Consider the following 72,089-nt stretch of genomic DNA (forward strand, 5'->3'; position numbering starts at 1 on the left):
TTTGCACAATTTTTTTTATGCAATGATCCAACAGTTGGGTCCACCGAATTTTTTTGTTTCATTTAAAAATGTTAAACATATTTGGGAGTCTTTAGTAAAGTCTTTGCAACAAATACATCGAGAGAAAAAATTGTCCACTGAAAACAAAGTAGAGGAATATGAAATTGATACCTTAATAAGAAATGACCCCATTACATGTGTATGATATTATAGAAGTAGAATGAATATTCTACGCCTATTAATTTTACATGAGTCCTAGTACTTCGGTGATGTCATTGACTATTTATTTATAATAGATTTCTAAAATCGAGGAAGCCAACATGAACATGGATTTCTATGGATAAATAATGCTCCCATATATGGAAGAAGTATGAATATTGAAATTGAAAGTTTTGTTGACGAGTACTTGTCCTATGATTCACATAAACTACCTACAGATGTTAAAACTATTAGATGTCATCGTCATACAAGCAATTGTAGGAAAGGAAAACAGATGTATTGCAAGTTCAATTTTCTAATTCCACCAATGCCAAGGATGCAAATACTCGAGCCTACAGAATCCGATAATGCAAAAACAAAATCAAATGCAAGAATGGTATATAATGCACTAGAGAATATGGAACGTGATGAGACATACAAATTTGATATTTTTATGAAAAATAGGTATAAGAAAATCTGATTATATCCATGTAGTTCAATGTACTCTAAAACGAAGAACAATTTGTTGAAAAGAGAACCATTATACATATGGACTAATAGATTTTCTTGGCATATTCATTAATATCGGGTGCAAATACTGATGTCCAATTTGTACTTGACTCATATTCTATAATTAATTATTTTAGTTCATACATGACAAAGCTAGATAAAACATTGAAATTGATGTTTAAACATTTACAAAATGAATGCCAAAAAGAATATGGTCATATCATAGAAAAAATTTGCAAGACTTTAAAAAGCTTTATTTAACTTACAACAAATGTCTACACAATAAGCTATATACATAATGTTGTCAATTTCACTGACTACTAGTTCGTGAAAGTGTATATTTATTAATACTTTAGGAATAGATGATCAAACATTTCTACTAAAGAAAAAAAAAACCTTGAGCTTGAACTAGATGATTCAGAAAACATAACATTCTTATCAATTATCGATCATAATGTCCAATTAAAAGAAAACATTGAACGTCTATGCTTAACAAGATTTGGATTGTGCTATACACTACAAGGAAAATAAAGAGGAGGCACTGAGAGACCATATGTTATAATATGTAAATTATAATAAACATATTGATCATGAAAATTTTTCCAGAGAATAATTAATTTTATATGTCCCATATCATACTGATGAGAATAGTTTTAAGAAACAATATTCGACTAGGGAGAATGCATATTTATTATTTGAAAAAATCATAAAATGCAATGAACAAAAATTGACAAACGAAATGATAATGATGTGGACTGATATTGATAGCATAGTAGCTAAGATTGAACACAAAGAGAGAAAATTGTTTGAAAGAGATGTACCTACATATGAAGAAATATACAATGAAAAACATTATCAAGAATAAGGTATCGAATTAGATTTTAAATATTTGCAAAAGGCGAGAAATGTAAAATCAATTTTTTAGAGACCTTACCAACTTGAAAAACAACCACAAGTACTAAAAGAAACAAAATTATATGAAATCATGAGAATACTCAACCTAGAACAAACAAAAATAGTGAAAAAAAATAAAACCAAATGAGCCATTCTATGTACTTGTAACAAGTGGTGCGAGCGTTTGAAAAACATTTAATGTTACAACAATATTCCAATCTCTAATTCACTTGTAGAATGACATATTCAGATATGACCCAACTTAATTAAAAGGAATCATAACAACATATACATGAATAACAACATTCAATGCATGTGGTATAATGTTTCATTTTGCATTCCATTTACGATTTAACAAATCGGAATATCTTTCACTTAAAGGTGAAAAAATTTACACCTTTAAAAAATGTTGCAAACAATTTCATGTTATGTTGATTGATGAGGCGCCTCTGATAGGTCCGACATTATTATGCCAATTTGACAAATATTTACGGGAAATAAAGAATACTTCGTTGGCTTATTTTAGAAATATTGATGTAATATTTTCAAGTGACTTGTTCCAAGCGCAATCGATTGAAGATTCTCTAACTTTTTAGCAAACAATTTTAGCAGGAGAAAAACTAGTTTATGATTTCTAGAAGGAAAAAGTCAAATGTATGAATTGTGTACCAAAATGTATCAAAAATATAAAAATTTCATTGAAATCCTTAACAAAATGCAAGTGAATCAACAATCTAATGAAGACAAAAAATATATAAATGATAAGTGCTACAGACTTGCTCCACTAGATCGGTTGTTTCCATACCTATTTTATAGAAACAAAGATACACAAGCATAATGAAAAAATGTTGTCACAAATGAATGAAGAGCTAAAAGTTGTTGATGCAATTAATGAACCTCATAGTAAGGAAATAGGCTATGTAGAATATTAGAAAACAATGAGATTATCATAAAACATCCTTATCAAATTCAATGTTCATGTTGAGCTATATGCAGGGAGTTATAATACAAAAGATGGCCTTGTTAATGGAATAAATGGAATATGAAAGAAATATATGAAAAATAACAAGAATGTTAATGTGTTATGGATAGATTTTGTAAATCCAAAAATTGGTAAACTTCAAAGAAACAAATATCATGAACTGTATGATGAAAACATTTCATCTAATTGGACTCCAATATTATGTGTTTCAAAACCATTGAAATGTCATAGCAAGATCTTTGTAGCTATAGTGCGGAAATAATTTCTCATATAACTAGCTTGTACTAGAAAAATTCATCGATCATAGGGTTTAACGTTGAATTGACTTTCATTTAATCCAAGTGGCATATCGACAAATGGACTAGTCTACACAACATTGTCATGTGTTAGAACCATGGAATCATTGTATCTTCTTTAAACATTAACACAAAACAACTTTTGTGTGAATTTGAAAGTCTTACAAGAAATGAAACTCTTAATAACTGAAGCATCATGAAAATTAGGATACATAGAGAAGCAAGTGCAAACACTTTAACAATTCCAAGTTTGAATACACAAACTCTACATGCTCCTGTGAATGAAATTGTGTGTGATCAAGACCTAGTGAATGATATCATCCTCTGTATCCATGAACACATCTAAAATTTCCGACATCAAATACTGAATTTCAAAAATTCAATTTCAACATATCAAATTATCTTCATGGAGTACTTACTTGCATACAAGAAAACATAGAAATTGTATCAACGAAAAATGTTTGCAATAGCATAATCGAACTTGTTTTTTTTCAGAAGTATATTGGCAATGACAAATATGCATAATAAATACATATATTATGCCACTTCTATTTGTTTCAACAATCATTGAAGTGATAGCAATAGAGAGGGCGCAATTCATGCCTAGTGATTAGATTTTATGCTTATTGGAGATTTAAATATTGACATCAATTCAAATAGAAAACGAAGTAAACAATTATTAGAGTATATACGGTGCAAACAATTACAAGAAGTAACAAGGAATTTTGTTTCTAGGAATAAGACAATTATTGATCACATTTGGGCAAATTTCTCTCTTCAGTAATGTCATGTTGATATTTCCCATTTGTACTAGAGTGATCGTGATCTAGTTCATGCTTTGTTACAATTTGTGTGATTCTAACATTGCATAAGCTATAATTTTTTTGTTTTGAAGTAGTAAAGTTCACATGAAATTATAAATGCAATACAATAGATTTTTGTAAATTTTAGCTATTTTTGTATAAGTTGTAACAACACATTTTTTTGTTCATTGTCATGTGGAGTCCAAAGGGGATAAGTAATTAATTTAACTATTGCAATGCAATAATAGTTGTAGATTTCAAAAATCGTATATACTCTTGAGGTATGAGTATTCTTAAATTTGTTTTTTGCCCGTTTACTTTTTTCAATATTTGATAGTTCAGATACGTTAAATGTATTATCATAACTTAAGCTAATTACTGATTGTACAATTACAGAAGATACAAAATATGCACAAGTGCTATGCAGAACATGCCAATGTGTGGAAGTGTTTTTGTCTTTTTTGCATGTTCCTTTATCCATAGATACTTGCCACTTTGCATATTTTCTCTACATATTTCCATCTCAGATGACACTTTTCCTGTATGCTTATGAATGCTTTTAAAAATGAGATTATTTTTTTAGCTAAAATTTATTTAGGTTAATAGATAATAAAGTGAAGCAATTTGTAATAATTGGCCAAACTACATGTGTCTCTGAGATTTTTCAAATATGTGTGTCAAATTATTCATAAATTAGAGTCGACAATGACAATGTAGTGGGCAGCCATCATGCAACTTTATTGATTCATAATAGGGATAGTTGAGCACGTCCTTTGTAGCAAGGATTATTATTGACATCATGTAAGCTAATTGTCGTTATTACATAGAATTTATAGCAATGCAAAAGCAACATGCATAATAAATGGATGAGGTGGTTTTGGAATTTCGAGATATATTTTCATTGGTTTTTGTAAACTTTAGCTTTGGTATCTTCATTAGATATTTATTGAGAAATGTCTTGTATACCAAATTTCACACTTGCAAAATTGAAAGCCAATTTTTGGTTGCAATAGTAAGAAATGATGATTATATATAAAACTAAAAATTTGTGAAGCTCAGCGATATTGAGAGTGCTATTGATTGAGAAATTATTTTCAGCTATGAAACGGACATGGTTAGGAGAGAAAGAAAATAAGATATTTATACTGATACCATTAACTTACTTTCTTGTATCAATGAGAAATTTCATTTGTCGATTTCATATGAACATTACATGAATCCATCGATAGAGGAGAATAACAACAACACGATTTTGACTAGTGGATTGGTGAATGTTACATACGTATCAAAGTTCTTTGATTTCAGGGAAATTGTTCATTTTTGTGCAAAATATTTTGATTCAAGATAAAAAAAAAAAATTGTGCTACTAGTGAAAATTATTCCTCTCACAGTGAAGACATTCAAATGGATATTCAAGTTACTGGAACCTAATATGTGCATGAGATTGTGTGAAGCAAATAGATCCCCGATGTCAGAAGCAAGTGAGACTAATGTTGTTGCAGATTTCTTTTTTCTATGTTACCAAGTTCCTTGCAATATTTCCGTCCTACATATCTCTTTTTTTTAAACAACTGTTTAAGGAATTTTGTTGGCTTTGTGCATGTGTCATGGGCCAAGAAACTATAACAAATTTTACCAAATGCATTCTTTATATGCTTTATCATGAATACAAATTTTTTTGTATATTTCACTGGGTTGATATCATTTCTAATGAATTATCTTCTTAGTTAGACAATTTATCCAAGACCAATAGGTTCTTCATGATGGCGTATCTCATAGTAACTTTGGTTTCCAGCAATGACTTTCATGGTTTGTCATATAATCCTAAATTCAATGTGAATCAAGAACCACTGTAGTTCTAGTATCCTATATTGTGGAAAAATATTTCTTCTTTAAATTTTTGTCTAATTCAAGATGTCTTTGTAAAACAAGTCAATTATATGATAATTGGACAAGATCCTCATCAAATATCTGCATGGGCACAAGTTTTCCTATGGGGAAATGGTGTGCATGAAGAAAGAAAAAGTAATATACTAATTCGAATTTATGGATTTCAAGTTAAGTTATTTCTCTTGCCAAAATTTGTTATAGATAGGTGTTTTGTTGCTAAAGACTGTAGAAAATATCATGACTAACTAATTATGTTTGAAAGGAAAAAGACAAAACAGTTCATTTCTTTGTTGTTTACTCTTTGTGAAATCACAGTGAAGAGTGTGGCTAATGTTACAAAGCTCGCAATGAATTTGCATCTTATTAACTTAAGTAAAGTTGAAGCCATTAAAAACTTTGACAAGGAGGGTTTATTTGGTGCACACTTGCTAACAATTGGGTACATGAACTTGTTTCCAAAAATTAGAGAGCATAGTGACAAAAGTAAAAACGCATCAAAAAAAAATCAAGGGCTAGTCATACATCATGAATAAATCATGGAAGAATCAAGTATCAGTACTTATGCAAAGAAATACGGATGTTCATCCTCAAGAGAAAAAAAGACAAAAGATAGTGCAAATATGAAACTAATTCACGATAACCTATCAGCTAGTGGAAAGGAAAAAGACCCTGATCAAAGATTTATTTAAGAAAGAATGTATACTGGTGAATCAACAAATTCAAGAAGTCCTATAAATATAGGAGGTGTTGAAAAAAGATAAAAACATAGAAGTTGACAACATGATTATACGTGATTGGGTTAGTGCTTGTTTTACAGAAAATCATAAAGAAATAGTGCAAATTGCAAAAGAAATTATTATTTTTTATGACGGTTTTGTCACATTGAAAAATGCAAAGTATGACAACAATGGTAACATTTTGAAGACTCAGAAAGTAAAGATTCACAAAAAAAAAGATTTCTGACCAAATAGAAATGCATGTTGATCTGTCTAGAGTTATAACCACATCAGTCATCAAACTACATCAAGCTACCAATGACGTGCTTACACAGTCTTTTAGTCAACAAGAAGTAGAAAAATTGAGACTTAAAACAAGAATAAAGGGGGCCTAAGAAGTTGGTCTAAATCCAGGTACTTTGTTGATGACATCATTATCAATATGGATAACATTGTTGGAATTTTTTACTCACAACACATCACATAGATTTGCTAAATATATCAATCTCCTTAATGAAGTGAAAACATATATTATTGGTAATATATGCGAAAGATTACAAATTATTGAACATGCATGGAAATAAATTTTCAATTTGGAGCATTTAATACAAAGAACTAATTCATTTTTTAAGTGAATTCAACATGATCTTGAAGCATACAGGTATTTCGTGAAAAATAACTTATTTATTTTAGCCATAGACTTGAATTACTTTATGATCTAGAGGAAAAAGGATAGGAATTCTAGAATGACAATCAAATGAAGAAAGTCAAAGTTGGAGTAGCATGATCCAGATTATCCACAGTATTATGTTTCTTATGTCGACGTTTCGAACCCCAAAGGGGGTCCATCCTCAGGACCAAATTTGATAGAATATGAATGACAGTTATTTTTTCAAGAAGAATCCTCTGACTAGAGTATAAATACACAACCTAGAAAATTTCTAGAAAAGTCAAAGTTGCATGGTTTTAGAAAATCAGAAGAATGGAGAACATTGTTAATGAATGTGAAAATATAGAGAATCGAAGAAAAAATGCATATGCTAATGATGTACATATTGGGTAGAATCCTAATGGTCCATGTATCACATGTGAATCTAGATTAATTTCAAGAGAAACACTAATAGTTGAATTGGATAAGCTAAAACAGTGAAAGGAAATAGAATTTGATAATATAGCTGATTTTAGTACACAAGAAATTAGGGAATGGATAATTACCTTTGTTAATGTTAATAAACAGAACTTTTCTTTAGCTGCACAATTGCAAGGAGAATCCAGGGAAATTAAGGATATATTCAATCAATGTGTCAAACTAGAAATTATAGCTTCTCCTATGAAATATTACATCCAAGAAAAGCTAATGAAATTTCTTCAAGAAGCTAGAAATCCAAAAAATAGTTAACAATTAAACAATTAGGATCTATGCTTTTACATATTGTGAGTCTTCTTAAATCTTGGAATATTTGTTTTCCTATTTACTAGTGATTAAATGTTCAAGTTTGTTATATATGTTATCATGAACTAAGCCAATCTCTGGATGCAATTTCTTTCTTTTCTTTGCAGATGGATTTTTCATATTGTGGTTCATGAGAGTCCAATTCATTTACTTTTGTGGCTAGGTATAAATATTTTGATAAGTGCTTTAGGAATCAAGTGTTATTTTCTGTACCCAAAACTTTTGAAGTGGTTTACATAAGGGATTTCATTTTCACATGGCTTTATTTTCCGGATATCTTTGTTTCAAATTTAGATTATCATTTATTACATGTATTTAATTGATTATGGAACAATTGTTGTTATTTTCCTGAAATGCAGGTGTAGAAAGTTAAAGAGACAAAAAAGTGAAATGGTCATCGTGAATATGCTAGTGAACTGAGATATCAGAAAAGTCTCATTATGGATATAATAGCTATGATGAATAGCCATGTAGTATTATTGTTACTCCAATTGTATTCCTTATTGTTTAAAATTGATTGCTTTGTGCAAATTCTAATACTTTGTAACATATTTTTGGACACTTATGAGATGATGGCTCTTTTGTTGATCATAATGAAAATGATATTCAATAAATATTTTTGGTTATCATAAATATGTTTCATCTTTGATGTTTATTTTAATCATAGCTATGGTAATTAGCATTTGAATTTGGATATAATTCTTGTTACTATAATTGTTTTTGTTATTGTTAAAGACTTTTCAAACACAAATAGTGATTACTTTGTTTTAAGTCTGAATCTATTTACCATTTCTCTACAATGTTGTTGAATAATTTTTTTGCAAAGGTTTTCGATAATATGCTTTGTGTTCTTCATTATTATTAAAGAATTTTCTTGGAGTGCTTTGAAATAATTCTTTTTTGCAAAAGTTTTCGAGGATATGCTCTCTGCTATTACCTATATACATTGTTTAGTTTTGCATAGACTTTAGCTTATACAATTAATCATTTATACTTATTCTGGCATTATTAAATTTTCATGATACAAAGTAGTACTTAATTGATTCATTCCTAGTATGGTTTTCATATTTGTTTTACTGTAAAACACTTCTTCCTCACACGGATTGAAAACATGACTTATTTAATATTGCATAGTACAATTTCAATTGACAAATGTGAAATTACTAATGCACTTAGTATTCAGTAAACACGGATAACAAAGTTTAATTTTATTTTGAATATTGGCATGTAGCTTTGGCCAATCATTGAAAATTGCTCTATTCTCTTATTTGTTAACTATACAATATGAACATTAAAAAAGTTCTTTCCCATACAATAGGAATTGACATCTAAGTTCTAAAATCATTTTGTCATCTGCATAATAAAATCTTTTCTTTTAGCCCTCGTCCCTCCATTCCCCATGCCTATGAAAAGGACCTATAACCACATTAATTATGACATAATTGGATAGAATAGTAACATAACAGTAGCAGTGTTAGAGCACCGCCCCCCATGAAAAGGACCTCCATTCTCTTGCACATCCTCTATTGTTCGCACAATAAAAGCTCTGTACAGGAAAATGTAATGATATTAATTCGAGATTTGTTTAGCACCCCATGTCACATATCCAAAAGACCTGTAACTGAATAAATTTTGACATCATTGTGGATTGAGTCAGGAAGTGACATCTAAGATCCTAAAGTACATTTAACTACTATCGATTTAATTGGTATTCGTTAACCAGTGATCATCATTAATTTGGATAGTATTGATTTGCCTGATCTTTAATCATAAAACAATATTGTGAAACCAGTTACTTTAAATCATATCTATTTTACTTAAATTCTAATTCGAGATATTCCAATTGATATAATTTTATTTCATGATTGATATGTTTTGCATGCTTTAGAAATCAATATCAAGATACTATTTTATTATTATCCCATATCACATTCTATTTTGATTAATTAAATCTATCGTATCGATAAATACAAGTATTTTTGGCATTTATTGAGTGAATCAACACATATTCAAGACATTTACTATGTAAAGTTGTTTTTCTATAGGCCATTTCTGCATCAGTGATTTCACATTCATCAAATGTACTTGTATTATCCAATATTAGACAAACTGTGTTTAGTAAACTAAGTCAATTAAGTAGTATTTTATGTCTTGGCATGGTTTGTACTATTTTAAGTTAAGTTAAAAACTAGCATTCGAAAATTGTTATAACCTTCTTCTGCACAATGAAAGCTTTCATTGTACGGTTTGCACAAGGAAGCTCTAGTATCAAAAAGCATAAGTTTGAAAATCAAATCATGGAAGGTTACTATTCTAAATGGTTTAGTCACGATAAATTGTGAAATTGAACATTGCAACTATAATTAACATTCCAACTTATGTTTGTTTATCAAAGTTTGAAAATGTTGTGTATGCAAAGCTATTTACATTTATGTATTCATTTTGCATTTCAACAGATTTCAAGAGAATTTGAAAATGTTGGAAGCACCTGTAAATGAAAAAGAATATCAGTACATGCTAGGAAAAAAGGAAAAAGGAAAGATTATAGTATCGATATTGTTCTATAGAATATACCATTGTAGACATAAGTTTCTTCCCTAGGCCTGGTGGACTGGCCTAGAAAAAAAAAAATCAAGGACTATACTGTCTTCCTTAAAGTAAATGGACAATGGGATGAAGCCTACCTAGAATCTATCACAAGCTTCATTCCTCTCTTAGCTTGATGCTCCAATCCTAGCTTCAATCGCTATAATTATAAATTGCACAATCAGACAACACAAGCCAAAGATTTATGACATCTATGTAGCATAATCTAATCACTTAATTCAATAGATCAACATGGTTGTTGAGCCTCCTTTTTGTCTAGATTTTCACACTTTTTGTTGAATAACTCTATACCTATACTAAGTGTTTATAATCATTATTATTATTTTTACACATTATTAAGTTATTATTTAGAGGCATTTAGAGCTGACAATTGTTGATTTATGAATTCTTCTTGTTTTGTTAATTTGAAGAGTATTTAATGTAAAAATTTCATTAATGATAGGCTCTTTTGTGGCAGGTGCTAACATTCTTGTACTAGCAGTTCTTGTACCAACATTCCTGCACCAACAGTTCCTCTACCAATGTTGCAGAGATACTAATGCTGCTAGTTTTGATAGCTTGGCATGGACCTTCACATTCCTATGCATATGAGAACAAGCATTGGTCTTGCATTCACCTTCCTATATCATACAACATCCCTGCACCAATTCGGATTTTACAGCTATGCCTGCACCAATATTCATGCACCAGTTGTGTCTGCACCAACATGCCTACACCAATTTGGGGCTTTCATACATTGACACATTTCTAGGAAAATATGAAAGATGCTTTTGTTCAAAATGTTTTTTGAACACTTCCACATAAGCTAAGATACACCCAAGTCGTACGGACTCATTTAGGGAATAATTAATACCTCAACCCTGAATTCGCAGTAGTTTCCAGACTGTCAACTTCCTCCTCGTTTTCCATACAGGTGAAGGCAAATAGAGAAATTTTGGCACATGGGTTTTGGTCCTAGTATAGTAAGTTGACTAAGCCTCAAATATATTTCTAAAATTTGTAACATTTTAAAAGTTACATAATGGTCTTTGAGGCGGTTTTATAAAAAGAGACTATTTTTCCAGAATTTTAGGATCTCAGGTTTCAAATAGTTAGTTTCAGGCATGATTTCCTAGGGAATGGAGTTGAACCAAAAAATTCTGAGGAATGTTATTTTTGTAAACATAACAAACTAGGTTTTCTCCAAACAAATTTCCCAAATTCGTAATGGTTAAGGAGATACGAAGAGTTCTTTGGACGTAATTTGTTAAAAATATCCATTTTTCCAGAATTCAAGAAAACTGCCTTCTATAAATTACAAATATTGTTAACAAGCATATTCTTCCTTTTGTAAAATACTTCATGACTTGGCATTAGTTGTTGCAAACTACAGATCATAGAATATCTTGTTGTTGCATAATTCTAAGTTCATATGGGTTGGTCTGAATAAATGGGAGGCAGTGTATTCATAAATGAAAAGATTGCATACTAGTGCAGGATGGCGGTTTGTATTTTGTAAAGAACAATTCATTTGCAGAACATGGGATCGAGCTGCTGTGAAGGAGGGGAGGATCTGCGGGTTTAGTGGGATGATCCCTAGAGGGGACCACTAGAGCTAGCACTGCATCATTCCATAATTTTGTAATGGGACTTGAAATGAATTCATTTGGCATTCAATTCTGTGTTTTTGTTCTTTCTAAATCTGCTTTCATTGTGATTTAATTGTTGCAAGGGCAACAAGCTGGGTGGTTGGGCCCACCAGCCAGTCTGTTGCCCCAAACCTCTTAATTTTTTTTTAGTGCATTTTAGTTTGCATGACGTGAGTGTGATCTTAGATAATTCTACAATTTCATACCTCCTTTTATTTTTGAGTCATTTAATTTTCAATTTCATTCCACAAGTTTTATTTTACTGCTCTGGTTATTTAAGTTTAATGCCAATGCTTGTGGATGTATTTTCATAAAGGCTGAAATAAAGTAAACGGTGAATGTTTTAACTGTGTCTCTTATTTATTAGTACAAAGATTTTCCCTGATCTCATTGCTGCATGATAAAGTTTATTTTGAGGACGCAATGGTGAAATAATTGTTGAGAAATAATTCTGGTTAACTTAGCTTAACATGTATTCATGATTTCCTTTGAATTATATGAGATTGGTTCCTGCACTTCTGCAGAAAAACATTTATTCCTGCACTCTTAATAAGAAAATGCCAGGATCAACATAAGGAAATATTGTGAATCTTGTTGACAAAACACTCACAAAATTCTTCATTATAATTAAATGTTGCATATATTATACATAATATTTTGAGGAAGTATTTAATAAGTTCAGCGTAAACAACATGAATAATATATTGGTTCTTATTGCATATTTCTCTTATAGCTAAACTACTGAATTGTCTTTAAGAGACACAGTACACTGTTATATTGATTATGTTTAAAGCATTCGATTATTTCCTTAGATTAGTTGGAATGAAGTTGCCGTGTGAATTCTGGTTTAATATCATGCTTTTCATCCTTGCAACATAGCAGTAATTTTTAAGAGGTTTTGCATTATTTATTCCTTGAATCACTTTCTTTTGAATGGGGCCTACATTCCCTTGTCCCATGAACAACTAAGGAAGACTTACTGCAGGAGTCAACTCAACCCAGAAGAGGAGCCAAAAGTAGATTCACGGAGCGTGATTACTTTGTCTTCAAAGAGTCTTGTTCATTTTTCCTCAATGAAGCTTCCTTTGAATTTCTTGCAAAATCTTGGTTTTTATTTGACAGATCACTGAGGACGTATTCTCGCATATATTGTGCTACGCCTCTACGTTTACTTACCTGGATTGACAAATTAAATGTTTGTGTAAATCTTGCGTTTATACCGCCTGACATTTTGGCGTTGTTGTTGGGGAGGTGTTGTAGGATAACGCTTCAACAATTCGTCATGATTTTTCCTTTTGTCACACGGAATGAGTCGATCTTGTGGACAAGATTGACCTCCCTAGTATCTAACGATATCTAGTGACAAGCAAGCCAATCAAAAACTATCTTTCTCTAAATATAAAATTTATAAACAAAGGCAAACAAGTGTTTTAAGCCTACCTTGGTGTAATTGTGGAAGCCTCGCTCCTTTGATCCAAATGAGCTCCCTTGTTGCGAATTTGCAAACACAAACAAGCAAACAAATTAAATACCACCTGAAAAGCCAATATCATAAAGCATATTTATCATGATGATCAAGGAATTCATGAAACAAATGACATAAGAAAATTTGTTGAGAAAAATGAATCTGATTGTATTAATTCAAATCAAAGAAGAACTTTACAACCTGTGCCTTGATGCTATACAATCTCCTCCCAGGGTCCAACAAGAAGTCTCCTCTACTTTGACAAGTTTCACTCTCTTCCCAATGAAGCCAAACGGTATGTGATCTCTCCTCTCAAGCTTAACTAGGAAGTCTCAATTCCAACAGCATTTACCCTAAAAAATGTTCAGCTTCTAACCTCCCTAGTAACCAGCCCAATGCCTTAATTTATAGTGCAATGGAGGGAAGTTACTAGGTCCTCCTTCAAAGGGATAAATCCCTCCTTCAAAGGGATAGCTCCTCCCATCAAGGGATTAGCTCCTTCTCTTTTGGGATGCATGAGCCACCTAAGAGCGAACAATCCACATCAAAATTCCTTCTGGAATCATCTAGAATTAACCAAAAGTGAGTTTTTTAGAATAAAGTTGCGCCTTTTTTACTTTCACAGGGGTCCGCACCCACTCCTTTAGGGACAGAATGGGCAGGTCTGCAGGTAATGTGAATAGGGGGTGCGGGACCGCAGGCAACAGTGAGAGAAAGTGCAGAACCAGAGCTTTGTTTATTTTCAATGTCTTTCTCTCATTTTCAAAGCTTGACTTGAAGAGCTGAGGTCTGAGACTTGCTTAGGAGGACAGTACAAGTGATGATAGACCCATACTGACTGCAAATAGTCATGGTAACGATATTTTTGTGTAACAGATTTCCCCCTAAAGTGCAAAGTCTGTACTAGATGAGGATTTCATTTATCATTTAGGAAGAGTGAAGTACTTTATCATTTCAAGGATCATCTTGTGGAGAGCCTAGTTGGAACCTGTAAAAACATTCAATGCAAAATATATATATGAGATCATATCATCGCTGAGGTAGGCATTCCCATACTCAGATCAAAATTGACTAGAAAACTAACTACTGCTCTGATATAGGAATGATCTTGTAATACATCACAAGTATAGACACATGTAGACACAGTATGGACGCAGCCATATGTTTATGAATAGTCCACAGTATAATGAATACAAAATTCCTCGCAGCCTGGGCGGCGGAAACTAGATCCAAGGTCTTCATTTCTACTTCCCGAAACAGTACGATTCTATCCATGCGAATGAATGTGTTGAAGTCAAACATGGTAGAAACCACTTGATTACCAGTCAATGATGTAAACTGTTAACAGGCGTGAGAGAAACCACCAGTAATGTCAATGGCTCTCAAAGTGCTCAGTACAATCCATGAGATGTGAATTGATGTGTTGACATCGAACATGTCACGGAATCCTTTGATCGAAGGTCAATGATGCAACCTATCATGAAAGGCGAGAAACCTTCCATTGAGGCATGTAGATCCCAAGGTACTGACGATTTCTAGATCATATTTCTAGATAATGAGCTGAAGTCGATAGAAAACGATCCGTCGTAGGCAAGCCCACAACACAAAATCATAGATCAAGTTTGAAGAAATTTAGTTCCAAGGACTGACTCAGGGATGGTCAAGATGGATGACAGATATTTTGCAGATGAATGGCTTATTTGCACTGACCTCTTGAACACATAATGACACGGAAGATGGTTTGGTGACAACTGACCCAAAGTTAATACCCAGAAACCGGCTGAAGAATTTCAATGTGGTTTGATCAACTGTTAGGCAAAGGATTTCCCAACCCAGGTGAATAAAAGTGTCGTGTTCAAGAGTGGTTACAAAGTATGACAAACATGCTCATTTTTCTCTATTTTCCCCCACCATTTCTGGCAAGTACCTCTTCATTTTTAACAAGCTTGAGGAGGATAACATTTGCTTGATTATAAGCTCATCCTTCGAATGAGTCCAACTTAGTTTAAATTTTAACCCTAAGAAGGAGTGGTCTGTTCCTGTTTGTAATTGAACAGGTCCTTTACTGTTAAATTTTAACGAGTCCAGTATAGGAGAAACTCGACATTTTTCAATTTTAGAGAGTCTGAAAAAACTTAAGAAGACTCCATGGTTGACCTTTTTCGTAAATTTGTGTCTCCCAAGCCCGAAAAAGTATAAAATAATACTTGAGAGAACTGCTTGACCATTACGATCAAGGAGTACTTTTCATAATTAGTGCCTCTGATCCGAAAAAGTAAAAAAGCGATCAATGACACGTCGTTTTATAACCAATATCAAATTTGAAATGACAAAAATCCGGCAATCTTTTCATGTTTTTATAGTCATAACGAGATTAAAATAGAACTAAAAAGACGATCTTTTTAATCATGTTTTTAGTTCTATTTTAACGAGATTAAAAAGAAAAACTCGGCAATCTTTTCATATTTTAGGAGTCAAAAAAGAGATTAAAGGTGACTCTAAGGTTTCACTTTTTCATAAGCTTTAACGAGTTTGAAAAAATGATAAAAATGTACACATGGTTTTCATTTTTTTGTAAGTTTTAATGAGTTCGAAAAAAATGATAAAAATGTACTCATATGGCTGACTTTCAATTTAATTTACGAGCAAGAAAAGACAGAAAGAACTCGGTATTTTCATTTGTTTTACGAGAATGAAAGATAGCAAAATAATCTAGGGATTTTCATGAGTTTAACGAGTCTTGAAAATAACTGAAATTGACTCGAGATAGGTTTCATTTTTACAAAAGCTTGAAACAGAGAGAAACTATGCTTCAAAGTAGTTTCATTTTTACACAAGCTTGAAACAGAGAGAAAACTGTGCTTGATGCCCCCTAAGCATAACTGCTAGAGCGCATGCCCCCCAGCTTACTTTCATTCAACTAAGTACACTGCTGGTAATTAATAGCTGGATGGAATGATGGTTCAGTTACGAGATCATTTGAAAGACTGGACCTAAAACTGTAAGAAAATTATGCAAAAACTGAAATAACTAACCTAAATATACAACTTAACATTTATGAGATCTAGTCAAACTCTCAACTCAATTAGAGGAGGATTTGTTTCATTTTTTTACGAGCTTGACATAGGAAAAGAACTATGCTCGGATTCAGTTTCATGTTTAAGCAAGCTTGAAACGAAAAACTATGCTTGTTATAAGTTTGCATGCCCCCAGCATAATGACACAAATCAAGGTACATGCCCCCCAAGCTTCATTGCATTCAACGAAGTGGATGGAATGAATGTTTACTTTCGAGATCTTGGAAAGACTCGACTCAAAAATGGAGTTGTTTCATTTTTTAATGAGTTTGGCACAAGAAGAGAACTGTTCTCAAAACCCTTGTTTCATTTTTTAAACGAGCTTGACACAAGATGAGGAACTATGCTCATTACTCCTTGTTTCATTTTTTAACGAGCTTGACACATGACAAAGAACTATGCTCATAACTACTCTCTACAATCTACCTAACAAGGTACTATGCTCTAAAATCCTTGATTCATTTTTTAACGAGCTTGACACAAGACAAGGAACTATGCTCAAGTCTACTCTCTACAATCTACCTATATAACCTACAATCTACCTGATTCATTTTTTAATGAGGTTGACTCAGTAACAGGAACTATCCTCTAAAATCCTTGATTCATTTTTTAACGAGCTTGACATAAGACAAGGAACTATGCTCTAAAATCCTTGATTCATTTTTTAACGAGCTTGACACAAGACAAGGAACTATGCTCATAACAACTGATTCATTTTTTAACGAGGTTGACTCAGTAACAGGAACTATCCTTAAACTCACTGATTCATTTTTTAACGAGGTCGACACAGTAAAAGGAACTTTCCTCATACTTACTGATTCATTTTTTAACGAGGTCGACATAGTAAAAGGAAATTTCCTTGAACCATCCAATTTCATTTTTTAATGAGGTTGAGACAGGAACAAACTATCCTCGATCACTGATTCATTTTTTAACGAGGTTGACACAGTAAAAGAACTGTCCTCAAACTAACTGATTCATTTTTTAATGAGGTTGACACAAGAAAAGAATTGTCCTCATACCTGATTCATTTTTTAACGAGGTTGACTCAGTAACAGGAACTATCCTCTGACCAACTGATTCATTTTTTAATGAGGTTGACACAAGAAAAGAATTGTCCTCATACTCATTGATCATGGCTTCCAACTGGAAGAAAAACATGTCAATGGACACACCTTGATCATGGCTTCGAAGAGGTCTTCATCAGAAGGAAGAATAGTTCTCTGGAAGGAACACATGTCAAGGGACTCAAAAGGGATAAGAACATCACTTTCAAGTAATCCCATAGAGTTTTCCATGTCAATTATCGGATCTAAATCCAAGGAATATGAGCAAACAATGAGAGGTTCACTTACATCGGTAACTGAAAACATGGGACCAGTTGCCACATAATTAACCCGTGGTAGGGTAGATACCACTTTAGAATCATGAACATTTAGGGGTGTCATATTATTGGTAGTTGAAACAAGACTAGGGAACGAAAGCTGGTCTACAGTCACAATATTTCCATTGTGAGGGAAAGACATCACACGAAAGAGTGTCGATACGACAGCTTTCATTGCATAAACATAGTCTCGCCCAAGGAGTAAATTGAAATCCAAGGGACCTCAAACTACCATAAGATCAATATAGACAGTTTTACCTTCCAAGGTAATAGAAAACATAGAAAGGATCCCTAAAGGTTCACTAATGGTTCTGTTAAAAGCTTTCAGATTCTGCGTAATAGGTGCAAGCTGAGGGGAACCCAAAGCTTTCCAAGCAGTTGAGGATAAAATACTAACAGAAGCACCTTCATCTACCTGTGTGCGGTGCATGTCCCTACCACCAACCTTGACAATGATTTGGAAAGGGATGGACGAAGGAAGACAAGGTTCTGCCAATCTATTCCAATCAAAGGAAAAGACCTCAGTACTTGGAGGGGGTTCTGTAGAAACAGGTGAAATGCCCCCCGGCGTAGAAGAATCTGATGTAACAAGAAGAACCTGAGTGGTATGAAGTTCACTCTCTGAAGGGAGAGTGGGATCGACCGAATGTGAAATTGAATCGACCACTTGATCAATTAATGGATCATCAACCTGAGTGATATGAGTTTCACTCTTCAACGGAAGAGTGGGATCAATCGTACTTGAAATTAGATCAATCACTCTGTTAGTTGACGGTAGGTTGGGAGAAAGTTTACGGTAACCAGTTGGAAATTCTTGCTGTGGAACAGTAAGGTTTTCCAACAATTTTGAGGCTTCATCGATGTGAGGGAAAATGTGAGTTTGATGACTCCCTTTGCATAACTTACAAGGAAACCTAACTTTACCCTTTTTCCCAGGAACCTGACTATCACTGGTTGATGGATCAATGGAAAGTTGATGAGATTTTTCTGACCATACTTCCAAGACCTTTGGAATACCAGGACAATTGATAAGGAAGTGGTCACCCTTACGAAGCCTGCAAGGGTATTTGGGTTTACGATGCATGTTGGAGTTTTCCTCAACACAACTAACACTTACAGTCATGGTTGGTTGGTTGACTTCTTTCTTATCTTGCTTCTTCTTCTTCTTCTTCTTCTTCCCTTTCTTCTTCTTCATAGCCACCTGGTTACTAGCATCATGGCTTTTACCAAGTTAAGAGGAAGAAATGGAGGAAGAAAAATTAGGTGAAGAAGGTCAAGGGTCAACAGAAGGTTGGTGATGTTGAGATGGTGAACTCTGTTGAGGTGAAGCATTCGGTTGAGGTGGAACAATTGGAGTATTTGGGGCAAACGAAGTTGAAAATAACCATATTAGTAAACCTATTGTAAATCTAGGTAATGACAAAGTAGCCATATAAGGAGGACCAACATTTCCAAGGTAAGGAAAAGTACTAGGATTCTCGTTAAGAGGGGTTTCTTGGTTGGTAAATTCCGGAACATTTGCCATTATATTCAACTTTAGTGAATTTTATTAACAATTTAAAACTAAAATTAACAATTCACAATTCACATCTAACAATTAAAATTCACAATTCACACCTATGGTCTCTAAAAGTAAAAACAAACAAATTAACACGCACTATCAAATCTAGGAGTCAAACCACACACAAACAGTAACTTTTCGTACCGAAGACACTAGTTGGTGATGAAATCCAACGTCGCAGAATTCAATAGAGAAATGGCGGTTGGAACAGTTACCCCGACAACCTGCTTAATGAATAGACTGGCACAAGTTTCTCCACTAAACTGTCTCGAGTGAAGAGAACCCCCCAGAAAATCCAAGTAAGTCTAGTCGACGTCTGCTCCAGGTACAGTGGGATCTTTCCTCCACCGTCACCTTAGGAAAGAATCCTATAGATTATGGTCACTATGGTTACCAACGGAAACAAATATACCTGGGGGAACAGTCTGTGATCCGATACGCACGCAAGGGCAGAGTAACAAGCTCAATCCCCTTGAAGGCTCCTTGACATAATCCAAGGTTTACCAACAAGTGACCCTAGGCTCCTCGACAATGGTCAATCCAAGGTTTACCATTTTTAATACATGAATATCTTCTATCGTTCCCAATGAGGAAGGATTGATTCCCACACTGGTTCAGATATGATCTCGTGCTTCTCCTTTAAGAGGAGCTTTCCCAGAGCATAGATGTAACAATTGGAATTTATCTCCTACCACAAGATACAGTTACTTGTTTGTTTTACTATCTTGGAGAGTTAACTAAAACCTATTCCAAGACACTAGCCTAAGCTAGATTGGTGGAAAGAGCCCTAAAAATGTAAGAATTACTAGATGAATTTTAATTAAGCGTTGTGTTATTTAGGCTGTTATTACTCAAAAGGGTAAATGGATATGAAACCAATGGTGTTATGACTAGACCCAAAACTGAATGCAATCGAATATGATAATGTAATCTTTTCAATTCGATGAATCCCAACTAAAGTAAGGAAAGAGTTTCCATTCACTTCCAACAATGCAAAAAATTGATCACTAAGAGAAACTATAACAAATTCTCTAATGCACTAATTTCATCAAGAAAAACTAATGCAAATCAATTCCAAAATAGTTTTTTATTTATTTTTATTTTTGTGTGTTAAAAAAAAGCATAAAAATATGTAAATTCAAATCAAAGAAAACTGATCTATCTACGATTGATTTTTTAGAATGTAAATTATGCAATTGTAATCTATGCACAATTCACTTGAAAAGTATGCAAATGTAATCTATGCACATTTTTCATTCATATTCTGAAAACGAGAATTCTAATTATGCAAATGTGATCTATGCAAGAGAATTCTCAAATACAATATGATTCTAATGTAATCTAAGAACCAATCAAGTGCAAGTCAAGAAAATTGGGTGAGAGTTCCAAAGATCAAAAAATAAAAACACTCAAAGGCAATTAACACTCATAAACAATTTAGCCCCCCCCCCCCCCACCCCCGGCAAATGAGGGGGAATTTTTTTTGCAAAAAAAAAAAGAAAAAAGATGCAAAATTGTGAAAAGACTGAGACAAACCTCCAAGTAATGACCAAAGGAAATCAAAATAAGAATCTCTCAAAAAAGAGACTCAAAACACCCCAGTGTTGATAATATCGGTATCGGGAAAATATCGGCGAGGGTCCAGAAAATATCTTATCGGCAATATCGGCGAAAATATCGGCAAGCATAAAAAATGCATAATATATTCATTTTTTTCAGATTTTTAAACATATAAAGCAATAACAACATGAAATAAACACATTGGCACATAAATATGAAGAAAACACTGATATATATGATGTCAAATAGAAATGATACATCAAAGGCGATACCAAATCCTGCTGATCCCTGATAATTGTCCATTCAAGGACCCAAATGTGGAGAACCAATACAAAATAACATCACATATATAAAAGTATCTCATCATCATGAGCTATATGCAGCATAACAAATAAAACTAGCAGCTATTTATCTGAAATCGCTGCCCTCTCCCCCTTTTACGGGAAAACATGATGGGCTGTTTGCCAGGCTTGCCCCTAGTAGTAGGAGGTCCTGACCCTGCCTCTGCACCTAATGTCAAATAATGAGTGCTCGGTATGGGGCTATGCTCTCCTATATCTATAGCAGATGGTGTTGATGTTGATGCTCCCGCAGTGTCCTCCTCCTCCTCCTGCTCCTCCTCTGAGTGTTGCTGCTCCTCTGACTCCGAGTCGTCCTCTTGCTGCCCCTGCTCTAATGGATCATCTGCCACTGGCTCTAACCATGAAGGTGACTCCTCCAAGAGGCGCTCCTCAGACTCCACCCTCCACGGAGACAATACATCAATATTGTCTAAGCTAAGTCATATGACACGAGGACACAAGACATGGAGGACACGTAAATACGAGTATTCAATACGAAATGCAACGACCTAGAAACAAGACACGAGGGACACGTTTTATATATATATATATATCTATATATATATATATATATATATACCGAAATATAGTTTTTTATCCATATTAAATTGCAGGTTGCAGCTTATCTAATCAAATTAAAATATAATTACTTCTCAAAGTTCATAGTTCACTTTAAAAAAATAAATAGAGTCAAAATTTACTATTTAGAAATTAGAATGTGATATGCTTGGTCTTGATTCTTGAATATTCAATGTTCATTGTTCATGTACAACTTACAAGCACATAAGAAAATAACTAAAGTCTAATCCTATTGATTTCCTCTGCCCCTCTTGCGAGAAAATGCCACAGCTTTTCCTTTCCCTCTAGATGTAGATGCTGGTGCTGGTGGAGTTGGCAGTGGAGTTTGCTATGCTCTAGAAGCTGAAGAACTAGAAGTAGGAGCTATAGGAGGTAGACCACGTCCTCTACTGGTGGCAGGGATAGCCTGGGCAGGTGGTGTCACTTGGAAACATTACAATCTCCCAATCCTGAAATCCTAAAAAACTGATAAGTCTGCTGCATTTTGAATGAAATCTAAAATTCTACTTTCTCCATATGAAATCCAATGAGGCCGGAACCACTCTCAAACATCCGGAGTCATTTCATGGTAATGTTAAAAATTTAAGTAAAAGGATGAAAATGAAGATTAAGGAGAATGTCACTTTACAGTCGCCGGGCGATATTTTCGATCGTCGCGTGATATTTTCGAAAATATCGGCGATATTTCGGAAATATCGCGATATAAAATATCGCCGAAAATATCGCGATATTTTGTTGGCGATATTTCGGCTTGCCGAAAATATCGCGATATTTCCGAATATCGCCGATATTTCGGCGATATTATCAACACTGAAGCACCCAATTGATAAAATCTTAAAAGAGGAATGCCAATGGAATTAACCTAAGAAAAGTTCCTGACAAGTCACGTGCAGATCTAGGCAGAGGCTAAAAACACATAAACAAATCCTAAGCTGACTGAAAGAGAAAATCTTAAGGTTTTCAAAATTTTGACAGGGTCCGCAGTCCACACAGGTGCGGTACCATTCTGCGTGTAAAGCAAAAGTGCGGATAGGTCTGCACTGTGTTACAAGCAAAGGGTGCGGTCCACTCCCAAAAGTACGAAAAACAAAAAATAATTCAAGATTAACTAAACCTACCCAATCCCACACACATCTAGCCAAAAACAGAAACAAAAACACAGTTTCTCAAGTCAAAGTAAAAACAAGGAAAAAATCAAGTCCCCAGTATGGTCACCATATTGTCACACGGAATGAGTCAATCTTGTGGACAAGATTGACCTCCCTAGTATCTAATGATATCTAGTGACAAGAAAGCCAATCAAAAACTATCTTTCTCTAAATATGCAACTTATAAACAAAGGCAAACAAGTGTTTTAGGCCTACCTTGGGTCCAATGCAAGTTTGTGGAAGCCTCACTCCTTTGATCCAAATGAGCTCCCTTGTTGCGAATCTGCAAACACAAACAAGCAAACAAATTAAATACCACCTGAAAATCCAATATCATAAAGCATACTTATCATGATGATCAAGGAATTCATGAAACAAATGACATAAGACAATTTGTTGAGAAAAATGAATATGATTGTATTAATTCAAATCAAAGAAGAACTTTACAACCTATGCCTTGATGCTGTACAAGCTCCTCCCAGGGTCCAACAAGAATTCTCCTCTACTTTGACAAGTTTCACTCTCTTCCCAATGAAGCCAAAAGGTATGTGATCTCTCCTCTCAAGCTTAACTAGGAAGTCTCAACTCCAACAGCATTTACCCTAAAAAATGTTCAGCTTCTAACCTCCCTAGCAACCAGCCCAATGCCTTAATTAATAGTGCAATGGAGGGAGGTTACTAGGTCCTCCTTTAAAGGGATAAAGCCCTCCTTCAAAGGGATAGCTCCTCTCATCAAGGGATTAGTTCCTTCTCTTTTGGGATGCATGAACCACCTAAGAGCGAACAATCCACATCAAAATTCCTTCTAGAATCATCTAGAATTAACCCAAAGTGAGTTTTTTAGAATAAACTTGCGTCTTTTTGACTTTCACAGGGGTCCGCACGCACTCCTTTAGGGACAGAGCGGGCAGGTTCGCATGTAATGTGAACAAGGGGTGCGGGACCGCAGGAAACAGTGAGAGAAAGTGCGGAACCAGAGCTTTGTTTATTTTCAATGTCTTTCTCTCATTTTCAAAGCTTGACTTGAAGAGTTGAGGTCTGAGACTTGCTTAGGAGGACAGTACAAGTGATGATAGACCCATACTGACTGCAAATAGTCATGGTGACGATATTTTTGTGTAACACCTTTCCTTCACAATGGAATTTCTATATTAATGAGATTCCCCTTACTTGCTGAAGCATACTTTATAGCATTCCCAAAGAGCTCATAAGCCAGGTTTTCCTTTCTGCAAATGAGTGATTTCCTTACTTGCAAAGTGTGATGCCTAATTTGTTTCTTTTACTGCAAATTTAGTTTTTATGAGTATTTTTTATTTCTGCAAAGTGTGATGCTTGATTTACTGCAATTGAGTTTTTTATGAGAAATTTATTTTACTGCAAAGTGTGTTACATTTTATTCTACAATAGAGGCTATTTAATTTCTACAAGTGTGATTTCATTAGTTTACAATATTCGTTTTTTCTTTTTATTGCAATTGATTTTTTTATTTTTTCAAGTGCTAAAAGAACCCCCCACTCTCAATTCAGGTACTAACGAGACTTTCCAGGTAGTAGAAAAATGTCAAGAAGTGCGATGCTATTCAAAGAACTATCTCAAATTGGCATCAATTAGAAATTGGTCTACTACTCTGGAAGAAGAAGATCATGAAGAACCAGAACATCTTCCTAGGGAAACCTATAAGATATGGATCATGCTTGATGAGGAGAAGCCATCAGAAGCAAAGATTGAAGAACACCAACTTGATCCAGCTTGGACTTTAGAGGATGAACAAGGAAAATTGGAGGATTTGTATGATGCACTAGATGTTGCCCATGAATCAAATAACCAAGAGTATATGCATCCCATAGAATCTTGGTTTCAAATAACTGTTAGTATTCATCCCTCCCTTATCATTCAACAATTTGTAGCATCACATCAGTCAATGCAGCTGGTACCTCATGTTATTTTATTTTATTGCATATACTTTCTAAATTTGAACTATCCTCTTGTTGCACACTTGGTTTAACTGGAAATCCTCCTATACTTAAAAGGGAGTCTTCCTCTTCTTAGGGTAGAGTAGGGTAGAAGAATAAATAAATTCCATGAATAAATTTGTTACAACAATGTAATTGGGGTTTTGACTTTCAAAGCATAGCCACTGAAACTGCTTTTGATCCGCATTGGTTGTTAACACACGCATATGTGACAAATCGTATTGAATATGATGCACTCTAATACCTCATGATTTTTAAAAAGTAACCATGATTAACCACTTTAATGAAGTTGTCATCTGAGATATATATTTTCAATTTCCCTTGGAAGGTGTTGGGTTCCTATACCAATAGGAGTCATAAAAAGGATGAGATTAAACCTGTAATATGTACATACCTTTGCTTTCTACAAATGTTTTCCATATTCAAAAAATTAAAAAATGTAAAGAGGGTATGTCCTAAAAGAAAAATCAAAGGACAAAAAGAATAACAAGGGTCAAAAAAGATGAAAAAATGAACCCCAAGAAAAGAAAAGACCCTGAAAGTGTGCAAGTCAAAATGCCACTCCTAGTTACTTTTGGTGCAGAATAGATGATTGTGTGTAGCTTGTTACCTTTGCCACAATCCATGATAGTCAAAATGTTTAAACTTGACTATTTCATTCTTTTAATTTTATGCTTATAGATAGAGAATAAAATCTGACCAAACAGTGTAATCTTGGCAGATAATTAGATTAGGTAGAGTGAATAAAAGGAGCTCAATTGTTTAATATGAGCCCTTGGATGTAATAAGATTAGACTTAGTTAGATTACTATTGTAAAAGAAAAGAAAATGTTTGATAAGGGTTTTCCAGCTTAATTGCACCCTAATAAAGAGAAGTAAAAATGGTAAGATTAGGAGGTGGGTAAGTAAAAGAAAGGTTACAGAATTGTGATGATTGTTAGATAAAAGAATATTGATCACCTTCATCATCAAAGTTATAAGTATGGATGAAAATTGGACATACATCAAGTCCACAAAGTCAAATGGATTAACTTCCCTCACTTATTACACCTTTGACTTAACTAATTTCCAATAAAAAGCCTTAAGTACCCAAAATCTTAAGTCAAGAGGGGCTCAGAGAATTTCTTTGACCTCTGGGGGGACCAGACCCTCGGCCCAATGACTTATAGGTCCTAAGTACTAAAAATTCCCTCATAAACATTCACCCCTTTCAATTCACTCATATCTCCAAACAAATCCCCTTTCCTAAGAAAGACACCATTTTCCTAAGGAAAAGTCACTTTCCCCTAATAAACCCCTTTTTCTAAGGATAAAAACTTGTTGTCCTAGGATAAGTGATCATCCCCATGAAAAAGACCCCTTTTCTCAAAAAACCCAAAAATGCTTTTAGCCTAAGTCATAATATGTGTGCTAAAGCAAACAAAGGCAATAGATACATTATACTTAGCGCTTTTTCATTCTCCGCCATTATCATATTAATTTCTAACACTTATATGTATATTAAATCCCAAAGAAATAACCCTTCCCCGTATATGTTATAAATAAATCCTTAATATTAATACCCCTCCCCAAAAGTTTGAAATATAAACCTTATAATAACCTGGACCCGACTAATGAGTTAATTAATCGATCAACGGTTGATTAATAATCAAACCCTCCGCCAATGAAATCACCCCTGACGCCCTAAACCCACTACACTTAAATGTTAGTTGGGCCCATCCATTACCCTTCGTACAAAATCCCCACCCTGATCACCGTGTGATCGCCTTCCCTTTAATCCAATGGCTATTAAACATATCAGGTGGCCTCCAACACCCAAACTTTACCCGCCTGATATGGGCTATTTTCCTTTGGGCCCCGATGCTACGTGGCACCTGATGAGTGGGATCAAGTGGCCTCCCCCCGAAACCACCCAGCCCACAAAAGCAGTGTGATCAAACCCGCTTAACACCTCCCACTAAACGACAAAGCCATCATATCCCCTGCTAAAAGCCAAAGTACTTTTCCCCATGTGCTCGCCAAACATTGAATTTGTGAATAAAACAAAAAAAACTAATTATTTTGTTTTTATTGTGAAAAGAACGCTCTAGATCTCCATGCACGCAACTGACGACGTCCAACCGCCAACCTACAGAATCCACTAAACTCCCAGTCAGCCCTCCAGTTCACGTAGAGCTTCTGCAACCATGCATAGTAGTCCATCCACCCATTTAGAGCCAAAATTCCCTGAAATTCCAGGTATTTATCCAAATTTATTAGAAACCCTGTCTCATTTCTGAAATAGTTACTCAATTGCGTAGAATTATTAAGTAATTAAGGGAAAGAATTTCCCTACAACCCCAAAACTGCTCTGTATTTAAACCAAATTGCCCCAATTGACTGAAAACCCTTTTCCCCATTCTTAAATCCACAAGAACTAAGAATGGTTGCTCCAGTTGCTATGGATGTTCGACCAGTTTCAACTCCCCATCTGGATTTAGACCATCTCCCTTTGGCAGACAAAGACTTCCAAATCAAGGACACCTCTGTCCATGAATCCCCACTGAAATTATGCTGCCGGTATAGAGACCAATACCTAAACCATGCAGACAAAATAGGTCTTTGGGAGTCTAATTTACCCAAGTACCAATTCCCTCGAGTACATATCTTTCCTGAAATTGTCCATTATTGCCATACAAACTACAGTCCCAGCCAAAGAGCAGTGATGTCCCCTGACCATACTGTACTTTTTACTATCACTACTGAATCCATCAATGAAATGCTGCAGTTGCAACCAGGACAAAATCTGACCCCCATTTCCATTGGAGACCTGCTAGACAAATTCCCCAAGATTACCCCTACCAGACTTGCTGAAATATTCCAAACCTTTATTGTGGAAGAGAAACATATTCCAAAGGATCCTCCCCCATACATGTGGACCATATTTTCTAAACTTGGCCAGGACATTGTGTCAATGATATCTAGTGTCTTAGGCTATACTACAAGTGAGTATATTGATGAAATCATTCTAGCCTTCATGTCCATCTTCACTCCAGGACAACCCCCTGCCATCATATATGATTATGCCAAATTCATAGCAGATAAAATGCATGATCAATTCTTAAGAATGAACAATGAAAGAGTATTCAAGTATTCCTCAGTTCTGTACCACCTTTTCTTATATTATCAAGCTGATAAATTCCCATTTACTCTTCAAAAACTTGATACCAAAGGCAACCCTAGGTCAGTAGTCTTCTAGAATCCTCTGATCCACAAATTTGAATCACCATATTCATACACAAACTTCATGGATCTTTTTGTACATCCTGTAGTGACCATGCTACTAGGAAGTCCTCCTCCAAGAATCAGTTCAGATATCAGGAGGATCCTACGAATTTCAAAACAACAAAAAGTGGGAGATTGGTACTTGTACCAAAATCACACTGAAATTAGGATCTATGGCTGTGAGTTAGCACCATACAAGTTACCCAGATACCTCCCAATGAAGTTATTTGCTCCGGAGTACTATAGACAGATAATCAACTCAGATGAGGTACATTTTGTAAAAGCCAAAAAGAAGGCTCAACTCAGAATCAAAGATCAACTAGGCCCCTTTGTATGAAATAGTCGAGAAGCTGGAAGAGAAGAAGAAGAAATCCTTTAAAGGCTCAAACTTAAATAAAGCTTCATATGGAGATATGACCCCTTTGATTTCATCTGCAATAAAAGACAAAAAAACAATTTGTCTCCCTATATCCACCACAGAATCCCTGAGATAAAAAAAAATGCAAATCAGTTGGAATGGGTGGAGAATACTCTAGTGGATAGAGATAGCACAAAAGTTGCTGTTGAAAATGCATTAATTGATCTAGAGAAGAGGCTTGATGAAGGTTCTTTCATACACGTGCCAATAGAATCTCAATCACAAGGGGAATTGTAGGCACACAATGAACAACAAGCAGAAGAAAGACCCCAGGTGCAAGAAGAGTCAGAACAGCTAGACTTATCAGAAGAATAGACTCAAACAAGACTGCCAGAGCCCATCATGAGTACTCCCCCTATCATGCAGAATCCTTTGAATGAGGAGAGAAACCTCAAAAGAGACAGGGAGGAGGCCACTCCTTCAGGCAGAGCCATTTCACAAACATATGTCAAAACGCAAAGGTTAAATCCTTTCTTCGAGCAAGAATTCATAGAAGAAATAGTTGGATCCACAAGCACAAAAAGAGAAGGGAGAAAGCATGCTACTCCCTCTGGAGGAACACAAGAACCTTCCACATCACATGCTCAGATGTTGGAAAAACAAAAAAGTGTGGAAGTGTCCTCATTAAGGATTCCAACTGACCAAGACCAGGATATTAGAGAAAAGTACAAGGAAATAAAGGCCAGGAATGAAAGGTTAAAAGCCCAAAGCTATGCACAATACCTCAAAATGGCTCCCACCAACCAAACAAGGCTTATGTCAGCCTTTGATGTGAAAGAAGGAAAAATGCAGATGACTTTCTTGAAGCCCACCACTCAACAGCCTAGATCAGCAACTGACTACCAGAAGACAAATTTTGAAGTGCTGGAAAAGGACATACATCCTATTGACCAGATTGAATTGCAAAAACAGACAGGAGAGATGGTATATTCCACGTTGACAAGTAATTCCATTGCAGCCCACCAGTTACAGAATTTGATGAATAATATATCAGCATAGTTTCAACTAGAAAAGGCCTCCTCACAGGCCAAGAATACCAAAATCAAGTCCTTAGAGGACTTAATCATAGAGTTGGGACATGATCCCAAAGATGTGAAAGTTGCAGAAAGGTTAATTAAAAAGAAAAATGATGACATAGTTGCTTTGAAAAAGCAGCTCAAAATTCCACATATTCATCATCCACAAACAACAAAAGTCTTAGAAACTCATAAGGAACAAGAAGAGCTTATGGACTTCGTCCTTAAGATAAATGATAAGCTGAAAGAAACTGAGAAAGAGTTGGACACATTGATTTAGTCTAAACATAGTGAGTTGGCCACCACTCCATAGACTGTTATTCCCACAGTCTCTACTACAGTTCCCTCAACATTGGCAACCTCTTTAGCACCAACAGCTCCACCTGCTACATCACTGCCAATCACAACCGAGTCTACAACTACAGGTACATCAACAAAAAAGACAACAGAGTTAGTGAAAGCCATGGAGGAAATGTCCATCTAGGCTACAGAGCTAAAAAAGCTTAAGGAGAAAGTGACAAGCTTAGAAACTGACTGTAAGCTTGCCCAAATACAACAAAAAGAAGAAACACAGAAAACCCTAAGGATGGGTGAGAGGATAAAGTTCCTTGAAAAATATTTAACATTGCAAAAGCCACTAGGACAAATTAAGGAGATGCTTTGGGAAAATATCATTGACTTTTTCAATGATGTTTGGCCATCAATTCAAGTAATATTCGAGCAAACAGAACTGGTGAAAGTGGCCACCAAAGCAATACAAAAGATCAAGGAAGACCTGGGAGACCAGCCTGAAGAGGCTAATCAACTCATCAAATTCTTGAATAGCAAGAACAAGGAGGAACTAAGTGAGCTTGGTGTGGAGGACAGAACTAAAACCATCATCCAAGTCAAAAAGGTTCTGACTAAAAGAAACCTTATGCTCAATCTAGAGAAAAAATTCCATAACATGTAGGTTTGTATTGATAGATTCATGGAAAAGTTTCAAATGTTGAGGGATAAAGGCCTTCCCAATCCCATGGTCATCAATGACAAACTTATGACCCAATTGGACTATGTTGACAGATTAAAGAAATTGTCCAAGGAACAGGCAAGCACTTCAGGAGTCAAAGCATTGCCAATAGGGAAAGTATTATATGATACTTTAGAAAATCTATTCTTCCTAGAGCATGAGGTGAAACATCTATTTGTCACCAAGCCTAGATTTGCCCAATACACTAAGGTGGATGAGATATATAGAAGGATGCTCAAGGTAAAGTTACCTGAAGATGAATGGTGGAAAAAAATGACAGATTTAGTATAAGTTACCACAGTAAATCTAAATGGCAGCCAAATGAAACAGGTAAACAAGGTCAAAGAGTAACAGGTAAAGAGTATTAGTCAAAGGTTAAAGACAAAGATGATTCCAGTGTACACATATCAGCCAGCTTAAAAGGGCTCAAGTTCAACTGCAACAGCCAAAACAACCACAATAAAAGGGACAACATGATGCAGTTTTCCATCTGTCTCTATCTTCATGCTTGAAGATATTTTGATTTCCTAGATTAATTCTCAAACTACTATGAGATTTTTGTAAATATTTTTTGTATAAATACTTCGCCTTTCGGAGTATTGAGGGTGGATTCAAAGACATTTTCCTCTCAAGTTAAAGTGTTATTGTATCAAGACTGGATTGGCTTGCTAGATCAAGGAATAAAGTAAAGACATTTCATAGGATTCTTGTGTAAAGCATAAATCAAATAAGTATTCTCTCTCTCATGTGTATTATTGTTTATCTTTATGTTTATTAATAATCATATGTGTTTCTATGAAATCTGAATGTTAAAGTACGAATGATATTTCATAATTGGATTTAATGCTCTTTGTCTTGACTGTTTACATTCTTAATGTTTTCTGCTAAACTATCTTAGTCTAGGAATTCTTAATTGCTCCCTTACTTCCGTAGTTTCCCCCCTAGGTCTATAGTAAAGGATTCTTAGTTGCCCTTTTCTCATGATCACTTCCTGCTCTTCATCTTGATCCCGGTCTAAGGATTCTTCATTGCCCTTTCACCCTGGTTAGGACTACCTCATCCATTTGAACCTGAAGATTTTCCTTTTGCTTTGCTAGCCTGCCCTATGAACTCTCCCTTTAGTGATTGATTTGATCCAGTTAAGCCATCCTTTGATTGAATCCATAGCCCAATGGCTTGAAAGCCTTGCTTTGTCCATCTGCTCCTAGAATTCCACCAACCAACCAAAATGAAAGCCTTATGAACACTAAGAACTAGCCTAAAATCCCACCAAAACAAAGTTAAATTATAAAGAGAGAGCCCTCTTTGGACTTAGGTTGGCTAGAACCTGAGTTTAAAAGATTAGGTTTGTGGTTACCGCGGATTATTCCTTCTTTTTATAACTTCTAGGGAAGACTTTTGAGTGATAACAGAAGGTACTATTGGAGATCCCCTTATGGTGGACAACTCTTGTAAAGATCATAATAAGCTATTCATGAGAACACTAGCACTATTAACTTAAATCATCTTTCATACATTATCTTAGATATTTTTAATAAGTCTTTAGGGTAGAGGAACTAGCCAGTAATGATTAGTCATTAAAAACTTTTCATTCCATCCCTTACTCTTAAGGAGTAGATCTGCCTCCCCACTTATTAAGTAACATTTGAAGTTAATTACAATCAGAATTTATAAAAGATTTAGGGGAGGATAGGAGGTCTCATGATGAGCCAACCTACCATGATCATGGGACCTAACGTGCATGAAATTACTCTGTTGGTCACCAAGCCAGAGTAATGGCTTTCAGCCAAAAATCTAGAAGACAGGAGGTCTAATCACTAGCCAGCCTATTCATCCATGTTACTTCTTGTGAGTGGCACTGCCATCAACTGGTTACCAAGTTAGGAAATTGGCCTTCATCTAATTTTTAAAATTAAATATGATAACTTTGAATCTTTAACTAGTAAGTGGGACACAGGCATTTCGTTGGGTTAAAAGACATCCTATTGAGGCTATAGATGCCTACGGGCAGCAAGGCCATGGGTGTGGTATTAAAGTTAATTGCATTCTATGAGTTACTTGGTTATCTTTCTCTTTCCCTAAAACTCATCATTTTATTTCTTGGAAAATAGTTTTAAGATGATTTGAGCATGACGGTTTGAGTTCTATCTTTCAAAAATTAGGAATATTTAATGATGTGGTTGTTGGGTCCAGAAAAAGGTATGTTTTCTCCTTGGTAATAACTTTATGTAACACTCATCCTCACATTATTATCTCTGTTTATGAATAAAAGTAGATGAAATAATAGCTAAAGTCATGTAAAAGTAATCAATAACAAATTAGATGAATATAAGTAGGAAAAAATGTTTTTTACTATCTTTATGTGTAAAAGTCACGAATTGAGCAATAGCCGCCCAATCGACAGAGTGACATCTCACAATGGAAATCGACAAAATGAGAGACAAGGCAAGACAACAGAAGACCGAGCAAACCAATGACTATTTTATGATAGAATCAGATCAAGCATAGCGAAATCCTCAGGATCCCCTGATCCTGAGTTTTCTGTTTTATCTATTTACTTTCTAAATGAAATATATAAGGTCGGAAGGCAAAACTGCATGGAGTTCAGAATTTCACAGTTTGTAATTATTCTTTTTGACATATAATACTGTTATTTTGGATGTTGTAGATTGGTTACTTATATATTAATGAAGAAAGACTGCGTTTAACTCATACTTATATTCTGAGTATCTCTTAGCAGAGACTTCTGGCAACTTTGGGCCCAGTCAAGAGAAGATCTACTACTTCACCTGTGTCATAATATTTTCTATTTCATTCTTGATTTCTTGTTAATGTTAAGTTAATATTACTTTTGATTATTGTAAGGATTGTCGATTTAGTTTGCGTTTGTTGTTCATTCGATATTTAGATTGATCCATGTGATATATGCAAGTAATACTTTTGATTGAATTGGTTATGGTAGTTCCAGCTCAGATCATTGTTCCTTTCAAGTAATGTTATCATAGATTTCAAAGATAGGATTACTCGCATTATGCTTCTACAGCCATTTTTTATTCAGATAACATTTGATATTCCTATATCATTTTTTGTTCAATACAGAATTGTTGTTCAATTCAGAATTGTTGTTCGATTCGGAATTGCTATTCAATTCAGATTTGTTATTCAATTTAGAATTGCTTCTTAATTAGGATTTGCTGTTTAATTAGGATTTGTTGTTCAATTACCATTGTTGTTACTTGTTACAGTTCTCTTTTATGAGTGAATGAGTTATATTCAATTCTAGGTAAGACTGCAAAGCATGATTCTTTACAAGTTGTATTCAGTTCTATTTGCTTCCACGATAGATTAAGTAGAATTGCAGAGTGCATATGAATTTCTTTCAGAATTACTTCTTTCAGAGTTGATTGGATTGAGTTTGAAGTCATTAGCAATTGTAACATTTTTTTATTAGTTAACCTCTGAATTCACTCCATATATAGTGCTAACACTCTTGAAATAAAAAGACTTGCCTCAGGTTTACAATTAATGTAGGAATTAAGATTGCATGTAAAACGACATCTTAGTGCACCAACATTTTGGCGTCGTTGCCAGGGAGAGCGTTCCAAAGTGATTTCCTTTTTATCTTGCTATAAAAGAATTTCGTTTTAAAAACAGGAGGTAAGAACCTGCGTACCTAGCAAGTAAAGTGCTTTCTTAACAGCCCGCTTTTCAGTAAAAGCTTAGAGATTAAATAGGAATTGGTTTTTATGAATGACTAGGAATAGAAAGATACAAAAAAAAAAACCCCCTCCAAAATCCAAAAAACCCTTGGGATCGGTGAACCTTGAGAGAACGACCTTTAAAGATGAAATTGTGAGAAAAGTAGAGTCTTAAGCATCAATAGGATTCCAGGCTGTAACTGGAAAAAGTCCTACTATAATCCCTCAAGCAATAGGATTACCATCTGCAGCTCACACTAAGATTCAAAGCCAAATTGGAGGATCTGAACAGAGTCTTCAAGCCATAGTAAGCTTATATTATGATCCTCTATAAGAGGGAAAATCGTGTAACTTAAGAGAAGGAAGAGGCGAAACCAATGGAACTGCTAAGGCAGGACCTCAGCTGTCGGAACAAGGTTCTCCTATGATCCTAGATCTAGGCAGTGCCACAAATCCATCTCGTGTTGTTAATATCCCGCTTACTCGAAAAGCACTCTTGAAATCCCTGAAGAGTATTGGCACATCTTTTACCAAATGGAAAACCAACCACATCAAGGTCAAACCTCGACATTGGAATACCCCATAGTCGACCAAGTGGCCTATTATCACTCAGGTTGTTCCCTGCCTCCTGAAGGGAATATAGCCGAGGTAACCACTAACCAATCTTTTAGCTGTAGGTCCTAGCCTACCTGCAACTAGAGAGAGCTATCTCTTTGTAAGTTTAGCTTTGTTTATGGAGTATTTTAGGCTAGCTATTATGCACAATTTTTGTTTGTTTTGAATTTATTGGAGGGTAATTGCAGGTGGAACAGGAATGCAAGTAGGAAACAATTTCTTCCATTGGGTAGATGGAGTCAGAGTGAATGAACTGGTGAAGTGTTGAAGTGCTCTTTTGGGTAAAAGGAGTTTGCTACAGAGCAGGGTAGTCGATTTAGGAGCAATTTTGATATCTGAAATGGTGAAATTAAGTCAGAGAATGAAGGGCACTGAAGAATATTTCATTATGCTGGCAGAGGGAAAGTGCATGAAGATTACTAAGGAGGAATGAAGAATTCCTAAGAAACATTCAGAATGAAAGAACTAATGCAAATAGGAGCAATTAAGAATTCCTATTTATGATTAATTATGAAGAAAACATATATAGTAACTATGATTGAACAAAGAGTACCCTTAAGAAAATTCTGTGATATTCTTCTTCTCTGCTATCAAGTTTATTGGAACATACATGAAATTGCACACATAGAAAACATAAAAACACAGAGAAGAGGGACTTATTGATCCATAAAAGATGCAAGAATTCTGTAGCGTTCCCGGAGCTTTACTTCCAAATTCAGATGGTTCAACACAATTAAATTTCAGCGACCTTTGTATTATATAGCTTTGATAACTCACAACACAGTTCAGAAATGAAATTACCAACCCCAAATACATGTTGTGGGGGGGTATTTATACAAAAGGAAGATACAAAATATCATGAGGATAAGATTTCAACTCATAACTTTCTTTACCAACTGTTTAAGAAGTAGTAAGTGAAGGAATAAATGTTGTAGTAAAGATGAATGCGCTAGCTGTCCAATTTGTAAGAAGAGTTTTGACTTTCTAGGCTGAATGAGTCGGCTGCTTGCTGCACATTTATTCTGCGTGTGCTGTCTTGTAGCTTACAAAAAAGAATTAATAATCAAAATCACCTGAGCAATGTCTCCATCATTCCTCTCCACCAATCCTCTGTAGGTAGCTGATGCCTTTGTATTTTGATCAGTGTCTCATCAGCTTCAGTTTACCTATAAAAGTTTGGTTGGGTTTCAAAGAGATGGTTTATCTCGTGTGCAATGTAGAATAAATTTTCTAATTTATCAAAGACACTCTGTCTAGATGGAGGCCTTGTTTCTTTTGATGTGCTTGAGGAAGCTGTGATTTGATTGGAAGCATAATTGTTTACCCTGTTGGCATAATGCTCATGTGACAGCAGTCTTCCGGTGCTGGTTACTAGGCTAGGTAGCCATCTGCTCTGTAATGCCATGATCTTTATTCTGAACTCATCTACTTCTGCTTGCATCTCTTGGCACTTTCTTTCCAAGGTTTGCACAAAATTCCTTAGGGTCAATACCCTTTTTATTAGCAAGATAGTGTCAGTTCTATTCCTGATTCCTATTGCTGCCAACTGCTCCTTGGTGTGAGTGTTCAGGAATTGGATCATCCTACTAGCTTGCTCAGGCATATTACCCAAAGATGCTCTAGCTTTTTGATTTTGAAATTGAGCTATGCCTATCAAATCCATTTGCTCATGCATGGTTTCAATGGATTGCCATTGGTCTGTAATGGATTGGCCAATCTTGGCCCATAGAATTTTCTTGATATCAGCTAGAGTTCTATCAAAAGTGAGCTCTTTCTCCAGTTCCTTTATCCTTTTTTCCAGAGCTTTCACTTCCCTTGTCTTCTCAGCTACCTCCTGCTTTGACTTGTCATATTTTTCCTCAATTTCAGCCAGCTTTTCTTTGGTCTCTTTCAATTCGGCCATTTGCAATTCTAGGGCTTCTATTTCTTTCATCATATTGTCCATTCTCAAGCTGGTGTCTTGCTCTGCAGGTGCTGTAGTAGTTGCTGAAATTGGTGCTGAACTTGAGGTACCTGCTTCTGATGCTGGAGTAGGGCGAGGGACTGTTATGGTGGCCGTAGGAGGAGCAGCTGTAAAGATCTGAGCTGTTTGAATTGGCTGAGAGGCCAACTCTCCCTGTTTTCCCTGTAATGATGCCTCCAAGGCACTCTCTGTCTCTATCAACCTTTTATGCAAGGTCATAAGCAAAGCTACCACATCCTGCTCTTCTTTTTGTTGCGCTACCTCTGCAGTTTGAGGATGCAATGTAGATGACAACTTGATTTGTCTTCTAAGGGTGGCTATGTCTTCGTCCTTCTTTCTGATCAAAGCTTGCACGCCCTTGGGATCAGTGGGATCATGTCCCAGCTCTATAATGATTTCCTCCAAGGATTTGATTCTATTGTCCTTGGCCTGCGATGAAGATTTCTCCAATTCTAGTTGGGCAGAAGTATTGTGCAAAGAGTTTTGCAATCTATGGGCTAACAATGTTTTATCTGCCAAGGTAGAATATACAATTTGCCCGGTCTGCTTGTGCAATTCAATCTGGTCCATGGGATGGATATCTTTAGAGAACACTTCAAGATTGGTTCTAATATAGTCAGCAGCTGATTGGGGTTGCTGCATTGTAGGTCTGAAATGACTGAGAGTCATTTTTATTTCTTGGATGTCATGGGCCGACATTAGCCTTTGCTGATTGGTGGGTGCCATCCTCAGCAACTGGTTGTACAGCCAATATCTCACTAGCTCATTTCTAGCCTTGATCTCAGTAAATGCCTTTTTGATGTCAGAGCCCTGTCAGCTCTGTTTCCTGCTGGATGTTACCTCCACCCCTTGTTGTCTCTCTTGCTCCTGCTGAAAGAAGCTAGCTGATGTCTCCATGCTGGGGGGAACTTGCTGTTCTGTTTGTCCTTATGGCATTTCCTCTTCTGAAAAAGGATTCAACCTCTGTCTCTTTTCCCCTTGCTACTCGGTGGATGTCCCTGGAGGGGTTTCTTCTTGTCTATCCCTTTTCTTTGCCCTTTCCTCATTAAGAGGTGTCTGTAACACTGGGATTTCTGTCGCCTTTGCTTGAGTAGAAGGGTCTTGCCATGGACTTTTTTCATCAATAGAAGTAGGCCGATCTGCCATCGTTTCTTGCTGTTCCAAATTTTCTACTTGCTCTTCTAAATGTTGCACCCCTTTACCTTTATCTGTTGTTGCTGCTGGGGCACTTACTTGTAGGTTGCTAGGAGGCAGTGGCAGATGAGGTGCCTTCTCCAAGATGCCGAGGGGCTGTGAAAAACACCTGTCCAAAAGATTCCAAGTCAACTGCTTTTTCAAGATTTTTGATTGCTTTTTCTACTATTTCTTCCTCAGAAAATTCTTCAACTAGAGTGCCCTTTACCCATTCTTGTTGATTAGCATGTTGTTCAATTTGAGGGATATTGCAGTGTTCATATGTTGCAATCCTGTATTTGATTCTTCTAAGGCTTATAAAGTGATTGGGGTCATATGGTGCCCAATAAAAGCTTGTTTTTAGTAACAGAAAATTTTTCAACATTTTGTCTGCCTCCACCCAAGCTTCTTCTCTCTTATTGAAAATAAATGGCCCCAATTGATGCCTTATCTTGAGCTGTGCCTTTTTTATTTTTCCATAGAAATGAATCATATCTGCATTACCAAATTGCCATTGGACTAAATGTACATTTATCATGTTTCACCATATGTTTCTATGTCCATGATGCAATTACACAAAGCAAATAAAGGTCTACTAGATCAATTAATTAACTTCCCATTCATCTCCATTCATCCCTATATTCACTAATTTCCCCTTCCTACCTTCATACATTCATATTCATTCATTTTCCATGAAAAACCCCTTTTCCTAAGGTCAAAACCCTTTTTGCCTAGGAAAAGTAAAAATCCCATGTAAAATTCCTTTTTCCCATGTAAAATCCTTTTTTACATGAAAAACCCACAAAAATATGTTTTACCCTAAGTATTATACATATATCAAAAGAAAATAACTCATAAAAAGCACTTTACTTAGTGTATTTCCCCTCTTCCGCTCATATTTCATATATCTTCCTTTTTCCACCTAATTTCCCCTTTTCGCGCATATTTCCCCTTTTCCGCCTATATTTTCATATTAACACTAACTATAGTATTAAACCCCTAAAATTTCACTTTCCTATATATTATTAACTTCTTTATTAAATATCTTGAAACCATAGTTTTATAATAAAACTATGTATTTTCATATCGCATCGCAATATTGGCGGATCACAACCTTTCAATGTGCATCCACTTTCCTCGATTGCGATATGCGATCAACAATGGGCCCAAACCCGACCAAATATATAGTACAATCCATATTCATATCGCATCTGCCTCCATCGCAAGTCCCAACTTAAGCATTAACACTCCTCCATTGCAATCTCAGATTGCGATTGGGACCCAGACCTGATCACATATCATACTTGGTTTATTCCTACATCGCATCTGGCGCTTATCGCATTCCTTTGCGATGGGATTTCCCCCACTAAACTCCAATTTCGATATGCGATTAGCCTGGACCTGATATCATTATCCCCCCGGGTTAATAAAATTTCAAGTCCGCCATATGTGTTTTGTGAAGGTTTTCTTTGTTAAATTGTTTTTATGATTTTAACGAAGAATTAAGCTTAACCTCCATTTAACCCCGCTAATCACAGTTTTAAGCCATAATAAATCCATTACTGCCATATTTAATTGTTTTTACCCTCCATACTACTCCTTCACTCCACCACCATCCAATCCAATGCGCTCAGATTCAACGGCCCTTGGTGATTTCAGGTTAGCTCTCTGTACAAGCGTTACCCACCCAAAAAGCGGTATTACACTGTCCTCCATTGCTACATGTCAGGCTCATATTATTTCGGGTGACTCCTTCCTAAAACATCCCATGCCTTATAAGCGGTGTGATGAAAACAACCTTCTGCAAAACAAGAAAATGGTTATTGTTCACTATCGCGCCATATTTCAAAAGAAAACTGTTTTTCTCATTTAAATGCCAAAATGACCATTTTCCTTTGTTTCGCCTGTTTTACACAGCGAAGCCTCCATAAGCCTCTGTGACCATATAAACCATCATTTTACCTTCTGATATGCTTTGGACTCCTTCCAATAGCCTTTCAAGCTCAAATAAAGCTATCGAAGACCTTCTCTGTCACCTATATTTTTCTTAACAGTTTCTGTGTTTTGCAGGTAAAGCTTATGTTCCAGGCTTACAAAGAAAAAACCTGCACACAGTTTGAAGACAAATATGAAGACCATATCAAATTACTTTACCATGTGACACAAATCTAGAAGGATTTACTGTTGAAAAACACAGTAAAAACCTGAAATGCACAGTAAAGGTGAAAATGCACAGTAAAGGTTACTCAGCAGGGTTAAAAGATATTCACAGAGTTTAAAGAGTATCATATGAAAGATCAAACTGAAGGAATCAACCAGCATGAAGGATACAAAAAAACAATCATCTTAAAGGGAAAAATATCAGACATTAAAGCCAGCACAACCTGAATAAAAGGGACAGCAAGAAGCAGTTCAATAGCGGCCCCTATCTTCTTGCATGAAGATCTTTTCCTTTCCTAGAATAAATCTCATTCAATTTTAGGATATTTTTTAGTTTCATTATTGTATAAATAACTCTCTTCTTGACATGTTATAGCTTCAGAGTTCAAGATTCATAGTTCATTACTTGTTAAGTCTTGACTGTTAGTTCTACTTTGAACCTGGTTGCACCTGTGAAGGGAGCTTTTGTAGACACTTGATGTACTCAGTCTTTCTGGAACCTTAATACAAAGCAGAGGATTCTGAATCTGGTTTTACATAGTTTGTCTTATCCTGTAAGTTTTTCTAGTTATCAATCATTATGTCTTTCTTCATATGCTTAATACTTATAGAGATAACTAGTAAGGAATAATTGTGTCTCAATTAATTCCTATAAGCTCCTGAAGTGACCATCTATTAAGAGACTGGATTAATGAACTGTCTATTTAGCTAATCCCCTCTAATCAATAAATCATTAGCATCTTCTGTAAGCTTAAGTATACTGCCTTGAACCTTTGGAACATAGTTTAGAAGGTTTTCCTACTTATGATTGTTCTGTTTTACAGTCTGGAAACTGTGATAATCATATTATTTGTTTTCTTCTTCTCACCACTATTTTGATCTATATCACTGTGTAAAGCTTTATAGTAGCCCTTGGCTGAAGTATTAATATAACCCAAAGGATTAAGTATTTCAATTCTACATTTATCTTCTTTCATTGGTCTTCCAAAAAACTTAAACCAAAACCCCAAAACAATTATTTTAGATGCTATAGCATTGGTAGCTAAACTACTACTATCTCAGAGGTACAACATCAGACTGGCGCCGTTGCCGAGGATTCGAATTTCATTTAAGTTTCCCTTGGGACAATGATATTCTTTCATTCATTCCTTTAAAGGTGATTAAAGGTTTAGAAAGGTCAAAATCATTCTCCTAGGTTACTCAACACTCCCATTCTGAAACCTTATAGACATACCAGATCTCATTCAGAAGCTGACATAGTTAAACCTCTGTCAGGTCCTGAAATGCTTCTGAGAAAAGCTAGTTCTAAAAGGGGAAACCAACCATCTTCTTCTTCCTCTTCAGCCCTGCAGTCTGAAGAATTATAATCATTTGACCCCTATAGTAATATCCCATCTGATCTTGATTACTCCTATTTATCACCTAGGGTTTCTGAACTTCTAGATAAAGGAGTTGATTTTAAGTCAGCATACCTTATTCATTCATTAGAATCTAATCCAATACCCACACTGCCACCAGGATCACCTAAAACTAAATCTGATTTGGGTGTTAATCTACCAGAATATAAACCCACAGATTTCATATCCCCTACCACTTATCATTTTCCTTCCATTTTTGACTGACCTGAAGCTTCTTCTTCTAAACAATATGAGGATACCTTCTCTATATATTACAATCCTCTATTTTAAACAAAAGAAGGTATTCCTTTACAGGTCCCAAAGTTAGTTCTTAGGACTCCTTTGAAGTCTTTCAGGAGATCTCCTCCTTCACCTCCAACTAGTCCATCAACCCCTAAATCACCATCTTCTTCCTCTACTTCTTCTTCATCCTCTACATCCACACAAACACCTCATACTCCACCTGGACAACCTCATACACCTCAAGCACCTCATACACCTCAAGCACCTCGTACAACACCTGCTCTCATGGCTTTCTAACCTATTGTACAGGCTATATATACTGCCTTAGTCTTACCTAATAACCTTGATGCATTCCCAGCTGGATACTTAAAATACCTTCCCAAGTATAATGGAGAAACTGGTCCTTCAGCTGAGGACCATCTTCAAGATTTCTTAAACTTTGCAGACAACATGAATATTGACCAAGGAAACGTTTATATGATCTTAGATATTTTTAATAAGTCTTTAGGGTAGAGGAACTAGCCAGTAATGATTAGTCATTAAAAACTTTTCATTCCATCCCTTACTCTTAAGGAGTAGATCTGCCTCCCCACTTATTAAGTAACATTTGAAGTTAATTACAATCAGAATTTATAAAAGATTTAGGGGAGGATAGGAGGTCTCATGATGAGCCAACCTACCATGATCATGGGACCTAACGTGCATGAAATTACTCTGCTGGTCACCAAGCCAGAGTAATGGCTTTCAGCCAAAAATTTAGAAGACAGGAGGTCTAATCACTAGCCGGCCTATTCATCCATGTTAGTTCTTGTGAGTGGCACTGCCATCAACTGGTTACCAAGTTAGGAAATTGGCCTTCATCTAATTTTTAAAATTAAATATGATAACTTTGAATCTCTAACTAGTAAGTGGGACATAGGCATTTCGTTGGGTTAAAAGACATCCTATTGAGGCTATAGATGCCTACGGGCAGCAAGGCCATGGGTGTGGTATTAAAGTTAATTGCATTCTATGAGTTACTTGGTTATCTTTCTCTTTCCCTAAAACTCATCATTTTATTTCTTGGAAAATAGTTTTAAGATGATTTGAGCATGACGGTTTGAGTTCTATCTTTCAAAAATTAGGAATATTTAATGATGTGGTTGTTGGGTCCAGAAAAAGGTATGTTTTCTTCTTGGTAATAACTTTATGTAACACTCATCCTCACATTATTATCTCTGTTTATGAATAAAAGTAGATGAAATAATAGCTAAAGTCATGTAAAAGCAATCAGTAACAAATTAGATGAATATAAGTAGGAAAAAATGTTTTTTACTATCTTTATGTGCAAAAGTCACGAATTGAGCAATAGCCGCCCAATCGACAGAGTGACAACATCTCACAATGGAAATCGACGAAATGAGAGGCAAGGCAAGATAACAGAAGACCGAGCAAACCAATGACTATTTTATGATAGAATCAGATCAAGCATAGCGAAATCCTCAGGATCCCCTGATCCTGAGTTTTCTGTTTTATCTATTTACTTTCTAAATGAAATATATAAGGTCGGAAGGCAAAACTGCATGGAGTTCAGAATTTCACTGTTTGTAATTATTCTTTTTGACATATAATACTGTTATTTTGGATGTTGTAACTTGGTTACTTATATTAATGAAGAAAGACTGCGTTTAACTCATACTTATATTCTGAGTATCTCTTAGCGGAGACTTCTGGCAACTTTGGGCCCAGTCAAGAGAAGATCTACTACTTCACCTGTGTCATCATATTTTCTATTTAATTCTTGATTTCTTGTTAATGTTAAGTTAATATTACTTTTGATTATTGTAAGGATTGTCGATTTAGTTTGCGTTTGATGTTCATTCGATATTTAGATTGATCCATGTGATATATGCAAGTAATACTTTTGATTGAATTGGTTATGGTAGTTCCAGCTCAGATCATTGTTCCTTTCAAGTAATGTTATCATAGATTTCAAAGATAGGATTACTCGCTTTATGCTTCTACAGCCATTTTCTATTCAGATAACATTTGATATTCCTATATCATCTTTTGTTCAATACAGAATTGTTGTTCAATTCAGAATTGTTGTTCGATTCGGAATTGCTATTCAATTCAGATTTGTTATTCAATTCAGAATTGCTTCTTAATTAGGATTTGCTATTTAATTAGGATTTGTTGTTCAATTACCATTGTTGTTACTTGTTATAGTTCTCTTTTATGAGTGAATGAGTTATATTCAATTCTAGTTAAGACTGCAAAGCATGATTCTTTACAAGTTGTATTCAGTTCTATTTGCTTCCACGATAGATTAAGTAGAATTGCAGAGTGCATATGAATTTCTTTCAGAATTACTTATTTCAGAGTTGATTGGATTGAGTTTGAAGTCATTAGCAATTGTAACAATTTTTTATTAGTTAACCTCTGAATTCACTCCATATATAGTGCTAACACTCTTGAAATAAAAAGAGTTGCCTCAGGTTTACAATTAATGTAGGAATTAAGATTGCATGTAAAAAGACATCTTAGTGCACCAACATTTTGGCGTCGTTGCCAGGGAGAGCGTTCCAAAGTGATTTCCTTTTTATATTGCTATAAAAGAATTGGGTTTTAAAAACAGGAGGTAAGAACCTGCGTACCTAGCAAGTAAAGTGCTTTCTTAACAGCCCGCTTTTCAGTAAAAGCTTAGAGATTAAATAGGAATTGGTTTTTATGAATGACTAGGAATAGAAAGATACAAAAAAAAAAACCCCCTCCAAAATCCAAAAAACCCTTGGGATCGGTGAACCTTGAGAGAACGACCTTTAAAGATGAAATTGTGAGAAAAGTAGAGTCTTAAGCATCAATAGGATTCCAGGCTGTAACTGGAAAAAGTCCTACTATAATCCCTCAAGCAATAGGATTACCATCTGCAGCTCACACTAAGATTCAAAGCCAAATTGGAGGATCTGAACAGAGTCTTCAAGCCATAGTAAGCTTATATTATGATCCTCTATAAGAGGGAAAATCGTGTAACTTAAGAGAAGGAAGAGGCGAAACCAATGGAACTGCTAAGGCAGGACCTCAGCTGTCGGAACAAGGTTCTCCTATGATCCCAGATCTAGGCAGTGCCGCAAATCCATCTCGTGTTGTTAATATCCCGCTTACTCGAAAAGCACCCCTTGAAATCCCTGAAGAGTATTGGCACATCTTTTACCAAATGGAAAACCAACCACATCAAGGTAAAACCTCGACATTAGAATACCCCATAGTCGACCAAGTGGCCTAATATTATCACTCAGGTTGTTCCCTGCCTCCTGAAGGGAATACAACCGAGGTAACCACTAACCAATCTTTTAGCTGTAGGTCCTAGCCTACCTGCAACTAGAGAGGGCTATCTCTTTGTAAGTTTAGCTTTGTTTATGGAGTATTTTAGGCTAGCTATTATGCACAATTTTTGTTTGTTTTGAATTTATTGGAGGGTAATTTCAGGTGGAACAGGAACGCAAGTAGGAAACAATTTCCTCCATTGGGTAGATGGAGTCAGAGTGAATGAACTGGTGAAGTGTTGAAGTGCTCTTTTGGGTAAAAGGAGTTTGCTACAGAGCAGGGTAGTCGATTTAGGAGCAATTTTGATATCTGAAATGGTGAAATTAAGTCAGAGAATGAAGGGCATTGAAGAATCTTTCATTATGCTGGCAGAGGGAAAGTGCATGAAGATTACTAAGGAGGAATGAAGAATTCCTAAGAAACATTCAGAATGAAAGAACTAATGCAAATAGGAGCAATTAAGAATTCCTATTTATGATTAATTCTGAAGAAAACATATATAGTAACTATGATTGAACAAAGAGTACCCTTAAGAAAATTCTGTGATATTCTTCTTCTCTGCTATCAAGTTTATTGGAACATACATGAAATTGCACACATAGAAAACATAAAAACACAGAGAAGAGGGACTTATTGATCCATAAAAGATGCAAGAATTCTGTAGCGTTCCCGGAGCTTTACTTCCACATTCAGATGGTTCAACACAATGAAATTTCAGCGACCTTTGTATTATATAGCTTTGATAACTCACAACACAGTTCAGAAATGAAATTACCAACCCCAAATACATGTTGTGGGGGGGTATTTATACAAAAGGAAGATACAAAATATCATGAGGATAAGATTTCAACTCATAAATTTCTTTACCAACTATTTAAGAAGTAGTAAGTGAAGGAATAAATGTTGTAGTAAAGATGAATGCGCTAGCTGTCCAATTTGTAAGAAGAGTTTTGACTTTCTAGGCTGAATGTGTCGGCTGCTTGCTGCACATTTATTCTGCGTGTGCTGTCTTGTAGCTTACAAAAAAGAATTAATAATCAAAATCACTTGAGCAATGTCTCCATCATTCCTCTCCACCAATCCTCTGTAGGTAGCTGATGCCTTTGTATTTTGATCAGTGTCTCATCAGCTTCAGTGTACCTATAAAAGTTTGGTTGGGTTTCAAAGAGATGGTTTATCTCGTGTGCAATGTAGAATAGATTTTCTAATTTATCAAAGACACTCTGTCCAGATGGAGGCCTTGTTTCTTCTGATGTGCTTGAGGAAGCTGTGATTTGATTGGAAGCATAATTGTTTACCCTGTTGGCATAATGCTCATGTGACAGCAGTCTTCCGGCGCTGGTTACTAGGCTAGGTAGCCCTCTGCTCTGTAATGCCATGATCTTTATTCTGAACTCATCTACTTCTGCTTGCATCTCTTGGCACTTTCTTTCCAAGGTTTGCACAAAATTCCTTAGGGTCAATACCCTTTTTATTAGCAAGATAGTGTCAGTCCTATTCCTGATTCCTATTGCTGCCAACTGCTCCTTGGTGTGAGTGTTCAGGAATTGGATCATCTTATTAGCTTGCTCAGGCATATTACCCAAAGATGCTCTAGCTTTTTTATTTTGAAATTGAGCTATGCCTATCAAATCCATTTGCTCATGCATGGTTTCAATGGATTGCCATTGGTCTGTAATGGATTGGCCAATCTTGGCCCACAGAATTTTCTTGATATCAGCTAGAGTTCTATCAAAAGTGAGCTCTTTCTCCAGTTCCTTTATCCTTTTTTCCAGAGCTTTCACTTCCCTTGTCTTCTCAGCTACCTCCTGCTTTGACTTGTCATATTTTTCCTCAATTTCAGCCAGCTTTTCTTTGGTCTCTTTCAATTCCGCCATTTGCAATTCTAGGGATTCTATTTCTTTCATCATATTGTCCATTCTCAAGCTGGTGTCTTGCTCTGCAGGTGCTGTAGTAGTTGCTGAAATTGGTGCTGAACTTGAGGTACCTGCTTCTGATGCTGGAGTAGGGGGAGGGACTGTTATGGTGGCCGTAGGAGGAGCAGCTGTAAAGATCTGAGCTGTTTGAATTGGCTGAGAGGCCAACTCTCCCTGTTTTCCCTGTAATGATGCCTCCAAGGCACTCTCTGTCTCTATCAACCTTTTATGCAAGGTCATAAGCAAAGCTACCACATCCTGCTCTTCTTTTTGTTGTGCTACCTCTGCAGTTTGAGGATGCAATGTAGATGACAACTTGATTTGTCTTCTAAGGGCGGCTATGTCTTCGTCCTTCTTTTTGATCAAAGCTTGCACGCCCTTGGGATCAGTGGGATCATGTCCCAGCTCTATAATGATTTCCTCCAAGGATTTGATTCTATTGTCCTTGGCCTGCGATGAAGATTTCTCCAATTCTAGTTGGGCAGAAGTATTGTGCAAAGAATTTTGCAATCTATGGGCTAACAATGTTTTATCTGCCAAGGTAGAATATACAATTTGCCCGGTCTGCTTGTGCAATTCAATCTGGTCCATGGGATGGATATCTTTAGAGAACACTTCAAGATTGGTTCTAATATAGTCAGCAGCTGATTGGGGTTGCTGCATTGTAGGTCTGAAATGACTGAGAGTCATTTTTCTTTCTTGGATGTCATGGGCCGACATTAGCCTTTGCTGATTGGTGGGTGCCATCCTCAGCAACTGGTTGTACAGCCGGTATCTCACTAGCTCATTTCTAGCCTTGATCTCAGTAAATGCCTTTTTGATGTCAGAGCCCTGTCAGCTCTGTTTCCTGCTGGATGTTACCTCCACCCCTTGTTTTCTCTCTTACTCCTACTGAAAGAAGCTAGCTGATGTCTCCATGTTGCGGGGAACTTGCTGTTCTGTTTGTCCTTATGGCATTTCCTCTTCTGAAAAAGGATTCAACCTCTGTCTCTTTTCCCCTTGCTACTCGGTGGATGTCCCTGGAGGGGTTTCTTCTTGTCTATCCCTTTTCTTTGCCCTTTCCTCATTAAGAGGTGTCTGTAACACTAGGATTTCTGTCGCCTTTGCTTGAGTAGAAGGGTCTTGCCATGGAATTTTTTCATCAATAGAAGTAGGCCGATTTGCCATCGTTTCTTGCTGTTCCAAATTTTCTACTTGCTCTTCTAAATGCTGCATCCCTTTACCTTTATCTGTTGTTGCTGCTGGGGCACTTACTTGTAGGTTGCTGGGAGGCAGTGGCAGATGAGGTGCCTTCTCCAAGATGCCGAGGGGCTATGAAAAACACCTGTCCAAAAGATTCCAAGTCAATTGCTTTTTCAAGATTTTTGATTGCTTTTTATACTATTTCTTCCTCAGAAAATTCTTCAACTAGAGTGCCCTTTACCCATTCTTGTTGATTAGCATGTTGTTCAATTTGAGGGATATTGCAGTGTTCATATGTTGCAATCTTATATTTGATTCTTCTAAGGCTTATAAAGTTATTGGGGTCATATGGTGCCCAATAAAAGCTTGTTTTTAGTAACAGAAAATTTTTCAACATTTTGTCTGCCTCCACCCAAGCTTCTTCTCTCTTATTGAAAATAAATGGCCCCAATTGATGCCTAATCTTGAGCTGTGCCTTTTTGCTTTTTCCATAGAAATGAATCATATCTACATTACCAAATTTCCGGAAGTATTCCAAGGCAAATAGTCTCATGGGGACATATTTGGGCAGTCTGCAAGGGGCCAATTCACAGCCATAAATCCTGATCACTGTGTGGTTTTGGTAAAAATACCAGTCACCAATGTTGTAGCTTTTGGAAAGTTGCAGAATCTTTTGCATCTCATCAGTGAGTCTAGGAAGAGGAGTGCTCACCAGTAAGGAGGAAGCTAGGTGTATAAATAGGTCAATAAACTCGCAATAGGTATATGGAAAACTGGGAAACTAATTTTCGCTCCCCCTTGGCATCTAATTTTCTGAGGAAAACTGAGAAACTATCAGGCCGATAGTACAGCAGCAAATGATATATGTAGGAGGTATATTTTAACACCCTTTCTCTCTCCAGGTTCATGAATTGATCATGAATCTTATTAGCTATAAAGGTGGCATAATCATACTGGACAGCAGGGGGCTGTCCTGGAGTAAACATGGACAATATTACCAAAACTGTCTCATCAACATACTCACTGGTATTGAATCCTAATATGCAGTATATGATGTCTACTAGCCTTCTCCCTATTTCATTAAACCATACATGTAGATAAGGAGGAGGCTGTCGGGGCTGAAAATCTGGTTGCATGAATAGCTGGGCAATTCTTGCGATCTCTGAGCTGGGCAGCTTGGCACCTTGGTCAAGCAGAAATTTCATGGAGAGAGGAACCAGAGGCTTTGTTGGCTCAATGTTCAGCATCCTGTTTATGGATTGAGGGGTGATGTGAAACAAAACAGTCCCAGATGGAGCCAAAACTGCTCTTTGAGTGGGCTCATAATTCTCACAACATTGATGGATAAGGTCAGGGAATACATTTACTTGTGGGAGATAATAAATTGGCAGATTGGACTCCCAGATACCAAGGATATCAGCATTGCTTCTATATCTTTTCCTTATCTCACAAAAGGTTTCAATGTGATATTTGTTGGTCAGTTCCACTGTTTCCTTCATTTGGTAATCCCTGTCAGCAAGGGGCAGCCATTCCAAGTTCCTATGTGGTGCATTCAAGGGGGCAATATTTAAAGCTGTGGGAGTGGCCATTTTGAGGTTTATCTGTGTTTATCCTTGGAAACAGGATTAGTGCAACAACAGGCTGATGAAAGAGCTTCTGAGGATTTGCAAAAGAGCTGCAGACTGAGTTTGAATGAGGCAATGGGCTTCACTATCTGTAGTTATGATATAGAGGCAATTCAGAGAGTTTAGAGTCTAGACAGGCTTCTCTTTTGTTAATGAATTCCCTGCATTAAGAGACTGTGGGCAATTTGAAGAGGGAAAGAGGATGATTTTAGCCAAATGAGGGAAGTTCCTGTAGGGGATATTGGTAAAAGGAGTCAATGCACGGGCAGTATTGAAGATTCTCTCGGCAAACTGACTTAGAAATGCTTTTTCGATGGTGAATTTTGCAAATGGTCGCGGGTTCGTAGGGTTTCTTGTGAACAGAGGGTTACTGAGTAAATTCAGGCAGCATTTGGGTGTAGAAATGTCCTTGGTTTGGATATTTGCAGAGTCTTAGGCAAGTAAAATGGAGAAATCAGCGAAAAACAGGGGTAAACAGGTAGAATTTGGGAAAATACCTGGTTTTTATGGCGCCGAGGGTGTTGAGTTGGTACAATAGCGAGCAATGGAATCGAAATTATGGGCTGCAGCGGCTCAGATGATCGAATTTGCACTTGGGTAGACAAACGACGTAAAACAACATGCACAGAGCTTCCAAATTGTCCAATGAAAATGAACAAAAATGGTCGATTTGGCATATTTTATGAAAATTTGACACTTTTGGCGCTTTTTCGAGATGACGTCAGCATGACGTCATTTGGCGAGTAGCGGGTATGGCATGCTGACATGGCAGTTGACTAGGATGATGATGTGGCTGGAGGATTAGGCGGACATGTAGGACGGAACAGTGGTGTGGGGGCTAGCGTGGCATATGACGTTGGCAGCGGGGACAGAAGGCGGTAAACGGTTTTATCGGACCACCTTTGGTATGGGGGCGGTATGTGTCAGAGGTGGCCTGACGCAATTAAAACAGGACACGCGTCTTTTGTACGACGACAAAACCACCGTGCTATCGGACGCTAACTCCCGTACGTAGGGGTCGCTCTGAAATTGGCGAGGGCCGTCGGATCTGGGAGGGCGGATCGGAGGGTTGACGGAGCGCGAAGCTGGTGGCATGTTAATGTACGGGGGCCCGCTGCATATTATATTCATTTATTTATATGGCGGGGGTTCAAACCTTAGGGTTAATGGGTTCCCGGTTATGTGGTTTGATACATGGTTATTAATTTAACGAAAGATTAAACTAATCCCAAAATATACAAGCGCGGAGGGTAGTGTGGTAAGGTTTATGGAAGGTTTGGGCGCGGTTAAATAATTTAACCAAATGTTAAATTACTCCCAGGTGCTTGGACGCGGAAGGGCTAATACCAAGGCCCAAATGGACTAGATATTTCCCAAGACTGCATTATATGGCTATAGTGCCATGGGGTGGGACATTTTAATATTTTTGGGATTTTATATAATTTTTGTAGAAATAGGGGTAGAGAAGATGATTTAGGGAGTTAAATAATAGAGTTAGCAGTTAATATGACTTTTTGGATTGAGATTATATGGATGAATGCCAAGCTTATAAGGTGAACTTAGGCATGAAAGGAAATTAGAATGATGATTTTACACAAGAAATGTGGCTTTGAGCCTTTAAGCAAACCAGAAGTTTTACTTAAGTTTCTCATAGATATGGAGTGAAGTTTAAGAGTTTTTGAGCAGATCTCAATCTCTTTAAGGGGATGTTGGTGAGTGTTTGTTGTGAGGGAGGAAAGGGGAGGTTAGTCATGCATCCATTGTTTCACAGTTCAGCAATTGTCTTAGTGCCTATGTCACTGATGATATGAGTTTCTCTTGACAAGCCAATAATGAGCACTCATCTACTTCTACAACCTCAAATTACCTACCCAACCTAATATACCTAGCAATTTTTCTTCCATTTGATTGGGTGCATTTGAACTAGCAAACCCTGATTGTCCTCTTTTCTTTTGATCGTCCTCCTATCTAAATCTACCCTTATTTCTTCTAAGGGCCCAGATTAAGCAGTTGGGCTCCTTCATTTCTTTGCCTATCTACTCATCTGCTAAGCTTGAACTGTTTGGACATATATTCATTCTCTAGTCTAAAACAAGCAATTTAAAACATGGCATGGTCCATATTGAACTGTTGGGCCATCCATCAAGCTAGCAGTGGCATTTTGGCTAGCCACTTTCCTGGTCTTTCTTTGGGGTTCATTTCTATCATTTTTTCTGACCAATTTACTCTTTTTGCCCTTTAATAATTCTTTTAGGGCATACCCTCTTTACATTTTTTAATTTTCTTCTAATGCTCTTACAAAATATGGAACCTTTGCAGCATGAAAAGATGAACATATTTGGCACTTCCCAGGTCAATCATGAAAAATGAAACCTATTGGTATAGGAACCTAACAGTGGCTCCACTTGGGGATGGCCTTTGCTTGTGAAAGGCCAAGAACAGCAGGTCAGATAGCCTTATTTTTCAACTTTTGTTGTAGCCTAAAACTCCCTTCTCTTGGAGACCAATGATCTGAATCTTTGTAACCTGCATGTAGTACCTTTTTGAGCTGCTCTGTGCAAAACTACAGCTCAGTCTTTGCTGATTTTTCTGATTGCTTATCAACATCTTTAGCCTTCCCAAGTCCTTTTCTTGATTTCTTATGGTGGACTCAAAATACACATCAAAAGGTGATGCAGTTCCCTGATTTTTCTTCAAAATTTGCTGCATTTGGTTCCTTATCTAACCGTTGTAAATAAAAATGCTGGAAGTACAAATATTTATGTACAATATATAGCTGTGTTGTGTTCATCAAAGGGGATCAAAATAATGTTTGAGCATTCTCCCATTGACTGGGCCTTCTTCAGTATTTGTGCCATCCAAACTCTTCAAAAAAAAAGTGTTATTACCTTGTACAGCTTGAATAATATATGGCCCCTTCCATAGGAAATCAAACTTACCATGTTTCCCTTTATCTTCCCTCCTGGAGTCCCATCTCAGCACTTTGTTTCCTATGAAGAAATCTTCAACTTTTTTTCTTTTATCAAAGATCTTCTTGAGTTTATCTTGTAGGACCTGGGTTCTCTGATATACTTCTTCTCTTGTCTGCTGCAAGTGAATAGTTTGATTGATCCTTCTTTGAATATCATTAGGCTCTGCTTGTATCTCTTGTAGTAATTTGATCACAGGGATTCCCAAAGATGAAGGAAATTTGGTCTCCATTCCATAAAGCAATTCATAGGGACTTGTACCAATAGATCTTTTAGTGGTCAATCTGTCTGCCCATAGTGCGTTTACCAGCTTCTTATGCCAATTATTTTTGTTCTCTTCCAAGACCTTTTTGATGATGTTGATGAGGCTTTTGTTGGAGGACTCAGCTAGGCCATTGCCTTGAGGGTAATAGGCTATGGAATGGCCCAAGGTCATGTGGTACTTGTGGAAAAAGTTGATCATTTTTTTGGATTTGAAAGCAGCAGCATTGTCTGTAATAATTTTATCTGGACAACCAAATCTGGACAAGGTGTTGGTTTTTAAAAATTGCATAATAATGGAGTCATTGGCTTGCCTACAAGGGATGGCTTCTATCCATTTGGTAAAGTAGTATGTGGCAGTCAAAATCCACCTATGTTGGCTAGAAGATGAAGGGTGGATTTCCCAAATGAAGTCTAAACCCCATTGTTGGAATGGTCTTTCAGTTGAAATAGGTTTGAGTGGTAAAGGTAACAGCTTTCTCTTTCCTTCAAAGATCTGGCATTTATGGCAACATATTACAATTTTTTTCACATCAACAAACAGGGAGGGAAAATAAAATCCAGCCCTTAGGATTTTATCAGCTGTTGATTTCCAATATAGGTGTCCTCCACAATCACCTGCATGAAATTCCTTGAGGACATTGTCAGTTTCATCCAATGTTAGGCAATTAAGTAAAATTCCTTCATGATTTTTCCAAAACAAAACATTGTCTATAATGCAAAACTTTGATGCCTTCATTTTCAAGAATCTCTTCTTAGTTCTGGACAACCCTGGAGGAGCTTGCAGGTTTAACAATACAAAACATATATCAGCATACCAAGGGGATTGTAAAAAGGCTTGATTGATCTGTGGAGTCACCATCTCCTGTTCGTTGTCCAGTTCATTGATATCAAGGGCTTGGAAATTGGTTTCAGTCATCAATTTGGCTAGTCCCTGCCCTTTTATCAGTTTTGTAGGCTTGATTTCAATATCATACTCTAAAATATTGGCTATCCATTTGCCCCTTTTTCCTTCAATTCCTTCTTGAGTTAAAATGTCTTTAACCACAGCATTTGGGACATAGGCAATCACATGAGAGTATAAAATGTAAATTCTAAAATCCTTGATGGCCTTTACAAGGGCATAAGCTTGCTTTTCCATGATCTGATATTTTAAGGGAGCATCTCTAAGAGCTTTGCTGAAGAAAGCAATGGGTTTCTCACACCCTTGGTCATCTTTTTGCAATAGGACAACAACAATTGTATGCTCAGAGGCAAAGGAAAAAATGATGAAATCTCTATCAAACCTGGGACTTGTGAGGACTGGTGTATTTGTCAAAGCTCTTTTGATGTCCTCAAAGGCTTGTTTGGCTTCCATGGTCCACTTGACTTTAGAATCTTTCTTCAGCATATTGTTTAACAGTCTAATTAGCTCAGCCAAATTGGGAATGAACCTTCTTAGGAAATTAATCTTTCTGAGAAAAGCTTGCAGTTCTTTGATGTTTCTTGGATGAGGGACTTGGAGGATAGCTTGAATTCTGTCCCGGTCGATCCTAATGCCATCCTTTGAAATGATGTGACCTAGGAGCTTGCCTTCCTCTAGGCCAAACAGTGATTTCTTTGGATTCAATGATATGCCATATTTTCTGCAAATTAGGAACACTTGTCTGAGATGCTCTAAATGTTCTTGGTATGATTTTGAGAAGGCAGTAAGATCATTAAGGTATATGACTAGGAAATCATGGATTTCTTTGGCAAAGGCTATGTCCATTGCTCTTTGAAAAGTGGCCCCTGCATTTTTGAGTCCAAAAGGCATTTTCACATATTTGAAGGTTCCCCATGGTATTGTAAAGGTATTTTTGTCTTGGTCATCCGGGTGTACTAAAATCTGATTGAATCTTGAAAATCCATCTAACAATGAGATCCTAGAGGCTCCCACTACCCTTTGTAGGATATGGTCCATTTTGGGCAAGGGGTAATGGTCTTTGAGAGAGACTTTGTTCAAATTTCTCAAGTCAACACACAGTCTTATCTCTCACGTTTTCTTCCTAGTAGGGACTAGATTTGAAATCCACTCTGAGAACCTAATTGGAGCAATGATTCCTACCTCACACATTTGTTTAACTTCTTTTTCAATCAGAGGGAGAAGGACTGGATTCACTCTTCTAAGCTTTTGTTTAAAAGGTTTTTGATTCTCTTTCAAAGGTATAGTATGTTGGATGACTGAGGTATCATAGGATTTGAGGTCTTCATAACCCCAAGAAAACACATCTTGGAATTCCTTAAACAAGTCAATGTATTTGAATTTCTGATCAGTAGGCAATGCTTTGGATAGTTTTACCATTCTGGGATTTTTTGTGGTTCGAATGTTACAGTCCTCAATTTCAGCATTCAGTGGTTGCATCTTCGGCTTCCTTGAAATGTCATTTGAATCGAATAAATCCTCCAAATGGGTTAAACTTGTGGGTAGAAAATTGTCTTTTAGTTCAATTACTTCAGCTTCTTCCTCAGCTATTTCATCACAATTTGTTTGCTTCAGTTTTTGTACATTTTTGACATCAAAAGTGGTTGGGTGCAAGATCAAATTTTCTGTCTCAGCTGATATATTTTGTTCAATTCTGTGCATTTGTTGTTGATCATCCACAGTGCTAGTATCAATGTTCATGCTGGAGAATTCCTCCTTCAAAGTCAGGAAGTTATTTATCTGTGTGTCATTTTCAAAGATCTGCCAATTTTTGACATTATCAGGGACAATAGGTCTATGTTTTATTTCGGCAGTGAAATGGTGACTGGGCTCAAAAGGAAGCTTGCAAGTGCTGGCAAACGTTGCCAAGCTATGTGCATGTAAATTGTGCTTTCTTGAGATTTTGGTGAGCTGAAATTCAAAGAAAGTGTTAAGTATTTCAATGGCTGCCCCTCTGTAAGCCCTCAACCTAAGATCATTAGTAACAAAATTTCCCTTTATCTGTTGTATGATCAGATCAGAATCCCCTAGTATTGAAATTTTTGTTGCACCTAGTCCTCTGATCAGCTTGAGCCCTAGCAAAAGGGCTTCATACTTGGCCATATTGTTTGTGCATCTGAAGTTTAATCTATATGCATGACCTTCAGCATGGTTATTTTGCATGTTGTGTATCCAAACCCCCGCCCCTGCTCCTAATTTGTTTACTGAGCCATCAAACTCTAGGTACCATAAGATTTCTTGGTTATGACTTGCATTGAGAGTTTTGGAATTTTGTTTAGTGGGCAAATTGGGTTCCTGTGAATCATATGATGTGTCGTTTTTCTTTATTGCATTAGTCATATTGACAATTTTTTGATCTTGAGCAGTAGATTGTTCATTCATGCTTTCTGGTTGTGCTGTTATCAGGAGTTTGGCATCAGTTTTGGGGCAGATGTTAGCATTATATAAAATGAATGAATCCATGTCGGAATGCATTGCATAGATGGGGAAATTTTGGGGCTTTTCTTGACTACTCACCACATATTTCATCAGTGTTTCACAGTACAATCTCTTTGGCTGTCCAAAAACTGAAATAGTGGCATAGGACATGTCTAGCTACAAAGACCCTTGGAGTTTTGCACCCCAAGATCTGGATAAAAGCATGCCATACTTGGGTGGAATGTCAGCTACCACCACATCCATCAAGATTGTTTTAGCTGGATATTGGACCAAGGATACACAAAGGTCTTTGATTAGGCCTAGACACCTGACCTGGCTGGAATCAAATGAGAACAAATCTTTGTAGGGTCTTGTGATGTCTAGGTCTAGTCTTTCCATCACAGATTTAGGCATTAGGTTATGGGAAGCTCCTGAATCAAACATTGCATTATGGAGCACTTTGTCATGAATGTTTAAACTCACATAAAATGGAGGAACTCCTCCATCTGCTGTTTTACCATTGACCTCAGGACCGAAAAGTAATTCAGGTTGATCATCTAAAACATTTACAGCATCCCTATTGTCTGGTATTTGGAGTGACCTATTGATTTGCTGTCTGTATATCTCATGTTTGGCTAATTCAGAGAGAGGAATAGCTATTTTCATCTTGCCAATTTCTGTTTCTAAATTAAAGGGTTTTTCTGTCTGCAGCTTTGTGTTGTGGACAACAAACTTTTCTTTTTCAGCTGGATTTTCAATGATCTTCTCTTGATTTTGAATGTTGTTTTGAAGTACCTCTTTTCTAGAAATATTTCCAGGAACACTGTTTGGATTTGCTTTTGTGGGAGGACATGTAAATGTCTAATTTTTTATGGGCTCTACATCTGATATATCTTCCACAATAACTTCTCTTGGGTTAGGGTATGTTTTATCAGGGGATTCTGTGAGCGCAGCTTTATCTTTTACTTTCTTTGGCTGCTTAATATCCTTGAGCTTGGTAGGTTCAGGCACATCTATGGTTCTACTTCTTAATTTGCATTGTTTATGAACCTCATAGACTGCTACATCATAGCCTTCTCTAAAATCGAATGACTCTCCTGATTTGGTTTGAAATTGATTGAAATTATGGGCCTCTTGATCTTCTTGTGTTAGAAAGACTTGGTGTTCACTGTCCAAACCCATCAAATTGATATGAGGGTCCTCTGTTGGTTCACTAGATGTTGAGGCTTCAGCATAATTTTCTTGAAAGGGAGGTCTGATGTTCTGGTCGGGACCAACCCTTCCAACATTTGGATTTTGTTTCTTTCTAAATTTTGGATTTCTTGCAGTACTTGGTTGACCTTCCCATGATGACTTTCTTTCGATGGTTTCCACCCTATCCCCAAGTCTGTCCATGCCTTTGATTATTGCATCCAATTTTTGTTCAAAAGCTGAAGGTTCCTCTTTGAATGTTGTTCTTCTTTCAGCTCTTGCTCGATTTCTTTTGGCAATGAGATTTGCCTCTACACTAACAGCTATATTCTGCATATCTGCTAAGGTTAGGGGGGCTCTTTCCCTCAGTTGATATGCCATGTCAGAATCAAATCCATCAGGGAATTTTATTAAGGCTAAGTCAGGTGGAGGTCTAAGGTTTTGAGGTATGGCATTGTATACACTGTTGAATCTAGCACAATAATCTAGGATAGTTTCTTGTGGGCCTCTTTTTATACTGCCATACTCTGATAGGATATGCAATGGATCCTTCTTCTTTTCCAACCTATTCAAAAATGACTGATAAAAGGCATCAGGATTGGCTATAGAGTTGACAGCAAGTGCTCTAAACCAAGTCCTAACATCACCAGTTAAACTTTGGACGAAAATCTTCATTCTTGCATCATTATCGTCAATTTCATAGTTCTCAAAATAGTCTTGCATTTTCTTTGTATGTTGTTGGGCTGTATATGTACCAGTACCATCAAAATAAGTAATCTTACTTTGATAATCTTGAGGCATAGCCCTAGGATTTCCAGGTAACTGTAAAGGAGCATATCTATTTGCCATATTTATGGGGACAAATGGGACAACAAGAAGAAATGGGACAGCTGGAACTGTGGGGAATGGAGTTGAAATATGTGCAGTGGATGGAGGAGTAGGGAAAGTGCTTTGAGAGGTGGATGAGGAAGAAGGAGAATTAGGAGCAATGTGAGGACGGACTGAAGCTTTGGCAGGGGTTGGAATATAGTTTTGCTGAATTGTTTCAAGGCTTGAATTAGCAAAATCTTCTTATTCCTCTTGTTTCCTAAGGATTTTTGGGATCAAGTTGGGATTTTCAAAAGCGGCTGGAGGATCTGGGTTGGGATTTGACCTGGTGTACCAAGTTTTCTTCTTTGGAGCCAGTTTCTAAATCTATTTTGGTATTTTCTTTGAAATATGGGAGGCTTTGGGTTTTCCCTTTGAATATGTTTAAAATAGGGAAACTGATCAGATGTTTAGGACAGCTGTTTATAGTCTAGAACTATGCTGGAGATTGACTGAAGCAGCTTTAACTTACTCCTATAAATGCACAGCAAGAACAATTTCGGAGGCTACCTGGCTAACTTCAGGCTCCGTCTGTAATTTTTAGAAAATAGATAGTAGTTACAAATAAACATTCAGTCCCCAGTTGAGTCGCCAATGATGTTATCACTCAGGTTGTTCCCTGCCTCCTGAAGGGAATACGGCCGAGGTAACCACTAACCAATCTTTTAGCTGTAGGTCCTAGCCTACCTGCAACCAGAGAGGGCTCTCTCTTTGTAAGTTTAGCTTTGTTTATGGAGTATTTTAGGCTAGCTATTATGCACAATTTTTGTTTGTTTTGAATTTGTTGGAGGGTAATTTCAGGTGGAACAGGAATGCAAGTAGGAAACAATTTCTTCCATTGGGTAGATGGAGTCAGAGTGAATGAACTGGTGAAGTGTTGAAGTGCTCTTTTGGGTAAAAGGAGTTTGCTACAGAGCAGGGTAGTCGATTTAGGAGCAATTTTGATATCTGAAATGGTGAAATTAAGTCAGAGAATGAAAGGCACTGAAGAATCTTTCATTATGCTGGCAGAGGGAAAGTGCATGAAGATTACTAAGGAGGAATGAAGAATTCCTAAGAAACATTCAAAATGAAAGAACTAATGCAAATAGGAGCAATTAAGAATTCCTATTTATGATTAATTCTGAAGAAAACATATATAGTAACTGAGATTGAACAAAGAGTACCCTTAAGCAAATTCTGTGATATTCTTCTTCTCTACTATCAAGTTTATTGGAACATACATGAAATTGCACACATAGAAAACATAAAAACACATAGAAGAGGGACTTATTGATCCATAAAAGACGCAAGAATTCTGTAGCGTTCCCGGAGCTTTACTTCCACATTCAGATGGTTCAGCACAGTGAAATTTCAGCAACCTTTGTATTATATAGCTTTGATAACTCACAGCGCAGTTCAGAAATGAAATTACCAACCCCAAATACATGTTGTGGGGGGGTATTTATACAAAAGGAAGATACAAAATATCATGAGGATAAGCTTTCAACTCATAACTTTCTTTACCAACTGTTTAAGAAGTAGTAAGTGAAGGAATAAATGTTGTAGTAAAGATGAATGCGCTAGCTGTCCAATTTGTTAGAAGAGTTTTGACTTTCTGGGCTGAATGAGTCGGCTGCTTGCTGCGCATTTATTCTACGTGTGCTGTCCTGTAGCTTACAAAAAAGAATTAATAATCAAAATCACCTGAGCAATGTCTCCATCATTCCTCTCCACCAATCCTCTGTAGGTAGCTGATGCCTTTGTATTTTGATCAGTGTCTCATCAGCTTCAGTGTACCTACAAAAGTTTGGTTGGGTTTCAAAGAGATAGTTTATCTCGTGTGCAATGTAGAATAGATTTTCTAATTTATCAAAGACACTCTATCTAGATGGAGGCCCTGTTTCTTCTGATGTGCTTGAGGAAGCTGTGATTTGATTGGAAGCATAATTGTTTACCCTGTTGGCATAATTGTCATGCGACAGCAGTCTTTCGGCGTTGGTTACTAGGCTGGGTAGCCCTCTGCTCTGTAATGCCATGATCTTTATTCTGAACTCATCTACTTCTGCTTGCATTTCTTGGCACTTTCTTTCCAAGGTTTGGACAAAATTCCTTAGGGTCAACACCATTTTTATTAGCAAGATAGTGTCAGTCCTATTCTTGATTCCTATTGTTGGCAACTGCTCCTTGGTGTGAGTGTTCAGGAATTGGATCATCCTATTAGCTTGCTCAGGCATATTACCTAAAGATGCTCTAGCCTTTTGATTTTGAAATTGAGCTATGCCTATCAAATCCATTTGCTCATGCATGGTTTCAATGGATTGCCATTGGTCTGTAATGGATTGGCCAATCTTGGCCCACAGAATTTTCATGATATCAGCTAGAGTTCTATCAAAAGTGAGCTCTTTCTCCAGTTCCTTTATCCTTTTTACAGGGCTTTCACTTCCCTTGTCTTCTCAGCTACCTCCTGCTTTGACTTGTCATATTTTTCCACAATTTTAGCCAGCTTTTCTTTGGTCTCTTTCAATTCTGCCATTTGCAATTCCAGGGCTTCTATTTCTTTCATCATATTGTCCATTCTCAGGCTAGTGCCTTGCTCTGCAGGTGTTGTAGTAGTTGCTGAAATTAGTGCTGAACTTGAGGTACCTGCTTCTGATGCTGGAGTAGGGGGAGGGACTGTTATGGTGGCCATAGGAGGAGCAACTGTAAAGATCTGAGCTATTTGAATTGGCTGAGAGGCCAACTCTCCCTGTTTTCCCTGTAATGATGCCTCCAAGGCACTCTCTGTCTCTATCAACCTTTTATGCAAGGTCATAAGCAAAGCTACCACATCCTGCTCTTCTTTTTGTTGCGCTACCTCTGCAGTTTGAGGATGCAATGTAGATGACAACTTGATTTGTCTTCTAAGGGCGGCTATGTCTTCGTCCTTCTTTTTGATCAAAGCTTGTACGCCCTTGGGATCAGTGGGATCATGTCCCAGCTCTATAATGATTTTCTCCAAGGATTTGACTCTATTGTCCTTGGCCTGTGATGAAGCTTTCTCCGATTCTAGTTGGGCAAAAGTATTGTGCAAAGAGTTTTGCAATCTATGGGCTAACAATGTTTTATCTGCGAAGGTAGAATATACCATTTCCCCGGTCTGCTTGTGCAATTCAATCTGGTCCATGGGATGGATATCTTTAGCGAACACTTCCAGATTGGTTCTAATATAGTTAGCAGCTGATTGGGGTTGCTACATTGTAGGTCTGAAATGACTGAGAGTCATTTTGCCTTCTTGGATGTCATAGGCCAACATTAGCCTTTGCTAATTGGTGGGTGCCATCCTCAGCAACTGGTTGTACAACTGGTATCTCACTGGCTCATTTCTAGCCTTGATCTCAGTAAATGCCTTTTTGATGTCAGAGCCCTGTCGGCTCTGTTGCCTGGTGGATGTTACCTCCACCCCTTGTTGTCTCTCTTGCTCCTGCTGAAAGGAGCTAGCTGATGTCTCCATGCTAGGGGGAACTTGCTGTTCTGTTTTTCCTTCTGGCATTTCCTCTTCTGAAAAAGGATTCAACCTCTGTCTCTTTTCCCCTTGCTGCTCAGTGGATGTCCCTGGAGGGGTTTCTTCTTGTCTATCCCTTTTCTTTGCCCTTTCCTCATTAAGAGGTGTCTGTAACACTGGGATTTCTGTTGCCTTTGCTTGAGTAGAAGGGTCTTGCCATTGACTTTGTTCATTAGTAGAAGTAGGCCAATCTGCCATCGTTTCTTGCTGTTCCAAATTTTCTACTTGCTCTTTTGAATGCTGCACCCCTTTACCTTTATCTGTTGTTGCTGTTGGGGCACTTACTTGGGCAGGTTGCTGGGAGGCAGTGGCAGATGAGGTGCCTTCTCCAAGATGCTGAGGGGCTGTGAAAAACACATGTCCAAAAGATTCCAAGTCAACTGCTTTTTCAAGATCTTTGATTGCTTTTTCTACTATTTCTTCCTCAGAAAATTCTTCAACTAGAGTGCCCTTTACCCATTCTTGTTGATTAGCATGTTGTTCAATTTGAGGGATATTGCAGTGTTCATATGCTGCAAGCCTGTATTTGATTCTTCTAAGGCTTATAAAGTGATTGGGGTCATATGGTGCCCAATAAAAGCTTGTTTTTAGTAACAAATTTTTTTTCAACATTTTGTCTGCCTCCACCCAGGCTTCTTCTCTCTTATTGAAAATAAATGGCCCCAATTGATGCCTAATCTTGAGCTGTGCCTTTTTTCTTTTGCCATAGAAATGAATCATATCTACATTACCAAATTGCCGGAAGTATTCCAAGGAAAATAGTCTCATGGGGACATATTTGGGCAGTCTGTAAGGGGCCAATTCACAGCCATAAATCCTGATTACTGTGTGGTTTTGGTAAAAATACCAGTCACCAATGCTGTAGCTTTTGGAAAGCTGCAGAATCTTTTGCATCTCATCAGTGAGTCTAGGAAGAGGAGTGCTCACCAGTAAGGAGGAAGTTGGGTGTATAAATAGGTCAATAAACTCGCAGTAGGTATATGGAGAGTAATAAACATGGTGGCAGACTACTGACCAAAATATTACAGACCTTCGCTCCCCCTTGGCATCTAATTTTCTGAGGAAAACTGGGAAACTATCAGGCTGATAGTACAGCAGCAAATGATATATGTAGGAGGTATATTTGAACACCCTTTCTCTCTCTAGGTTCATGAATTGCTCATGAATCTTATCAGCTATAAAGGTGGCATAATCATACTGGACAGCAGGGGGCTGTCCTGGAGCAAACATGGACAATATTACCAAAACTGTCTCATCAACATACTCACTGGTATTGAATCCTAAGATGTAGGATATGATGTCTACTAGCATTCTCCCTGTTTCATTAAACCATACATGTAGATAAGGAGGAGGCTATCGGGGCTGAAAACCTGGTTGCATGAACAGTTGGGAAATTCTTGCAATCTCTGAGCTGGGCAGCTTGGCACCTTGGTCAAGCAAAAGTTTCATGGAGAGAGGAACCAGAGGCTTTGTTGGCTCAACGTTCAGCATCCTGTTTATGGCTTGAGGGGTGATGTGAAACAAAATAGTCCCAGATGGAGCCAAAACTGCTCCTTGAGTGGGCTCATAATTCTCACAACATTGATGGATAAGGTCAGGGAATACATTTACTTGTGGGAGATAATAAATTGGCAGATTGGACTCCCAAATACCAAGGATATCAGCATTGCTTCTGTATCTTTCCTTATCTCACAAAAGGTTTCAATGTGATATTTGTTGGTCAGTTCCACTATTTCCTTCATTTGGTAATCCCTGTCAGCAAGGGGTAGCCATTCCAAGTTCCTATGTGGTGCATTCAAGGGGGCAATATTTAAAGCTGTGGGAGAGGCCATTTTGATGTTTATCTGTGTTTATCCTTCAAAACAGGATTAGTGAAACAACAGGTTGATGAAAGAGCTTCTGAGGATTTTCAAAAGAGCTGTAGATTGAGTTTGAATGAGGGAATGGGCTTCACTGTCTGTAGTTATGATATAGAGGCAATTCAGAGATTTTAGAGTCTAGACAGGCTTCTCTTTTGTTAATGAATTCCCTGCATTAAGAGACTGTGGGCAATTTGAAGAGGGAAAGAGGATGATTTTAGCCAAATGAGGGAAGTTCCTGTAGGGGATATTGGTAAAACGAGTCAATGCACAGGCAGTATTGAAGATTCTCTCGGCAAACTGACTTAGAAATGCTTTTTCGACTGTGAATTTTGCAAATGGTCGCGGGTTCGCAGGGTTTCTTGTGAACAGAGGGTTACTGAGTAAATTCAGGCAGCATTTGGGTGCAGAAATGTCCTTGGTTTGGATATTTGTAGAGTTTTAAGCAAGTAAAATGGAGAAATCGGCGAAAAATAGGGGTAAACAAGTAGAATTTGGGCAAATACTTGGTTTTTATGGCGCCGAGGGTGTTGAGCTGGTTCAATGGCGAGCAATGGAATCGAAATTGTAGGCGGTAGTGGCTTGGATGATCGAATTTGCACTTGGGAGGACAAACGAAGTAAAACAACATGCACAGAGCTTCCAAATTGTCCAATGAAAATGAACAAAAACGGTCGATTTGGCATATTTTATGAAAATTTGACATTTTTGGCGCTTTTGGCGCTTTATCGGGATGATGTCAGCATGACGTCATTTGGCGGGTAGCGGGTATGACATGGTGACATGGCAGTTGACTAGGATGATGATGTGGCTAGATGATTAGGTGGACAGGTAGGACGGAACTGTGGTGTGGGGGCTGGCATGGCGTATGACACTGGCAGCAGGGATAGAAGGCGGTAAATGGTTTTATCGGACAGCCTTTGGTACGGGGGCAGTATGTGTCAGAGGTGACCCGACGCAATTAAAACAGGACACACGTCTTTTGTATGATAGCAAAACTGTCGTGCTATCGGATGCTAACTCCCATACGTAGGAGTCGCTCTAAAATCGGCAAGGGCCGTCGGATCTGGGAGGGCAGATCAGAGGGTTGACAGAGCGCGAAGCTAGCGGCATGTTAATGTACGGGGGCCCACTGCATATTATATTCATTTATTTATATGGTGGGGGTGCAAACCTTAGGGTTAATGGGTTCCCGGTTATGTGGTTTGATACATGGTTATTAATTTAATGAAAGATTAAATTAATCCCAAAATATACAAGCGCGGAGGGTAGTGTGGTAAGGTTTATGGAGGGTTTAGGCGCGGTTAAATAATTTAACCAAATGTTAAATTACTCCCAGGTGCTTGGACGCGGAAGGGCTAATACCAAGGCCCAAATGGACTAGATATTTCCCAAGACTGCATTATATGGCTATAGTGCCATGGGGTGGGACTTTTTAATATTTTTGGGATTTTATATAATTTTTGTAGAACTAGGGGTAGGGAAGATGATTTAGGGAGTTAAATAATAGAGTTAGCAGTTAATATGACTTTTTGGATTGAGATTATATGGATGAATGCCAAGCTTATAAGGTGAACTTAGGCATGAAAGGAAATTAGAATGATGATTTTACACAAGAAATGTGGCTTTGAGCCTTTAAGCAAACCAGAAGTTTTACTTAAGTTTTTCATGGATATGGAGTGAAGTTTAAGAGTTTTTGAGCAGATCTCAATCTCTTTAAGGGGATGTTGGTGAGTGTTTGTTGTGAGGGAGGAAAGGGGAGGTTAGTCATGCATCCATTGTTTCACAGTCCAACAATTGTCTTAGTGCCTATGTCACTGCTGATATGAGTTTCTCTTGACAAGCCAATAATGAGCACCCACCTGCTTCTGCAACCTCAAATTACCTACCCAACCTAATATACCTAGCATTTTTTCTTCCATTTGATTGGGTGCATTTGAACTAGCAAACCCTGATTGTCCTCTTTTCTTTTGACCGTCCTCCTATCTAAATCTACCCTTATTTCTTCCAAGGGCCCAGATTAAGCAGTTGGGCTCCTTCATTTCTCTACCTATTTACTCATCTGCCAAGCTTGAACTGTTTGGACAGATATTCATTCTTTAGTCTAAAACAAGAAATTTAAAACATGGCATGGTCCAGATTGAACTGGCGGACCATCCATCAAGCTAGCAGTGGCATTTTGGCTAGCCACTTTCCCGGTCTTTCTTTGGGGTTCATTTCTATCATTTTTTCTGACTAATTTACCCTTTTTTCCCTTTAATAATTCTTTTAGGGCATACCCTCTTTACATTTTTTAATTTTCTTCTAATGCTCCTACAAAATATGGAACCTTTGTAGCATGAAAAGATGAACATATTTGGCACTTCCCAGGTCAATCATGAAAAATGAAACCTATTGGTATAGGGACCTAACATGGCCAATGCCCCCATGAAGGCTATTCCTCTACAGAGCATCCCAACTTTTCATGGGATGATCACAGAGGATCCTGATGCCTTCCTGTTCAAATTTGACGTCATCTACAGAGGGCATCACTACACCACTAGCCCCCAAAAGCTAAAATTGTTCCCTTCTACTCTGAAAGGAGTAGCTTTAAGATGGTTCATGGGTCTGGGTGGACGTACTATTAATTCTTGGGATGATATGAAAACTGCCTTCCTCACCAGATACCAGGACTTTTGTAAGACTAGGGAGCTAAAGGATGAAATCTTTAAGATGGTTGCAAAGGATAATGAAACTCTAGAAGAATACATCGAATGGTTTCATTATAACTTGCAAAGATCTCCACACACCACCCTACCAAAAGAAGTCCTAAGAGCTATCTTAATTAAAGGAATGAAAGAGGAATGGTTAGAAACTCTAAATTTAATGGGGAAAGGAGATATTTCTCAAGAATATTATGATGAAATCATTCGCTTGTGTATCAGGTGTTCGCGAGGAAGCTCATGCACAGGAGCAACAAGCCAAGATCCCATGAGCAGGGGAAGAAAGCCACACAGTGGAGGAGTAACACGAATGGAAATCAGTAACCTCCTAGAAGATTTCAAAATGGAAATTTTGGGCACCCTCACAATGCAATTGGACGTCCTACAGGCTAAACAAAAACAAGCTTTAGCATAACAAAACTTGGCCGCTTTCTGTCCATGTTGTTGGAAGAAGCACAACCTGTTAGCTCTACTACATGTTTGAGCATTTTTTAGGGTCAAGGACAGTTCGACCATGGTGTTTTCTGCATGGAGGGGCTAGTAGCAGTTCATTTAATCTTTTCCCCTTCATTTGTTTTATATCCTTATAATTCCGCCACCTTGTTTTTATCTATTTTGCCTCCAAAACCCCTCTGAACCCATGTTCCTCTAACTTTGTGGGCATATGTTATATTAACACTATGAAAGCCCACCTAAACCCATTTCCTTCTAACCTCTCAGGCCTTTTTTTTATAATGCTATTAAACTGCATAAACCTTGTTTAAAGGCTTTGGGGCATTTTTCTTGTTTTAATATTATAAACCCCCATAACCCTTGATAAACCCTGATAACCTTTATAACCCGTGCATATCATAAAATTCACGACCCTCAGCTTTAATAAAGCCTGAGCCCACCCGTACCTATCACATCAGCCAACAAACATGAGTGTTAATCCATGACCGTCCAATGATCCATCGCTTGATCCAACGCCATACGCAACCCCCGCTCTCGTGAACCGCTCATCCATTAGGCAGCGGGGAAAGCAGTTTCCCCACCATCCCGTCAGACACACGTCACATTTTCATTCCATCGCTTCCCCGTGTATGTAAACCACTCACCTCCCGTAGGCGGTGCGGGGAATACCGCCCGATAGTAAAACCACCCTTTTCCGCCCGTTAACTTCCGCCCTTCTCTCGTGCCCGATCACCGTCGGATCTGTCCAGCCATGATCCGATGGCCTGTGTCTCTCCATCCACCTATTCTCCCAATACCTCCTATAAGTTGATCTTCACCATTCCTCCAAGTGATCCAACGATTGATGTTTCTTTTCCCACTCCTCCACCATTCTGTCCACATCCACCACCGGTCTCAGCACGATTTGTATTGAATCTTTAGCTACCTCATTCAATAGGAAATATGGCCGAGAAGAAAAGGACGCACCTGGAGCAATTCCAGGAATTTATCAGTTATGGAATTTCTTCGTACTTCCCATCACCTGATCAAGAAGTACAACAGAATATCAGAAAAGATCAATTTTGTTCATCAAAGCCAGAAGATTGTATCCAGAACCCATATCTAATTGTAAATGTTGTTGGTGGTCAGTTATGACCACTCCACGCATAGGTTAGCAGAGATTTTTGTGAACAAACTCTATATATACCAAAACGAAAGATGTAATGGGGTTGATGAGTGTTATTTTGCTATAAGGTTAAACTTCTGGAGATTGTAACTGTTGTGACACCTGCAGCGTCTGGTCTTCATTTTCAACTAATGTACACTTCTTTTGCTATTGATTGCTCACTGTCCACTTCTTCTTCTGGTTCTAGGTTGTGCCTGTTTTACATTTATTCATGTGCTGTTAATATTTAGCATTAGAGGGGCTATCATCCCACCTCTGTGTTAGGATTTAGCATGTATCATTGAATTTGTTTACAGGTTTCTGTTGTTTAATGCTAGAGAGCTGTCATCCTGTTTGTGCATTAGGAAACAGATTTACAAACCTTTTAACTGGTTGCAGCTGGCCATCATAGGGTCCTGTGCATCAGCTGGTGTAGTCAGTCTTCTCCATTATCACCTTATCCTCAAACTCTGAGTAATTGGTGGTCTAAAGCCTTGTAGTCTGGGGGGTGTTCACCCATGTCTGGGGTCAAGCACAGTAGAAGTGGTTATCTAGCTTGAATATGCAGCATTTCTTTCATTCATCCACCATTTATCCAACATTTTGTTGAGTTTGTAATGTTCCCAACCATCTCTGATATACAACCTAGGACAGTTTCTTGGGGTGATAACATTAATTGGTGCCATTGCTGGGGAGAGGAGAATTGAAGCTCAGCTTCCCTGGGAGAACAACATAGCTTCAAGCTTTGATGATAGGCAGGGTTTGAACACAGTTTTTGGTTGTAATCATCTATCTGGCTACGCCATTGGAGGAAGACCATCATTTGGTGACTCCACATTGAAGTTCTAGCTCAGTTTGTGAGACATACTCGAAGAAATCCTCAGAAATTACCAGCTGAACTAGTGCCTGAACCTGAGAGGACTATCAAATCGAAAAAATCTTCATAGAAAGGGGCATCAGGATCAGGTAAGCCTAAGAAGTCGCATTCATCTCTGAAAGATAAAGTTGTAGCTGAATATTTACAGTTTGAATATTTAGAAATCAGCACTGTTAATAAGGTAAAGCCTTCAGAGATTAGTTCAGCCCCTTGTGCAATTAGTTCCCCTCTAAATCTCAGTCCAAAGAAAGAATCCCATTCAGTCCAAAACATCCCTTTATCTCTACCATCCATCACATTACTCCCTACCATTCAATCTGCTAGTATTCTTCCAAATATTCCAATCATGGCAGGACAACAAGCACCTACGAGGATTGAGAGAATTGTTGCTGCTAGATATGGACCTTTAGTCTTGCCTGTCCCTTTAAATCCTATGCCTGTGGGAGAATATCAAAAATATATGCCTAAATTCACTGGTACAGAGGGAGTAACAACAGAAGAACACCTTGAAGCTTTTTATAGTTATGCTGATAATTTAGATATAAGTGAAAATGATGTGTGGATGAGAGTTTTTGTCCAGAGCCTTGATGGAGAGGATAGGAAGTGGTTTAGAGAATTACCCCAGAGATCAATAACATATATTGAAGCATTAGAGGATGCGTTTTTGAAGCAATGGGGAGATAAAAAAGACTTTTTGTATTATCATACTGAGTTTGGTAATCTGAAGAGGGAAAATGGGGAATCAATACTTGATTTTAATAAAATATTCAGTCGAATGTATAGTAAGATAAAAGCTGAGGTAAAACCTACTCCTACCTCTACCAAACTCACTTATGCCAATGCTTTTGACCCTAATTTCTTCCTGTTATTGAGAGAAAGGAGATGTGCCACGCTGGCAGACATGCAGGATGTAGCCCTAAAAGTAGAATATAATATCATGGCTGCAGAGAAACTAAAAATTCAAGCTGACAGAAGTAGGTAGAGAGGTCAGGCTTCTACTTCTTCTGCATCATCTTCAGAGCCTAAATTAGATAAAATGACTAAGATGATAGAGTCATTGGCTGCTGAAATTTCTAAGCTAAAGGTTGAGCAGAATTCAAGGAAAATGAGGCAACAAAACACATTTTCTCCAAGAAACCCCAATCCATTCAGAAGAGCAAATGAGCAATTACAAATTATGCAGAGGGGTGAAGATTCAAAAGAAGATCAGAAAGTAAAAGCTCCTTTCCAAAATGTAGTCATGGAGGAAGAATAATTTGAAGAAGATGAGGATGAAATTCACTGCATGGAAGATAAAGGCAGCACTGCATTTTTGACATTGGTTGAGTATGAAGAATCATTGCTGCATGAACAAGACAGCCAAGAATGGGACAGAGGAGCTGTTCTACAAACTGGTGAACAACAGTAGAGATATAATTTAAGGTCCAATGTAAAGAATGTCAAAGAAAATTCTGCCCAAAGAGCTATTGTCCAAACAGAGCCACAAAATGTCAAGCAGAGAAGACCAGCAGCTGATCCAGTCATCCTCAAAGCTGCAGTTCAAGAGGTAAAAGGTTTTGATAAGTCATCTCCTTCTTTCAGCTTTGAATCAAAAGTTTAGAAATTGAAAATATATGTGCCTCTGGTTGAGTTGGTGAAGAGTGAAGTATTTAGAAAGCCTATCCTTGAAGCCCTTGAGCTAGAGACCAAACAAACCTCCACTGACTCTGTCAATTTGCAAGATGACAAACCTGCCAATGTGCTCAGCCCCATTATTGAACCTGCTGATAATAATTCTCCATATTTTTATGTCTCCTTAACCATTCATGATAAAATACTCCACAATTTCCTGCTAGACACAGGGGCCAACCACAATTTAATACCTAAAGCTGTCATGGAAGAGTTAGGCCTTGATATCACTAGACCCTATCATGATTTATTTCCTTTTGATTCAAGGAAAGTGAAATGTCTTGGATTGATTAAGGATCTGGCCATTACCTTAACTCAGCTGCCCATGAAGAGTATGATGATGGATATTGTGGTAGCAGATGTCCCTCCTAAGTTCGGCATGTTGTTGTCCAGGGGTGGATTAAGAGACTAGTTGGTACATTACAGAACGATCTATCATATGCCACTGTCCCAGTGTTTGGAGGAGAAAGCAGGAGGTTGTATAGAGAAGCACAGTTGACATACATCATTAGTAATGAGAATAATCCTACAAATCGTCCCATATATGCAGTGGACACTGATTTTGGAGCATGTATTCTCCAAATATAAGAGTCTCAAAAGGCTGTAATGCAGCTCAAAAAACCAACAGTTTAGGCTGAGAAAGATCAAGGAAGTCAGATTTGGGAGATGTTCTTTGATGGAGCATGTTCCAGGGAAACTGCAGGAGCAGGGGTGGTGCTAGTATCTCCAAAGAAAGAAAGCATTCAGCTACCTTTTAAGCTAGTTTTTCAAGTGACAAATAATATAGCTGAGTATGAAGCACTGCTATTGGGCCTTAATGCAGCAAAATACAGAGGAATTAAAAATCTAAAGGTATTTGGAGATGCTGATCTGATAATTCAACAAATAAATAGAACCTTTCAAGCAAAGCACCCAAGGTTGAAGGCATACAGAGATGAGGTATGGAGAATCAGCGATTCCTTTGAATTTTTCTGTATTTCATATATTCCTAGAGGTCAAAATCAGCTTGTTGATTCATTTACTATTTCTGCTAGTCTATTCATACCTACCATGCCTCCCAGATTAGTTTATGAAGTCCAAATGAAGTATAGACCTTCCTTGCCCAATAATGTCCACCATTGGAGAGTATTTGAAGATGATGATGAATTAAATAGGTTCCTTCAA

Source organism: Pinus tabuliformis, chromosome 3_1, assembly GCF_031772625.1.
Source record: "Pinus tabuliformis cultivar Carrire ecotype Pingquan chromosome 3_1, CPIR1, whole genome shotgun sequence".
NCBI classification, from domain to species: domain Eukaryota; kingdom Viridiplantae; phylum Streptophyta; class Pinopsida; order Pinales; family Pinaceae; genus Pinus; species Pinus tabuliformis.